The sequence below is a fragment of the Ranitomeya variabilis genome, chromosome 4, assembly GCF_051348905.1.
Source record: "Ranitomeya variabilis isolate aRanVar5 chromosome 4, aRanVar5.hap1, whole genome shotgun sequence".
NCBI lineage: Eukaryota > Metazoa > Chordata > Amphibia > Anura > Dendrobatidae > Ranitomeya > Ranitomeya variabilis.
The window spans coordinates 199,129,963-199,202,051 of NC_135235.1; the positions used below are offsets into that span (position 1 = coordinate 199,129,963).

At 44.1% G+C, this 72,089-nt stretch overlaps 1 protein-coding gene across 1 annotated transcript; it reads right to left on the minus strand.

Annotated features, from left to right (window-relative positions):
* Window positions 1–20,609: 20,609 nt before the first annotated feature.
* Window positions 20,610–54,145, minus strand: LOC143770210 (uncharacterized). Its single transcript, XM_077259615.1, has 8 exons — window positions 53,865–54,145; window positions 53,215–53,419; window positions 32,416–32,451; window positions 27,318–27,593; window positions 25,786–26,052; window positions 24,880–25,155; window positions 23,528–23,712; window positions 20,610–20,954 (listed from the first exon to the last, which is right to left on the minus strand). The coding sequence occupies exons 2-8, from the start codon at window positions 53,249–53,251 to the stop codon at window positions 20,790–20,792; spliced, it is 1,242 nt and encodes a 413-aa protein (XP_077115730.1). The 5' UTR covers window positions 53,252–53,419; window positions 53,865–54,145; the 3' UTR covers window positions 20,610–20,789.
* Window positions 54,146–72,089: the final 17,944 nt, after the last annotated feature.

Consider the following 72,089-nt stretch of genomic DNA (forward strand, 5'->3'; position numbering starts at 1 on the left):
CCAACTACCTGAGCAAAGCTCAGCCAGCAACTAACCAACTTTCCCTACAGGTCACCGGTTTTACCTAAGTGTGGGAAGTGACCTAATAAATAGGAGCAGAGCTCCCCCTGGTGGCCTGGAGTGTGAAATGTGTTGCATGTTTGTGATACCTGGATGCAGTTGTCCTTCTTTGCCTCCAAACGTAACACCACTCTCCCCTAGAGGAGAATGATATTACTGCAACGACCAGGACCCTGGGGTGCTGCATGTGCATAGAGGTTTTGCCTGCCTTTTTAATCCTACACAGATTATAAAGAACCTTCTGCGTCTAAAACCGCTCTAGTGGCCCATGTGACAAAAATGTTTTTGCTTTTTAAAAAAATTACATGTAACATCAAAACCTGCTATAAATCCATCATTTTCTGATTGTAGCTTCCCTTTAACCCCTTCACCCCAAAGCCTGTTTTCACCTTTCTGACCAGGCCAAATTTTATAATTCTGACCAGTGCCAATTTATGCAGTAATAACTCTGGTATGCTTTGACGGATTCCACTGATTCAAAGAATGTTTTCTCGTGACATATTGTACTTCATGATAGTGGTAAAATTTGTTCTATATAACTTGCATTTATTTGTTAAAATAACAGAAATTTAGTGAAAATTTTGCAATTTTTAAACTTTGATTTTTTAGGCTTTTAAACCAGAGAGTTATGTCACACAAAATAGTTAATAAATAACATATGTCTACTTTACATCTGCACAATTTTTAAAACATAATTTTTGTTTGCTACGAAGATAAAAGGGTTAAAAATTGACCAGTAAACAAAAATTTACAAAACCATTTTTTAGGGACCACATCACAACCCTACAGGTACTTAACAGGAAATAATGAACTGTGAAGGGAAAAAAAAACGAACATTTAACTGTTTTCACAAAAATTTAACTTTAGGAAAAAAATGGACCACAAAATTAGTTGTGCAATTTCTCCTGAATATGCCGATACCCCATATGGGGGGGGAAACTACTGTTTTTGTGCATGGCAGAGCTTGGAAGGGAAGGAGCGCCATGTGCCTTTTTCAATATAAAATTTGCTGGAATAATTAGTGGATGCCCTGTCATATTTGGAGAACCCCTGATGTGCCTAAACAGTGGAAACCCACCACATTTGACACCGTTCTAGAAACTAGACCTCTCAGTGAACTTATCTAGATGTGTGGTGAGCACCATGAAGTTCAAAGAAGTTTATAATGTTGAGCCGTGAAAATAAAAAAAATCACATTTTTCACACTAAAATGTTTTTTAGCCCTAAATTTTTGCATTTTCACAAGGGTAACAGGAGAAATTGCACCATATAATTTGTTGTGCAATTTCTCCTGAGTACGCCCATACCCCATATGTGGAGGAAAACTACTGTTGATTTGAATAGGAGGCGGATGTGTAGTATTCTGCAACAGCCACTACAAGTAGACGGCCAGCTCCGCAAATAAGTACCTGGTACTGGACCCTAGCTGATCAAACATTGATGACCTATACTAAAGATAAATCAATGTAAAAGTAGTTGATAATCTCTTTGTTTTGTTTAGCCCTGACCTTCTGTATAGTCTATGATTTATAAACTCTTTTTTTGCCACTAGCATTTGTCAATATTTGGTATAAAGATGTAATTTTTATGAATCGTGTTGTGCAAATAAGAGACCACTTCTTTTTTTTTAACCTTTATTATTAAGTTTAAAAAAATGAGAAATAGAAATTCCCACAATCCGGGAACATTCATGAATTGCAGTGGTAATAATACAAGTATTGATAAATGTGGGGAAAGAGAAACCAGAGGGGAAACCGTGAAAGAATGGGAAGGGAACTAACAGATTTTAGAATACAGAACAAAGCATGTTCTAGCATATGAAAATACAACAAATAGAGAAATGTTCCCAGATTCTTGGGGGATAGCACTAGTTGACATTGGAGGATACCTTTGGGTAGTTGGTCTGGATACCTGCACTTGAGGCCTACAGGATTCCAACACGATGGATTCCAAAGGTGTTACATGACCAGGATGATACATGAATCTAGAAAAATTCAGCAACCTTACAATCTGCATTAATATAATACCTAGAAACAGAACACGCAAACACTAAAATAAGTAATGTTCAGATCCAAATAGGCTCAGAGGATATTTTAGAGTCTTAAAGTGGTTTATCCAGGTGTACAGTAACTTCAAAGCAATAGATACAAGGACATGACACTCAACAACTTAATCTTAAATCATCTAAATCACTTTACTCAGTGCATAAACAAATAGGTGAGACAAAATGCAGACCAGACAGCCTATGGTAGTTTCATGCACGCGATGCTGTAGTCTCTACATTGCAATTCCTTTCGCCTGTTTGACTATGCACTGAATAAAATTAACTAGATGATTTAAGGTCAAGTTGGTGCGTGTTACACACCTGTCCTTGGTACCTTGAACTCCGGTTCCTTCTCCTGGGTCCGCTGCCCTCTCTTGTGCTCCTCATTGGGTTTTGAAAGTTTCATGTCATGAATCAATGACATCATCTCCTTAGAACTTATTAAGGCCCATTGGCACACACACGTCTCTTGAGATTGAGACTTTAGACTTCTGTTTTGTGTTCCGCACCTGCTGTGCATGCTATGCTTTACTTGGTTCCACTCCTGTTGGGTTCCACTCCATCCGTCCTGCTGCTCCTGATTCTGGAGTGTGCCAAGTCCTCGTTTCCCATGGGCTTGCTACATCAACGCTTGGGGTTGTCTGCCCAACAGGACAAGAGACTTAAGGTACCTTCACACTAAGCGACTTTACAACGATAACGATAGCGATCCGTGACGTTGCAGCGTCCTGGATAGCGATATCGTTGTGTTTGACACGCAGCAGCGATCAGGATCCCGCTGTGAGGTCGCTGGTCATTGCTGAAAGTCCAGAACTTTATTTCGTCGCTGGATCTCCCGCTGACATCGCTGAATCGGTGTGTGTGACACCGATCCAGCGATGTCTTCACTGGTAACCAGGGTAAACATCGGGTTACTAAGCGCAGGGCCGCGCTTAGTAACCCGATGTTTACCCTGGTTACCATTGTAAAAGTAAAAAAAAAAACACATACTCACATTCCGGTGCCCGGCATCCGCTTCCCTGCACTCCTCCTGCATCCTGTGTAAGTGCCGGCCGTAAAGCAGAGCGGTGACGTCACCGCTCTGCTCTGTGGGAGATGCCGGAGATGTTCGGCGCTGACACAGGATGCAGGAGGAGTGCAGGGAAGCGGACGCCAGGCACCGGAATGTGAGTATGTGTTTTTTTTTTTAACTTTTACAATGGTAACCAGGGTAAACATTGGGTTACTAAGCGCGGCCCTGCGCTTAGTAACCCGATGTTTACCCTGGTTACCAGGGGACTTCGGCATCGTTGGTCGCTGGAGAGCCGTCTGTGTGACAGCTCTCCAGCGACCACACAACGACTAAACAGCGACGCTGCAGCGATCGGCATCGTTGTCTGTATTGCTGCAGCGTCGCTTAGTGTGAAGGTACCTTTAGAGGATCCACCTCAACGGTGAGTGTTGAGTCTATTTATTTATTGTTTTGTATTTGTTTGTTAGCTGCTATCACTGAGGATCGCATTAGGCAGAAGCTGTCACTGTTGATGATCAAAACGGAGCTAATTTGAAGTGACTAAGATCATGAAGGTAGTGCTATCTATTTATTTTATGGAACAGGTGCAAAGAAAATTGTTCCCAAGGCTTGATCTCTTTGATAATAGAAAAATCAGTGTTCCCTACTGCCAGGAGCCCTAGTGTTGTGAACTCTATTTTTGGGCTCCCTCTAGTGGTCACAAGCGGTACTGTGTAGTGTTGTCTTTCTGCAGGTTGCAGCATCAGCTGGTTCGTTATCCTTGGTTGGTTTCCTATTTAGCTCACCTGGATACTCAGTTCCTTGCCTGCTATCAATGTATTCAGTGCTCTTCAGATTCCTTGTGGCTACCTTGCTCCCAGTCTCTCCAAGACAAGCTAAGTTTTTGTTTGATCATTTTTTGATTATCAGTGTTCATTATGTTTTTAGTCCAGCTCGCTAAAATGTGATTTCCTTGCTTGCTGGTTGCTCTAGGGGACTGAGTTTCTCCCCCCACACCGTTAGTTGGTGTGGGGGTTCTTGAAATCTCAGAGTGGATATTTTGTAAGGGTTTTTTACTGACCGCATAGATTCCCTTTTCTATTTTCTGCTATCTAGTATTAGTGGGCCTCATTTGCTGAATCTGCTTTCACCCCTGTGTATGTGCCTTCCTCTTACCTCACCGTTATTATTTGTTGGGGGCTTCTATATCTTTGGGGATTATTTCTCTGGAGGCAAGAGAGGTCTTTCTTTCTCTCTAGGGGTAGTTAGTTCCTCAGGCTGGCTCGAGACGTCTAGGATTTTTAGGCACGTTCACCGGCTACTTCTAGTGTATTTGGATAGGTTCAGATTTGCGGTCAGTCCAGTTTGCCACCTCCCTAGAGCTTGTCCTATGTTTGTTACTTAGCTGGAGTAATTTGTGATCCTCAACCACTAAGGATCATAACAGTATAGCAGGCCAAAAAGTGTTTAATGCATCGCAGAAGTGGGATAAAAAGACCTGATACATTTTTTTTTTTTTCCTCGCGCTTTTCCTTTGCTGCAGTCTGTTTAGCTTCTTTCATCCCCTTGAACTCTGGGTGGTTTTGAGCTCAGCTGCAGACATGAATGTTCAGACTCTGACTTCTAGTGTGGATCATCTTACTGCACAGATGCAAAGTATTCAGGATTTTGTTATTCGTAGCCCTATGTCAGAACCAAAGATACCCATTCCTGAGTTGTTTTCTGGAGATAGATCTAGGTTTCAAAATTTTGAGAATAATTGTAAGTTATTTCTATCTCTGAGACCTCGTTCCTCTGGTGATTCCGCTCAGCAAGTTAAAATTGTTATCTCCTTGTTGCGTGGCGACCCTCAAGATTGGGCCTTCTCTCTGGCGCCAGGAGATCCTGCATTGCTTAATGTAGATGCATTTTTTCTGGCTCTTGGACTACTTTATGAGGAGCCTAATCTTGAGAATCAGGCAGAAAAAGCGTTGCTGGCTATTTCTCAAGGTCAGGATGAAGCAGAGGTGTATGGTCAAAAATTTCGGAAATGGTCGGTGCTTACTCAATGGAATGAGTGTGCCCTGGCTGCAAATTTCAGAGAAGGTCTTTCTGAGGCCGTTAAGAATGTTATGGTGGGGTTTCCCACCCCTACAAGTCTGAGTAATTCTATGGCTTTAGCCATTCAGGTTGATCGGCGTTTGCGGGAGCGCAAATCTGCTCATCCTTTGGCGGTATTTTCTGGTCAGAGACCTGAGTCTATGCAATGTGACTGAACTCTGACCAGAATTGAGTGACAAAGTCATAGACGTCAAAATGGGTTGTGCTTTTACTGTGGTGATTCTACTCATGTTATCTCAGCATGCTCTAAACGTTTAAAAAAAATCGCTAAACCTGTCACCATTGGTACTATACATCCTAAATTTATTTTGTCTGTTACTTTGATTTGTTCTTTGTCGTCCTACCCGGTTATGGCTTTTGTGGATTCGGGTGCTGCCCTGAATCTGATGGATTTGTCGTTTGCCAGGCGCTGTGGTTTTGTCCTGGAGCCTTTGGAATTTCCTATTCCTCTGAGGGGAATTGATGCTACGCCATTGGCTGAGAATAAGCCTCAGTATTGGACGCAAATGACCATGTGCATGACTCCCGTACATCAAGAGGTGATTCGCTTTCTCGTTCTGCATAATTTGCATGATGTTGTCGTTTTGGGTCTGCCATGGCTGCAAGCTCATAATCCAGTTTTAGATTGGAAAGCTATGTCTGTGTCAAGTTGGGGTTGTCAGGGAATTCATGGCGATACTCCGTTGGTGTCTATTGCTTCTTCCACTCCTTCTGAGGTCCCTGAGTTTTTGTCTGACTACCAGGATGTATTTGATGAGCCCAGGTCCAGTGCCCTGCCCCCTCATAGGGATTGTGACTGTGCTATAAATTTAATTCCTGGTAGTAAATTCCCTAAGGGACGACTTTTTAATTTGTCTATACCAGAGCATGCCGCGATGCGGAGTTATATAAAGGAATCTTTGGAGAAAGGACATATTCGCCCATCCTCTTCCCCTCTTGGTGCAGGATTTTTTTTTGTGGCCAAGAAGGACGGTTCTTTGAGACCTTGTATAGATTATCATCTTCTGAATAAAATTACAGTCAAATTTCAGTATCCTTTGCCACTATTGTCTGATTTGTTTGCTCGGATTAAGGGTGCCAGTTGGTTCACCAAGATAGATCTCCGTGGTGCGTATAACTTTGTGCGCATTAAGCAGGGAGATGAATGGAAAACAGCATTTAATACGCCCGAAGGCCATTTTGAGTACTTAGTGATGCCTTTTGGACTCTCTAATGCTCCTTCTGTGTTTCAGTCCTTCATGCATGACATCTTCCGAGAATATCTGGATAAATGTATGATTGTTTATTTGGATGACATTTTGGTCTTTTCTGATGATTGGGAGTCCCATGTGAAGCAGGTCAGGATGGTGTTTCAGGTCCTGCGTGCTAATGCTTTATTTGTGAAGGGCTCAAAATGCCTCTTCGGAGTACAGAAGGTCTCCTTTTTGGGTTTTATTTTTTCTCCTTCTACTGTGGAGATGGACCCAGTCAAGGTCCAGGCTATTCATGACTGGACTCAGCCCACGTCTGTTAAGAGTCTTCAGAAGTTCTTGGGTTTTGCTAATTTTTACCGTCGTTTCATCGCTAATTTTTCTAGCGTGGTTAAACCTTTGACGGATTTGACCAAGAAGGGTTCTGATGTGACTAATTGGTCTCCTGCGGCCGTGGAGGCCTTTCGGGAGCTGAAGCACCGGTTTTCTTCAGCTCCAGTCTTATGTCAGCCAGATGTCTCTCTTCCCTTCCAGGTCGAGGTTGATGCTTCTGAGATTGGAGCAGGGGCTGTCTTGTCGCAGAGAAGCTCTGATGGCTCTGTGATGAAGCCATGTGCTTTCTTTTCAAGAAAGTTTTCGCCTGCCGAGCGGAATTATGATGTTGGTAATCGGGAGTTGTTGGCTATGAAGTGGGCATTTGAGGAGTGGCGACATTGGCTCGAAGGAGCTAAACATCGTGTGGTGGTCTTGACTGATCACAAAAATCTGATTTACCTTGAATCTGCCAAGCGCCTGAATCCTAGACAGGCTCGTTGGTCGTTGTTTTTCTCCCGTTTCAACTTCGTGGTCTCATACCTGCCTGGTTCGAAGAATGTGAAGGCTGATGCTCTTTCTAGGAGTTTTGTGCCTGACTCTCCGGGAGTTTCTGAGCTGGCTGGTATTCTCAGAGAGGGAGTGATTTTGTCTGCCATTTCCCCAGATTTGCGACGAGTGCTGCAGAAATTTCAGGTGGATAGACCTGACCGTTGTCCACCAGAGAGACTGTTTGTCCCAGATAGATGGACCAGCAGAGTTATTTCTGAGGTTCATTCTTCGGTGTTGGCGGGTCATCCTGGGATTTTTGGTACCAGAGATTTGGTGGCTAGGTCCTTCTGGTGGCCTTCCTTGTCGCGGGATGTGCGTTCCTTTGTGCAGTCTTGTGGGATTTGTGCTCGGGCTAAGCCTTGCTGTTCTCGTGCCAGCGGTTTGCTTTTGCCTTTGCCTGTTCCGAAAAGGCCTTGGACGCACATTTCCATGGATTTTATTTCGGATCTTCCAGTATCTCAGAAAATGTCTGTCATCTGGGTGGTGTGTGATCGTTTTTCCAAGATGGTCCATTTGGTGCCCTTGCCTAAGTTGCCTTCTTCCTCCGATTTGGTTCCTCTATTTTTTCAGAATGTGGTTCGCTTGCACGGCATTCCTGAAAATATTGTGTCTGATAGAGGATCCCAGTTTGTGTCCAGGTTTTGGCGGACTTTTTGTGCTAAGATGGGCATTGATTTGTCTTTTTCGTCGGCCTTCCATCCTCAGACTAATGGCCAAACCGAGCGAACTAATCAGACGTTGGAAACTTATTTGAGATGTTTTGTTTCTGCTGATCAGGATGATTGGGTGACTTTTTTGCCTTTGGCCGAGTTTGCCCTTAATAATCGGGCTAGTTCTGCTACTTTGGTTTCACCTTTTTTCTGCAATTCTGGTTTCCATCCTCGTTTTTCCTCGGGTCAGGTTGAGTCTTCTGACTGTCCTGGGGTGGATTCTGTGGTGGATAGGTTGCAGCAGATTTGGAACCATGTGGTGGACAATTTGAGGTTGTCACAGGAGAAGGCTCAGCGCTTTGCCAACCGCCGCCGCGGTGTGGGTCTCCGACTTCGTGTTGGGGATTTGGTGTGGCTGTCTTCTCGGTATGTTCCTATGAAGGTCTCCTCTCCTAAATTCAAGCCTCGCTTCATCGGTCCTTATAAGATCTTGGAAATCCTTAACCCGGTGTCTTTTCGTTTGGATCTCCCAGCATCGTTTGCCATTCATAATGTGTTCCATAGGTCTTTGTTGTGTAGGTATGTGGTACCTGTGGTTCCTTCTGTTGAGCCTCCTGCTCCGGTGCTGGTCGAGGGCGAATTGGAGTACGTGGTGGAGAAGATTTTGGATTCTCGTATCTCTAGACGGAGGCTTCAGTATTTGGTTAAGTGGAAGGGCTATGGTCAGAAGGATAATTCCTGGGTTGTCGCCTCTGATGTTCATGCGGCCGATTTGGTTCGTGCCTTCCACGCGGCTCATCCTGATCGCCCTGGGGGTCTTGATGAGGGTTCGGTGACCCCTCCTCAAGGGGGGGGGTACTGTTGTGAACTCTATTTTTGGGCTCCCTCTAGTGGTCACAAGCGGTACTGTGTAGTGTTGTCTTTCTGCAGGTTGCAGCATCAGCTGGTTCGTTATCCTTGGTTGGTTTCCTATTTAGCTCACCTGGATACTCAGTTCCTTGCCTGCTATCAATGTATTCAGTGCTCTTCAGATTCCTTGTGGCTACCTTGCTCCCAGTCTCTCCAAGACAAGCTAAGTTTTTGTTTGATCATTTTTTGATTATCAGCGTTCATTATGTTTTTAGTCCAGCTCGCTAAAATGTGATTTCCTCGCTTGCTGGTTGCTCTAGGGGACTGAGTTTCTCCCCCCACACCGTTAGTTGGTGTGGGGGTTCTTGAAATCTCAGAGTGGATATTTTGTAAGGGTTTTTTACTGACCGCATAGATTCCCTTTTCTATTTTCTGCTATCTAGTATTAGTGGGCCTCATTTGCTGAATCTGCTTTCACCCCTGTGTATATGCCTTCCTCTTACCTCACCGTTATTATTTGTTGGGGGCTTCTATATCTTTGGGGATTATTTCTCTGGAGGCAAGAGAGGTCTTTCTTTCTCTCTAGGGGTAGTTAGTTCCTCAGGCTGGCTCGAGACGTCTAGGATTTTTAGGCACGTTCACCGGCTACTTCTAGTGTGTTTGGATAGGTTCAGATTTGCGGTCAGTCCAGTTTGCCACCTCCCTACAGCTTGTCCTATGTCTGTTACTTAGCTGGAGTAATTTGTGATCCTCAACCACTAAGGATCATAACACCCTAGTACTTACTTTCTTTTGCTCCCAGCTGCTCTTTGATGGCATGGCTACAGCGGTGTGTAGTGAAGCGGGGTTGGTACAGTGCGACAGATAGGCAGGGACCACAGCAAAGTTCAAAGCAAAGTGTATTTAATGTCCAAAAGAAACAAATGGAAAACAGCTGAGGCCTGTTGCCGTGGGCGACTGCACCACTGTGGAATGCTGAGGCATTTGCTTCCCTTTTCTCTACGTTAACTGCACACCTAAGCCAGATGAAGGCAGATGCTGAAATGTGCATTGGGGCTGGCACCATCACCCACAGGAGGTAATGCTTTCTGCACTTTTTTGTTTAGGTTGTGGAGACTATCTTTCTGCTTTCTGATGGGATACCATGATTACATGGTATCTCTGTTTACTGGGGATAGAAAGTCACTATTATATGTATCGATTATGTGCAGCCTCCTTATTGTCCTATAGTGGGTAATGGTGCCACTTTGTGGTTTCCCACTTTTTTAAAACCTTGTCTTTTATATGTGTTTTCTATGTGCTTTTTTCTACCTAATAAAAATTGTACACTTTTCAAATTTTTTGTTCTTGAGTAGTTTTTTTTTCCCGGATTCTATTATATTGTACTGAACATTAGCGATATTTTCATATGTAATTTTGGTGTTATAATATTTGGGAATTTTACATTTTTGATGGAAAGCCCCAAATTATCGACAAATACCTGTTTGATTCCTAAGCTGGATGTTGCAGAGACACCTTCTCTGCAGTTTGCAAACCAACACTGACACACCCAACCCTTTGTTGCAGGGTTTTAAAATTAAATCTGTGGCCATGGGCCACTTGTAAGACCCGCTCTGGAGGGAGCGAACTGCCCCACTAGCATCCTGTAGTGCGCTATAAAAATTAATCTGCCTTGTTCAAGACCAATCTTACTTTTATTCTGCACTGCAACCACAGCTATATCTGTGACTGCAATGCACTCCATCAGGTTTACTAAGACTTCGTTCACATCCTGTGGGACACATATCGACCCTCGCATCTGATCCCCCTCACAGGTGATATCACGTGAACACTTCAACTAATCTCTCCGTTTTAATGTCTTGTTCCATCCACCTTGGCATGCTCATTGAGCCCAGTGATTTCCTGCAGCAGTTGCATGCTGTAGACATGACACCATTGCTGACGCCATTTCAACGTGGTCCAGCAAGAAGGTGAAGCATAGAGGAAATGCTGTTGCGGTATTTGGCAAGTAATGCTGATTTTGGGAAAATTTTAATTCGAAAGTAGACAAGCCCTTTAAAGTTGTGAAACTAACTGTCATCAGCATATGGAATTTTACCAGCAGCCAGCTCTTTCATTAGAACAGTATTATCTGGATAGGTCAACCTAGATCCCATGCCTCATTTTTAGGTAGCCTAGCCTATAGGATACTATCTATTCTTTCAAGGTGCTTTACATCCCTGATTTTGGTAAGGTTTTTGGTAAAGTAATAGTTAGAGATGTCCAGCCAAAAATATTGGGAAGACTATGGAGCGCCCCCACACCGCCGCAGGGCCAAGGGGTACCCGGAGCCGGGCCTCTAGGTCTCAGTCCTGGGGTTGTCACGGTGGCTAGACCCGGTCCGTGGCCCTGTCTGTCAGTGGGGGACGTCCGGTGCAATAAGTCGTGTTGTAACGGTGCAGTTGTGGGGTGCAGGTCACGGTAAATAACGAGGACACCAGGTTGCAGTCTCTTTACCTCTTTACTGGAGATCTCTGAGTCCTCAGTCCAGAATACGGTTCACCAGGCTGCGCAAGTCCGGCCGGTCCAATGGCACCTCCAGAGTTCACTTCACAGGTGGAAATCGGTGCCTTCCTTCTTAGCGCTATGTGTTGTAGTCCTTCCCTGCTGTGCTTACGGAAAATACCCCACAACCGTTGTGTCTGTTTCTTAAGTTCCCTCACAACTCGATTAAATGATGTTCTTCTAATCTTCCGTCCCTTCCTGATGTTACAGTTGGAACGGCACCCGTTTGTCGGATAGGCCTGGAGTTCTTCCGGGACCCTAGAGACGCCCCTCTCCCGCAATTGCCTCCCAAGACTTCATAGGTGATGTGTGTTAGACAGCCCGCCTTAAACTGACTGTCCTGCCGCTGTTTAGAGTATTGCTTGAAGCTGAATGTTATAATACTCCCTCGGCGTTCCGGCCACCGGTAATGCGCCTCAGTAGGGTGTTGCTCCGGTCTTACAGCACGACCCCTACTGGAATTCTCCTATTGCTTGATCTCGTTTCTCACTCAGCACAATCTATCTCGCTTCTAGTCCTTTCTTAGGGCACCGCCGCTATTCTGAGCAGGCACGGTCCCGTTACGTTCTTTCCAATGCCAAGCCTCTGCCAGGATCCCACCCCTGGCAGAGACCCTACTGTCTCTTCCTCCACAACACCCTCTGCCACAAGGTGTTGCTTCGTTCAATCCAGTCAGCCTTCTCCTCTAACTTCCTGCCTGACCCCCAGTTTACCCACTATGGTGGGGAGTGGCCTAATGAATAGAACCCTTAGCTCCCCCCGGAGGCCCTGCTGTGAAACATATTGGTGTCTGTGATACCTGATCAGATGAACTCCTTCAGTGCCATCGGACGCACCGTAGCTCCCCATAGTGGCGGAGCCACAGTACTGCAACGACCAGGACTCTGGGGCGCTGCACTCCCCCCTGGTTAAACACAGTACTCCGGGACTGGGAAGAAAACAACAATACAGGTTAGCAAAAAGACATACAATTTTGTTGAGTGCAAAACAATAAGTATACTTGAACAGGCTTTCCTTTATGGGAGGTGAGGACACTTTAACGTTACAAACATAATTAAGTATCATAGCAACAGGCTACAATTAACTCTCATTACCCAACCGGGTATTCTACTAAGTGCAATTAAATGAACAATAATTTAACATTGCCTTCAAAGAACATACACTCCTAGCTCGCTAAAGGCCTTCCCATAATCACATTACAGGGCAAGTTAACTTTTCATTCTCCTACTTTGAACCTGCAGGACCGCCTGTCCCTATGGCACCAGACCTACTGCCTCTCCTGTCTTTTACAGGACCGCCCCGTTCAGCCAGGGCCTACTGCCTTTCTCTACTATACATGGTATAGACATAACATTCCTTTCAATTAGAGAACATGGAGCCGGCTCTACTTGGCTCCTATTAGGACTCACTCACTAACCCCTACGGGTTCACTTTCTGTCCTTAGTAACACATTATTAACTTTCTATGGGGACTCAGGGTTTACCTTCTATCCACACCTTCATTATTACTTTCTTACTTTCACTTAAGCAGAACTCTAAATCTGCCCCTACGGGCTTTCTGCATCTTTCTTTTTCAAAGAACATTATCTAGGTTTCACATTTTAAACAAATTGAACACACATAACTTTCCTATATACAAAACAGTTACATTTCTTCCAGAGCATCATCATCAGTATTTCTTTACATTTAACTAGTTAAAACACATACAACTTTTCTCATTCCAACATTACCATGGCATTACTGTTCTTAAAACAGTATCTCTCGTAAGTACGCTGTTGGACATCCCCTTTAAAAGAGGATCAAGTCTTTCTGAGGTAGCTCGTCTTCTCAGCCTACCAGTCTTTGTTCAGCAAAGGTTCCAGAACGGTATCTTCGCAAAGAGTCTTTAAATAAAACCAGTAGGAAGCGCCTTTAATAAGGTGCAAACTATTTACAAGAAAGTTTGGATCATGCACTGTTCATGATTTCTCAGTTTGTAAAACTCGTGCAAAACTGTAGAAAAACAAACAATAAGGATCCCGGGTCAACTAAGGGATCCATAAATTGTTAACCCTGGACGGGTTTAGCAGCAAACAGTTCACAAACAGTTAACGGGAAAACTATTTACATTTTCATAAAAGAGCAGTGATACTTTACTGTTGTGAAGCGGGAGGTGGTCTCCTGTCCGGTCTCACCAGGCCAACAGATCGCACTGGTGAGCCAGGACGCCGTTCCGGTCCCAACAGTGATAAAATCCCTCGCCGGGAGATCCTTCTTGTCGGCAGGTGTACACGTCCCTCCGGGGCACGGTGAGGTTGGGCTTCTTGCGGTTCCGCGGGGCCGGGCTCCGCTGTCTTCCCCTTGGGGTCACCTCTTTCCGGTGCTTCAGCAGCAGCCTGGAAGGCAGTGCACCGCTGCACGCCTCGTGCCATCCAGCCAGCTTCCCCCGTAGCCCTCCTCCATCGGGTATACGTCACCGCATCGCCTGGTTCTAGGTCGCGATCGAACCTCCCGCGGCAAGGTTCTACCTCCTCCCGGTCCACGCGGACTTGCACCGGTTCCCCGATCTCTTGGATCACTCCTCTTCCACACTGAGGGTTAAAGGCCACTACTACACCCCAGTGTGAGGGCGGGATTTCCGGAGCGCTAATCGAACCAATCTGTTCCGCAGGCTGGGGTCGGCTCCTCCATGCGGCCATCAACCGCCGCAGATGTTCAGCATCGGGTAGAATCTTTAAGTCCAGCGTCTGTGACGTACCTCCAGCCACGGTCGGGTGGGTAGCGACAGGGGACACTGGGGCCAGATGGATCTCCGTGGGCTGGCCTAGCCGTGAAAGTACGCGGGCATCGGCCCTCAGCCGGCGGGCTAGCTGTCGAGCCTCGGCTGCAGCCGCACATTCCGCAGACAGCGGCAAAGGGGCCCGACCCATCGGTGGCCCTGCGAGGGTCAGACCCTGCAGCGTTGGCGTTTCTGAGGCTGTCCCGGGTTGTGCAGCCTCAGGCCGGGCCGGGTCAGCTCCGCGTGGTACTTCTGGTGTCGCCATCTTTATTTGTCCTCCAATGTCCTCTTTTCGCGGTCTCTTTCGTGGGCGTCCCCGTCCCCATGATCTCCACCCTCCAACCAAGATCAGGAGGCGGACCTCGGCTGTTGACGGGCACGTCCTCAGGACACAGAAATACTTAGACTGGGCGGCCATTGCTGTTCGCGCTCTCCAGCTTGCCTACGCCCCCTTCACGCCCCTCTTCTCTTCCTGCGCTCTCCTCAGCGCTACAATGGCGGCGGATTTTGGCGGCAAATGGCACAACACACAGTCCTCTTAATAAAGTACAGTCCAAGCACAACAAATCACAGTCTCTAGGCACACATGACCTGATTCTTCAGGCTTAAGTAGATCCTGTTCGTGACGCCAAGTTTGGAGCGCCCCCACACCGCCGCAGGGCCAAGGGGTACCCAGAGCCGGGCCTCTAGGTCTCAGTCCTGGGGTTGTCACGGTGGCTAGACCCGGTCCGTGGCCCTGTCTGTCAGTGGGGGACGTCCGGTGCAATAAGTCGTGTTGTAACGGTGCAGTTGTGGGGTGCAGGTCGCGGTAAATAACGAGGACACCAGGTTGCAGTCTCTTTACCTCTTTACTGGAGATCTCTGAGTCCTCAGTCCAGAATACGGTTCACCAGGCTGCGCAAGTCCGGCCGGTCCAATGGCACCTCCAGAGTTCACTTCACAGGTGGAAATCGGTGCCTTCCTTCTTAGCGCTATGTGTTGTAGTCCTTCCCTGCTGTGCTTACGGAAAGTACCCCACAACCGTTGTGTCTGTTTCTTAAGTTCCCTCACAACTCGATTAAATGATGTTCTTCTAATCTTCCGTCCCTTCCTGATGTTACAGTTGGAACGGCACCCGTTTGTCGGATAGGCCTGGAGTTCTTCCGGGACCCTAGAGACGCCCCTCTCCCGCAATTGCCTCCCAAGACTTCATAGGTGATGTGTGTTAGACAGCCCGCCTTAAACTGACTGTCCTGCCGCTGTTTAGAGTATTGCTTGAAGCTGAATGTTATAATACTCCCTCGGCGTTCCGGCCACCGGTAATGCGCCTCAGTATGGTGTTGCTCCGGTCTTACAGCACGACCCCTACTGGAATTCTCCTATTGCTTGATCTCGTTTCTCACTCAGCACAATCTATTTCGCTTCTAGTCCTTTCTTAGGGCACCGCCGCTATTCTGAGCAGGCACGGTCCCGTTACGTTCTTTCCAATGCCAAGCCTCTGCCAGGATCCCACCCCTGGCAGAGACCCTACTGTCTCTTCCTCCACAACACCCTCTGCCACAAGGTGTTGCTTCGTTCAATCCAGTCAGCCTTCTCCTCTAACTTCCTGCCTGACCCCCAGTTTACCCACTATGGTGGGGAGTGGCCTAATGAATAGAACCCTTAGCTCCCCCCCGGAGGCCCTGCTGTGAAACATATTGGTGTCTGTGATACCTGATCAGATGAACTCCTTCAGTGCCATCGGACGCACCATGGCTCCCCATAGTGGCGGAGCCACAGTACTGCAACGACCAGGACTCTGGGGCGCTGCAACTATTTTAAGGAACTTTCCTTTTATGTACATGTTTAAAAGTGCTGAGTGTGACCAAAGGGTTACCAGAATATTGGTTCTAAGTTACTGCCCTCCAGTGGAACCTTGCAGTTGGACAGAGTTATGATAGATGAGTTATAAATTCCCCAAGTCTTAGTGTATCTTCTGTTGTTATTCTTTCTATCAAGCTGCTTGTCATCTGTCAATCTGTGCCTGTTGAAAACAGAGGCAGGCTTTCTGTGCAATAAATACTGAAAAGTAACGGAAAGAAAGTACTGGTACCTACAGTACTGACAGAATGCTAAGAAAAGACCTAACTGCTTAAAAAGACAGGATTGCAATTGAAAATCTTGAGAATCAGAGCAACGTTTAGACAAAGAAGGCTGGTATGTGCATGTAACCCCAGAAAAAGAGGCATCGTGTACATAGGCTGCTTCCGTAAGGTGCAAGCAGAGATTCACATCAACAGACATCATTACTTCTTATGCTTGATGGTCTTGGACTTGTACCTTTTCGCAATTTAGATGGAGAAGGAGAAAGGAGGAGCTAGCTTGTCAGAGGAACATGTAGGTGATCCTCCATTAGAGACTGCAGAGAGCCTTGGCTTGGAGGGAAAAGAGTGTCATAGAGAGTTCTGTCAGCCCAGCAGCTCAGTACTTGAGGAGATTCGATGATCTTACAATCTTGGAGCAGATATGCCAGGTCCACATGATGGGTCCCCAGCTTCCTGGGACTATCTCTGAAAAGGATCCTGCAGCCCATTTCATAGGCTTCCAGATATCTGAATGCCTCAGCCCAAGCTGGATCATGGTGCACCAAGAAATGAGTGGGCATTACTTTTACGTTTAGTACTGCTGCTATAGAGTTTACTAGCGAACTGTTGCTGAGGGTTTTTTGCTGAGACTATAATATTCTAGTGCACCAATGCTTCCCACAAGCGCAACAACGTCTGTGGCAACTGGGTTCTAATGTTGAACTACAGGTTATGTGTTATCTGTTATTAGTTAGAAGGTGTATGGTTCATGTCACTTGTAGTGACATCAACTGTGAACTGGCAGTATAAGTGATTTGTTAAAAAGACTGTTCCACATTCCATGTTATCCCCCAGTCAGGTGTGGCATATAGCAAATTCCTTACTTTTAGGGGTATATCATGTGCATGTTACACTTGTGTTGTATTAAGTCATTTGCTGTTTCTTATTCATTTCCCTGCTTCTTTCACCAGGAGCATAATTGCTATAGGTGCAGAGGTTGCAATCGTACCCAGGCCCTGGAGCTTAATGTCTCTTTGGCCTATATGAAAATTCCAAAACTATTGAAGACATACAATATCAGGTGGCCCCCGTTGGAACTTTTGCATTGGGCCCATGATCTTCAAGTTATGCCACTGTCTTTTACCATTTAAACCCTAAAATATACCTGTTAGAGTCCCTTGGTCTCATTTATTTTGCGTGTGTACAGAGCTTGGTCAGGGTTTTCCTGAATTGACCTCTGGCAGAAGAGGAAGACCCTAATGCAACCTATTCGGGTGGAAGCACTGCACTATAGTGAAGTGAGAACTACCAGACACCCTGCCTACAGAGACTGGCTTAAAAGGGTGTTTCATGCACAAAAAGCCATTTTAACTTGTTGGTGGAAGCAGCAATGCCTTGCTTTCATACATTGTTTTTGTGTGCAGAAATGACAAAAAACCCTAAAAATATGAAGGCACTCCTACACATTAGACTAATGTCGATATCGGTGGTTTTGGCTGACAGCCTAATTTATATGGAGGCGCCAGCCAAATAACCACCTAATTTCCATTCGATTTTCATCTGTGTGCCATTTTTTTTTTTTACATCTACATTAAAAAATGTAAATGATCAAATACAGTTTCCTAGGTTTATTATAGAAATGTATCCATAAAAATCGGATGTAATACACATGTAACATACATTTTTTTTTTTCACACACCTGTAGGCTTGAACGGGCGAGTCTCATCCAAGACTCGGAGGCATTTTAGTGTATGCCCTATTAAATAACATGGGTCCATGTGCTGTGATATCAAAAACCCTACAGCACACGACTGATTTATACGCTCGTCTGTGTGAGCCCTGACTTAGAGGTTTCCGTCTAACAAAAGGGACTCTCCCTGTTACTGCTTATAACACTGAGAAGAGAAATAATTCTTCACACCTTTGAGCAACACACCCAGAGAAACCACAGAGCAGAAGGTCTTCGGATGGCCATTGACTTCTGCTTTCGAAAATAGGAAGCCCTTTGGATTGGTATGGCCTAAAAATGTTCTTTCATAGTAATTAACTGAGCGAATTAGTGAAGTGATACAGCTGTTAATATTATGGTAATTTATGGCAAGTCAATGCCCTAACCGATAACTTTAAAATATTAATACATTGGAAAAAAAATGCAAGCTAATTTTTTCTTATTTTTTCTTAAAAGTTATGGACTTGCACTTTTAGAATAACTTTCTTTTGTCACTAACATCGATAACTCCATGTTTACAAAATCCATGACAGATATTAAGAATTTTCAATTAGCTATTTCTTTTAGCTTATTATAACACTTCCATCAGATTTTGGTAAAATATCCAGTATTTTAGAATATATGTCGAATGTACGCTCTAACAACTTCCCTGTGATTAAATATCTCAATAGGAAATAATAATACGACAAGATGCAATGTAAATTATACACTACTCTTAATGAAATACCATTCATAATTCAGATCACAATTGCTGCAATGTTTTTCAGCCAGGATGTAAAAAATGTTACAAGAAAATTAAAATATTTTCAAATATTTTTTTTTATATTTTTCACATTTTGTAATAAAAAACCCCCTCTATAGGTTCACAATTATTCCGTTCTGTGTGAGTCTACCTGCATGCACTTTAGGTTTTCAAACAAAATATTATCAGGGGGCCGGTGCTGCTGTTACTAACACCGGCTTCTTTTTCCACCGTGAAACGAGAGGTCATCAGGGGACTGACAATGCAATCACTCTCCACAATCGTTATCAGTGACATCCAATTAAGTTGCTGGGCTAGTCTCTGTTCTAATTCCAATGCATGGTCAGTATGATATCTCTGCTTCCTATGCTGTTTCCCTTTTAATGTGTATAGTTAGTATGCTCCCTCACCAGGTCAATAGAGAAGTAATGAGCCAATGTGCATTGAAACAATGGAAGCCAAGAAAGATCATCCAAAGTTCAGGTACTGCCAAGGTAAACTGATATGATAGTTTCTTGAAGATTAAAAACTTTTATTAATGTGCACAAAAAGTAATTTGTTTTGGTGTAGAACCTGATGAAGCTTAAGAACCTGCAGCGAAACCTGTTGTTTTTAGTGCCCATTAATACAAGTTTTTAATCTTTGAGAAGCTATCCCACCAGTTTACCTTAGCAGAATCCAACCTTTGGCTTATCTTTCTACTCTTCCATTATTCCCAAGACTCCACCGGATTTTGACAGAAGATGGTAGAGACATAGAGAGCGGAAGCCAGCACCAACTGTGAGGTGTCAATTTCCCATCTAACGCCTAATCCTGCAAGTTAGCACCATGATTTTTTCACACTACAACTCCCCGGGTGATAATGCACAAGAAAGCCCTTCATTTTTCAATTTTTCTTGTAAAGTTGAGATCAACCAGAGCATGCTCAGTAGAATAGTGGAAGAGAGACTAGCCCAGCCACTTGGACGGACATCAATGATGATGTTTTGTTTTAGATAACTGATAGAAGCGGTGGGAAGTGACTGTAATGCGAGTACCGTAATGACTTACTGTTTCAGGGCAGAAAGAGAAGCAGTGGTGAGTGACAGTATCCTTGACCCCTGATGACATTTTGTTTGAGAAACCCTAAGATATGCTGTGAGGCTCAAACAGAACGTCATCAGACGTAGGAAGAAATAGATAAAAGAAGAAGAAGAAGGAACGGTGGGAAAATTTTAATTAAAGCTCATTACAAAAGTAGTTATTTTTTTAAATTACACAGTGAGATATTGAGCACTAGGTTCATTGTTTCACCCTTTGATAGAGTTCAAAAAATCCAGAAAATGCTGAAAAAAAAAATTGCTACTGGAAGAAACTTCAGGAGTTTCCTTATGTGTTTTCTGCTTGAGAAATGGATGTTTTGACTTCTGGAAAAATGAGCAGTGTGAACATACGGGTACGAGGCTGATTATGAAAAGTCGAAAAGCGAGTTTATTAGAAAGGTGATTAACGTTTAACAAATAATGAATCGGCTTGATTTATGATGTATGATTTTTATTTAAGGTTGTCCAGTGGAAAAAAAGTTATCACAAATCCTAAAACTCCATTAATATTATGTTTATTATGTATACAAGTATAATAATCTTCATTTTTATATTATAATGTTGGTTTTTGGGGATTATATAAAGTCCTTTTTGGATGTAGGGAATTATTTACATCTTGTGATCATACTGAACTTGGTTCTACTAACTCGATGACAAATTTACCCGTTGCCTATCTTCCAGGTAGTGATATCATACCTATTGAAACGTTACATGCCAACACATAATGATTACATCTAGCCATGGAACATCCCTTACATCTATTAACACCCTTCTGAAAACTTTTCAAACTACCTTGTAACCAAAGTTTAGACACAGAAACCTTAATGTTAGGTGGTGGAAGTTCAGCCAACCTGTACAATGTATCGGTGGGGCTGTAGGCACTATATATGTAGACAGTGTAAAATGCAGTGCGCAATATATATATATATATATATATATATATATATATATATATATATATATATATAATATGCTGATATAATATTTACCCCAAAACATCTAAATAAGGGAAATACAAATATTGCTAACCGGTCTTTTTTTTTTAAGCTGCACATTTTTCTTAGTTTATACAATCTTACAAAATTACTAGATTCTGTATTTACCCTTATAATTAATTTCTATACTCTGCAAATCATAACATGTCATTAACAAGCTGTAGTGACTTGTGCCTGCAGAGACACCTCTTCCTCCGAGATGATTGTTTGTTGCTCTTCTTCATCGCTCATTGTCTCTATCACTGCAGAAACTACAGTGGTTGGTGGAGTCGGGGTCAAGCTTTTCTCCAGTGGATCACTCTTCATTTCCGAAACCTTAAAAAGGAGCATGGCTTAGGTAAACATAATCCTCTACCTCTGATTGACAGGAAAGGGATGTTTAGTGTCAATTTTTTTTTATGACTAACCCACTCTCTAACCCAGCCAGGACATTTTTTTCAGACCTTTTTAGTATCCACACAGAAATAATGGCTCTAAATAAGCCCTTTAGTGTTCCCACACTGTTAAGTACCCTTTTTAGTCCTAATGCATTGGAATGTTCCCCCATACAGTATAATGCTCCCACAGGCCCCGGACACAGTATCATACTGCCAGTGTGCTCCTCGCACATTGTAATGTACCCCAACACAAAGTATGATGCCCCCATAGTGTCTCCCACAAAAAAGTATGTTGATGCCACAGTCCCCCATAAAGTATGATACCTGCACAGTCCCACTACATACAGCATGATGCCCCAAAACACTTTATTGTACCACCAATGTGCTTTTCACACACAGTATGGTGCCCCTACACACAGTATGATGCCCCCATAGTGTCTCCCACACAAAGTATGCTGATGCCACAGTCCCCCCTCTCTTCTCGCTTCCTCAAACTCAATATGGACAAATCTGAACTCATCATCTTTCCTCCATCTCATAGATCTTCCTTACCTGACCTATCTATCACAATTAACGAAATCATGCTTTCCCCCGTAACGGAAGTCCGCTGCCTCGGAGTAACCCTTGACTCTGCCCTGTCCTTCAAACTGCACATTCAAGCTCTTTCCATTTCCTGTCACCTCCAGCTCAAAAATATCTCCAGAATCCATCCTTTCCTCAACCGTCAATCTACTAAAATGCTTGTACATGCCCTCATCACCTCCCGCCTTGACTACTGCAACATCCTTTTCTATGGCCTCCCTGCTAACTCTCTTGCACCTCTCCAGTCCATCCTTAACTCTGCTGCCCGACTAATTCATCTCTCTTCTCGCTACTCCTCCGCTTCCCTCTCTGCAAATCTCTTCAATGGCTCCCATCCCCTCAGCGTATCCAGCTCAAATTACTAATACTGACCTACAAAGCCATCCATAACCTGTCTCCTCCATATATCTCTGAACTAATCTCCTGATATCTTCCCTCACGTATTCTCCATTCCTCCCAAGACCTCCTTCTCTCCTCCACACTTATTCGCTCCTCACCCAACCACCTCCAAGACTTCTCCCGAATATCCCCCATCCTCTGGAATTCTGTGCCCCAACACGTCCGTCTATCAACCACATTCGGATCCTTCAGACGGAACCTGAAAACCCACTTCTTCAGGAAAGCCTACAGCCTGCACTGACCTCGCTGCCTCCTCACCACTACCGAAACTACTGCCTCGCCAACACCGGAGCTCCTGCAACCTCGACCTACTGTCTCCTTCCCCAACATCCTGTAAACTGTAAGCCTGCAAGGGCAGGGTCCTCGCCCCTCTGTATCAGTCTGTAATTGTTAGTTTGCTTACTGTAAGTGATATCTGTAATTTGTATGTAACCCCTTCTCATGTACAGCACCATGGAAGCAATGGTAATATATAAATAAATAATAATATGATACCTGCACAGTCACACTACATTCAGCATGATGCCCCCACAGTTCCAAAACACTTTATCGTACCCACAATGTGCTTCTCACACACAGTATGATACTACTACGCACAGTATTATGCCCCATAGTGTCTTCCACATGAGTATGCTGATTTCAGTCTCCCCCCATACAGAATAATAACTCCAAAGTCTCCCCACATACAATATGATGCCCCCACAGTTCCCTAACACAATACCTAAGAACACCATCCCAACTGTGAAACACGGGGGAGGCAGCACCATGTTGTGGGGTTGTTTTGCTGCAGGAGGGACTGGTGTACTTTACAAAATAGATGGCATCATGAGAAAAGAAGATTATGTGGCAATACTGAAGCAACATCTCAAGACATCAGCCAGAAAGTTAAAGCTTGAGCAGAAATGGATCTTTCAAATGGACAATGACCTGAAGCATACTGCCAACATGGTAACAAAGTGGCTTAAGGATAAAAAAAGTCAATGTTTTGGAGCCATTACAAAGACCTGATCTCAATTCTATTGAAAATTTATGGGCAAAACTGAAAAGGCCAGTGCGAGCAGTGACAAACCTTGATCAGTTACACCAGTTTTGTCAGGAGGAATGAGCCTAAATTCCTACCAACTATTGTAAGGAGCTTGTGGAAGGAGATCCCAAATGTCTGACCCAAGTCATTCAGTTTAAGGGCAATGGTACCAAATACTAATGAAATGTATGTAAAATTTTGTCTTTTCAGCAAGTAATAAAAATGCTTTAACACATTCTCTCTCTCATTATTCTGGCATTTGGCAAATAGTAATAATTATGGTAATCCCAATTGACCTAAAACGGGAAAGGTTTATTCTGATTTCATGTCAGATATTGAGAAAAGCATCTATCTATCTATCTATCTATCTATCTATCTATCTATCTATCTATCTATCTATCTTTGAAGATTAATATATTGATATATTTATCATGTAATTGAACCATTAGTTGAAGACAAAATATTTATATGCACATGAAAAATAAAAGAACAAAATTGATGTCTACCTGAGTATATTCAGACTCAACAGCCAGTTTCTTCCTGGAGGCCGGTAGTACAGGGGGAAGTGATTTATATCGCCGAGAGTACTTGAAATATTTCACCAGGATAACAATTAAGAGAATCAGGATCATTGTTGTCGCAAGGCATCGAATGATGTTTCCCATTGTATGGTCTTTTGTTCTGGAAGTGTCTTGAAATGGAAAATGAATAATTGGTGATTTTTCTAAAGCAAATTTGCAACTGCCAACTAAAACTGACCATAGTGTCACGTCATATTACAAAAGTTACAGCTAAAAAAACAAAACGTGACCTCCTGCCTCCCTACTTTATTGATTGAAATCAAAGAGATGTGCTGCAGGATCGTGACCTTTCTTACCTTAAACTGGGAGATAAAATATTTAAATGAGTCATGGCAGCTATTGGTGTGGGGTGATCCTTGGAGTTGGTAGCAAATTAGTGGAGCGTCCATATTTTAATGAAATTGCAGACTGTCGGGTGGGGTCCCTGGGAGTTAGTTGGAAACCTAGCCACAGTTGGTGGTTTATGGTGCCCCTAAACTGTTGTTAAAATGGAAATAATGTAGACTAATTTTGGTTGCCAAATCTTTAAAACTCAGAGACCACCTTCTTTTATTTCTCGTTTTATCTTTTAGAGTTCTATAAAAAAAATTAAATTGAAATAAAAATTGATGTTTTACCTTGGATTTTTAATAAAATGACTGACGAGAACAATATATTCCGAGCTGTAAGCTCTGGTACTTAGTTCAGAAGAGGTATACTGTTTTTTTTTCCTGAGACCTTACTTGTTAATAATATTAGTTTTTACTGGAGCCAGGGATCGGACTCTTCCCTATTTTAATCTCCAGCAGTTAGTCCCTGACTGCCAGTTATAGCTATTGCTTACCTGGTTCAGTTGTGTTCCGCCTCTGCGTTTACAGTGTATCTCTGCTTTCTGACCTTGTCCTGTTTACTGACTGTTTAACTGCCCCATTATTTTGCTTTTGTTTTAGACATCATGGTTTGACATGGCTCCCTAACTACTCTTTGCTCGCCAGTCCCTCTGGCTAACTATCTCATACTGCTCATCATGGCACTGCCCATTAGATTAGTCCTGTAATCTGTTCATAAAGAAATGCGGGAAAAAAATGCTGACAGTGTTTCGCCAGCATCCTAGCTTCATCAGGGGATCCTGTGGTGTTTAACTTCGTAGTCTAGATTTTACCATCTGCTGTATCATTACACAGACATCATAAGATTACATTACCGTAGCAAAGGATTTACTGATCCTATATAAATGTCTTAGCGCCATTTGGGAAATGTTTTATGTTTTACAATAGATACTTTGCTTTTAAACTTACCTTCACCTATCACAGCGGCATCACTGATAAGAGAGTCTGCAAAGTCTCTACCCATCCGAATGCGGTATATACAGTAATATCTCCGATGAGACTTTTCAATGTATGGTACTATGAAATCTACTTGATTTTGTTTGACAACGTTTATTTCATCTATAACATCTTTGCTTTCATTAAATAGCTGAAACCACATGTTTTTATTTTCCTCTGGTGCTGTGCAGATAATTTTCAGTTTTCCTTCTTCAGTTTCCTCCCAAGTGATTGAAGGGCTGCGGATAGCTGAGCAATATAAAGATAAAACACATGTCAGAAAATATCCTAAATGATAATGTACCAAAAATGGAAAGGCACTGGTATAGAAGGTGTCACCCACAGCTGTATTTATCATCTACTTCACTTTGTCAGGCAGGTCCTATTTAAGTGATTTCTTGATTGAGAACATGTATGGCAGTGATCAGGCCTGGGTGTGGCTAGGGAATTTGAACTAAACTTGCCAAACATGTGATAAATCAGTTAATTTATGCTTTAAGGCAGGTGGGTGGATCACTTTTTAACACAGAGCCCTGTAAGTTTGAATTTCTTTTCCACTTAATAATAAAGACCTTCATTTAAAAACTGCATTTTGTGATTACTTATGCTATCTTTGTCTAATATTTAGATTTGTTTGATGATCTGAAACATTTAAGAGTGACAAACATGCAAAAGAATATGAAATCAGGAAGGGGACAAATACTTTTTCACACAACTCTACAACACTCTCCACAACCCAATGTTAAACCTGTGCCTGCATAAACTTTTTCATGGGATCATGAAACTTGCCAATAGGTCATGGTCTGTGCTGTTAGAGCAGCCAGAAAATACTGTTAAGTTCCCTTTAAGAAAAGTTAAAATGAATTCATACATTCTTACCTTTAACGTCAATCATCAAAGGTTCGCTGAAATCTGACTCCATCTGTAAATCTTCATATATACATGAATACTGCCCAGCATGCGCTTTATTTGCATGGTGTATGACATAGATAAATGGATTGTTGCTATCTTCAGCTATTTGAGCATTACCCTTGAAAAGAGTAAAAACTATTTTTGGATATGAAGAAGCGCACGTTATGGTGACGTCCTGTCCCGGCTGGACAATGCTTCTTGGTTCCACGGTGATCGCTGGTGGTGGGTATCTGTCTGTATAAAATCCACATAAGGGCATATTTATAGGATATGTTGTTTGATGTGAAAAGTTTAACTGGATGCATGTCTTATATCAGTCTAAATATCTAGGACATTTTGTTGACAGGGGTGTAGCTTAGAGGACCTGTCACCTGGTCAAAACTGGCCAATTTTTCCTCTTATTTTATTTCCACAGCTCCCCTGAGTATTATTAGCTTTTTTTTTGTAAAATCCATAAAATGGTTCCAGAGATCTGGGCCTTTTTGTTTGGTGTTCATTGTCTATGGTCTTTCCCAGGGGGCGTGGCAAAGGGTAGTAATGCAGAGCAGCCTAAGGATCTGCCCCAGAGGATCCTGTGAACTTTGCCCCATGCTAATTATTATAAAAATTAGCACTATATAAAGAGGCCCATATTTCTGGTGGATTTAAAAAAACAAAAAAGCTAGATAAGTAGGGTAGCATCAGGAATAAAATAAGAGCAAAAACTGGCCACTTTTGACCTGTCTTCCTTACGGTGGTGCAGATGAAGTAGTTGCACCCAGTCCCTAAAACTCAAAAGGACCCAAATGTTCCTCTACCTTCTAAGTAGACACCAGTTTTATAAATGACAAATGACTGCGACCCTTTACAGATTTCACATTGGGTAGTAGAGGTTTCATATTACTATTACGCCTTCATTTCATTTATGCTTAAAAACATTTTATTGGTAAAAAGTGATGCTTTAATGCCCACTATAAGTGGGGGTTTTATGTAAATGCTTCCCCACTAAGTACTGGGACATGCCCATGCCTGGAATATTCTTCGAAAATCTCAAGAAATTGGGGACTGTTAGCAACTATGTGGATAATCTTATGAATAAGCAAAGGGCATCTGATTATATTATGGTCAGGTTTACTACATTTTATGGGTCCACTCTTATGTTTCCAGGTAAGACAAATATCCTGGAATCAGTGAGAAAGTCCTGGATTCCTTGCATTTTTCTGGAATCCAACATTTCTATGTCTCATGAGGGTCCCTCATTGCTGAAGTCTGCTTAGAACTCTTTATGTGGGCTATCAATGTGTGGGCACTACTACTTGACCTTCAATGATGGAACCGTATGGAATAGGTGCAAGGTGACACCAATGAGTAAGAGTTTTTGGCTCAGGGTAAGGAGTAACGCATCAGGACTATTTGGAACCATGTAAGGGAATCTTTTGCTTTCCCAGCTCTTGGCACAAAGATTGGTAACATTTGATTGTCATGCATGATCCCTTCTTCCCCTCATTGTATTTGCTTACCACTCACGTATAGGTACAAAGGATCACTGAGCCCTGATAACTCCGAATTCCTCCCATATTGGCAGGTGTAGAGTCCGTTATCATTTTTTGTTAAATTTGTGAATGTAAGCATTGGAGTGACTTGTTCTGCTATTGGATCCGTATTTCCTTCTTTTCTCCAAAAGAATCTCTGAGCATTTAACGAATCTGTGCAATTAAAATAAGCCGTGCTACCAATCATATGGACGTCATTTGGATCTTCTGTAACTATTTCTAATGTGGGCTTAGAAAGCTTTCCTAGATTGAAGAGAAAAAAACACATAAAAGGCTCATGTACAAAAAGTGTGACGAGAAAAAAAAGTGTTAGAAGTTATACATTTTGAAGGTGTTCTGTTATACATAAAAATGGCTAAATTACTCATTTGGATACACTGGTCCCTTAAAGGTGTTTTCTAGGTTTTGGTAAATCCCTGTCCCTCAGCTGTAGTTGGTTGTAAAACAATAAACTGTTCTTTACTCACCCTCCTCAGGTCTAACGCTGGGTCTCTGCCACTGCTCCTGGTGTCAGATCAACAATGCTGCATCCAATCAGTGAGCTTTGATGGGCTTGTGCCATCAACTCAGGCCAAACCACTAAGCTGCAACTGTCATGCTGGTGGATCACAGTCATTGCACCTTAAGCTGGGCTTATTCTGGAGGAGTGTGGCTAAGGGACTACCTGGTTTTTACTAGAACCCCTGATGCTGGAGTTAGGCATGAGCTGCTGGAAGCCACCAGGCACCACTCTAGGGCAGACCTGGGTATCAGGATACCAGTCCTGGACACGGACTTGGAGTCACTGGAAGGGCACGATTTGAATAACTGGTATAAAAGATATCAAAACCATCTAAGAAAGAACAGGATCGGGCTTGGACAAAACAGGATTTTCAGAGAGGATGGACTCTGGGTTTAGATGAGACAGTTTATGGAACACTGGCAGGTGTTGAAGGTAGAGGTTCAGACAAGATGGATTCAGGACTCAGGATCAGGTTCAGACAGGTGTAAGCAGAGGCGTAGCTAGGGTTTTGGTTCAGGGGGGCGAAGCTTCTGAGCGGGCCCCTAACCAGGTAACCTTCATTCCAATTTGGTGACGTGCCCTAATAGTGGAGGAGAACCACAGCAGATGACTGCGCTATTACTGGAGATAATCTCTATATAAAGACCAACATGGATATTACAGCCATATGGTCAGTGGTAGATACCAGTCCTACAGAACATATAAGAGATCACAGCACAGTTACAGATAATGACTTACCGCTGATGTTCTCTGATGGAATCGTTCACTTTTCCCATCTTTTCCATCTGGCCCAGACCGACATGACAACTTCTTCCAGCCACGACTTGTCTGCAGAGAATACAACAAAGACACGTTTCACTTCTCATATTCCAGCCCATCACCATCTATTCCCAACTTGCACAAACTCCTCATCCTGCTGATATCCCAATACTGAGCCGCTGCTGCCATATGTATCCCTATTACTGCACCTGCAGTGTGGTTCTCTGTGCCTTCTAAATTCTAAAGCACCCTTCTATAATATAGTAATGCTGAGTGCAAGTGCCCTAGAAAACAGTGCCCACACTTTGCTCCCTAGAAAGTAATATTGCCCTCTGTGTGCTCCTTTGATAGTCACAGTAACCTGAGATCCCCTATAACAAGAAGTGCCCACTTTACATTTAATAATGTTCCGAGTCTACCCCCTGTACAGCTCCCCTATACAGTATAATGCCCCCTCACTGTATAGTACCATCCACACAGTATACTGACCCCTTAGTAGCCCCCAAACTGTTTGATGGCTCCAACACTGTATGATGGCCCCTTCACTGTAATCTCTACACTGTATGATGGCCCACTAGATGGCCTCCATATAGTATAATACATCACATCATCCTAAATATAGTATAATGCACTCCCCATAAGCCTCCAAATAGTATAATGCACTCCCCATAGGCCTACTTTATAGCACAAGGCAGCACCCCCATAGGCAGACCCTGTAGTATAAGACAGCACCCCATAGTCAGACCCTGTAGTATAAGACAGCACCCCGTAGGCAGATTCTGAAGTATAAGGCAGCACCCCTATAGGCAGATCCTGAAGTATAGGGCAGCCCCCCTATAGGCAGATCCTGAAGTATAAGGCAGCCCCCCTATAGGCAGATCCTGAAGTATAAGGCAGCCCCCATAAAAAAAACAATAAATAAATACACGCCTCTCTTCCTCCTTGTTCCAGCGGTGCTCCGACCTCCCGCTCATCTTCTGACAGCGGGCGCCGGGTGGTGACGTCATCGCACCCACTATCAGCGTCGGTGACGCCAGACGCTGACAGGGGGATGATGGGAGAAGCAGCGCAGCGCTCATTCACTCATCAGTGTGGTGATGGGTGGGGGGCCCACTACTGGCACCGGGCCCCCCGCCTGCTCAGGGGCCCCATAGCGGGCGGCAGAGCAGGGAGATCGATTCTCCCTGCTCTGCTGCAGAAAGTAACTGTATCGGTGCGCTGCGCGCGCCGATACAGTTACAGTAGCGTAGCTCTGGGTGGGCCCCCTCTGAGCACCGGGCCCGGGGCGATGGCCCCCTTGGCCCCCCCGGTAGCTACGCTACTGGGTGTAAGGGTTGAGGGCCAGGGAGGCAGTCATGGCCGACAGTAATCCCTGTATCACCCGCTCATCCCGTCCTTTTAAAGTACCTTGGTGCTGCTCCTCTATGCCATCAGTGTTTTCTCGATTCGGGACGGTCACCTCTTCAGACGATTCCAAGAATAGAGTTAAAGTCCGGTTTCACTTCAACTTCAACATGTTTACTCAGCAACTTGTCATCCAGGGCACACACTGTTACAACATCGGGGTCTCTGACCCTTGCCTGTCACTAAGCCTGCATTCGGGACGGTCCATACTATACAGTCCCACAGTGTCCTCAATGTCCAGTATTTCTGCCTTTCGTGGGACATTCCCTGCTGTTTCGCCCCGGTCCTGAGAATAGTGACCCATGCAAAAACCTGCCACATCTTGGTGCACTTCTTCTGTCCAGCAGCTGCAGTCCCACTAATACTGTACTGCTGATTCTGTAGCTGCTGTACTGTCTGTTCTTTGTTCTGCCCCCTGGATACTACTGCTGGGCCCACTCTTCCTAGAAGAACGTTGCAGGACACGATGTGCCCTGGGCTAGCTAGCCCTCTGTGAGCTGTGTGAGCACCCAGGCCCCAACTGACTAAAACAGGAAGCCCTCACTATCTTATCCCCATCGTGCCTCTCCTATTATAACTATTCCCTATGCTATACCTAATATCTATGATGCCCCCATCTAGTGGCCAACTTGGGGTACTGCTCCCCTAACACTATACTGGCCCGGGGCACTTACTTTCCCTAACAACAGTGGTGCACATGTGACATATATATATAACATGACTAATACGTAATACGCTTTATGCGTAGCAGTACTCAATATAAACAGTGATAATACATTTACATAATGTAGCGGTATCACAAGGTACATGAACACATTAATAAAAGGTGATGTGTAAACAGGGGTTGGGGAGAAAAAGGAACAATAATAATACCACTTCCCCTATACAGGAAGGGTTTAGGAATAGGTTCAGGATCAGTCTGGACTGGTTCAGGAACAGGGACCTGACCTCAGACTAGTGGGTATATGCACAAACTAGAACTAATATTGCTTAGGCACCTCCCTACAGGGGATGGTGCCTTAAATACCTGACACCTCCCAGCTATTGGCTGATGCCACCTCTGGAGTGCACACACTGCCCATTTAAGAAGCCAGGAGAGAACGCCCTAAGCTGCTGTTTGGAGATCTGTATGATGTGTGCTGGCCATGGAAGGAGGAAGCTGGAGACTCAGTGCTTGACTATAGGAGGGTAAGAAAAGATCAGTTTGTCTCTTTAAAACAAGCAGCACCAGGCAAGAGCAGTTTTCCCAAACTGGAAATGCCTTTTAGTTGCAACATTAATCTTTTGTGGGTCAACCATAGTAAGTTGAGAGCATAACTTTGTGGAAAATTAGCAATGAGTTAATCTCATCTTCACCTCTCCTCAATCTAATGGCATCCAGATTGCTGGGAGTGATACATTCATAAAGAATGACAGTTTGGACAAGCAACATAGCTGACTACTGGCCTGAATTTGGCACTTTCCCTGCCTGCAAGCATAGGCAGCTTTGACCTTGCCGCATCGGAAAAGCATATGAGGGCGAGGCTGGCCAGATTGCCCTAAACCAAAGAGTTTGCAAGCGCTGCGCTCATTCCCTAGGAGACCGGTCACTTCTAAAAGAATTCAGAGGCAATGAACAGTACACTATAATATTAAGAATCCTTCCAATCTTGTCAATGGAGAGGATTTTTAATAAGAGGTAAACTAAAAATTGCAAATTTATTTTTTTTTTTTTTACAAGAATTTTGCAATATTACGTATTTATAATTATGAGGGAACCCTTTTAAGTAGCTTCAAAGTATCACCTAAAATAAATAGAAACATAAGAAATACCAACAGAACAAACAGCTAAAATAGCTTGAAATAGAAAAGTCAGAAATAGTTGCTAGAAGCTGTAAATGACGTTCTATGATTAGGAGCTTCTTCAGGATCCTGTGCAAAACACATCTGTACCAGGAAATAGCATGGAGCCATCCTCCACCTGTATCCAAAGGAGCAGCTCAACCTGCATAGGTAAAAAGCAGCACAGAACATGTAATACCGCACTCCACAGGAGAGAGGCGCCACGCACTTCAGTAATACAGGTGTTTTGTGAAAAGCCCAGTACCGATTGTCTGGATCTCCGTCAATTTCACATAGAACAAATCGGCAGTGAGAACACTGTATATTGAAAATACTAGCCATTTTCACTAGAAGGGCTATTGAGGACATAACATGGGGTACAGAGGTCCTTATTTGGAACTATATTTGGTGCCATTCGAAAAAGATTCCTAATTATTACACCTGAAAATGTCTACTTGGACTAAGAATGAACATGGCGCCCTTGAAATATCATGATACCCTTGTGTGAGTGTTTACATTTGGCTACGGGCCATCTCAGGCTATGGTTCCATACATAACACCCTTTTTCATGTTACTCACCACATTCACCACTATGTGTTATCATCAGAATGCCATCTGAAATATAAGAAGTAGTCCTTTATATTAACTGTCATTTCGATATGATAACATAACTTTAGGTACATTCAAAATGAAATTGTAAAAAAAGAAGTAACACGCCATTGCATAATGTTTGACGATTGTACAGTAGGCAACTTTTCTGTTTGTTCAGTTTTTCAGTATTTTTAGTTTGTGGGTTCTATCTCACCCTGGGAAACAAAATCATTATTCTACCAAAAATCTATTTTTTTTTCTTAGCTATAAAGGTTTTATAAGTTTATAATTGTACTTTTACAACGTTCCTTACAGGGCAGTAAAGTTTTACTATAGGACAAAACTAGCACATTAATCTAATGGTGTTTTATGGAGGATGTTGTATTTTTAAAGTGAACTTGTTAACTATTCCGTCTTGTTGTATTGGCTGGTACATCTTTCTTTAGAGCTTTATATTGTGCTGTCTCTTTGTTAACCTTGATGGAAATGTATAAATAAATTAACTACTTGCTTCTAAAATTTGTTTGGTCAATACAATGTGTATCAACACAGTTTTATACAATCGGTACTCTTTGAACAAAGTGAAGAATGCTTAGGTCTAGTGAAAAATATAAACATTTTGAAAAGTACTAAAAGAGGCACAATTAATTTTAAGAAAAGAAATGCAGAATTATTATTTCTTGGGAAATACAAATAAGGGCTCGTCCAGACTCCATCGATTTTTTTATGTACGCAAAAAGTAGGCCGATTTTCACGAGTGTCCTTGAGCAGAAGTTCTTGGTCACTGTGTCAGCTTTTACCATCAAAGTTTTATCATGTTTTTGAGTACGAGAAGCTTTTCCTATCAAAAGTCATGAAATTCGGACATTCCAAGGATGGTATCTGAGTGCTGTCTATTTTTTTTCATGGACCCGTAGACTTGAATTGGCAAGTTTGATCAAAATCAGGCATGTCTCCAAGTTTTGGTGTGGACCACTCAGTCAACGAAAAATAGACTGACGTCAACAGCCTCAAAGACTATAATGGATACAAGGTTTATCTGTTATAACAAGTATAGAACATAAAAAAGGAAAAATTACATCTGAATGAACCCTTAAAAAAAAGTTAAGAACGTTGATAGGTCCAGATGGGTTCAACGATAAGAAATAGGACTGACCTAGATGGGTCCTAAGAGCAGCCATAAGACTGATGTTGCTTTGTCTGATGAGATTACGCGAGTGGTAGCCAAATAGTAGATTGTAGGCCTCCATGAGACTTCAGTGCTTATTATATAAGCTGTTTTGCTGAAGAAGTGATAAAAGTGGACAGCTGATATAGCCTTATACTGTGAAGGAGCAGCACGTGCAAGAAGTCACCAACTATGGTAGCATATACATAGGGGTACTATAACATCTGGAAAATGACCTCCTCTTACTTGCTGGCATCCCCAGCTTCTCTTTTGATTAGCCGGCCTGTTGCTATATCCTGTATGCATGACTCTGCTAATCAGAAGAGGAGTCGGGAATGCAGGCCGGTAGGAGGCTGTTTTTAATTTTTCCAGTCCGGCAGCCATGGGCTATTGATGAGCCACTAGGGCAGGATCCTGAAAGCTAATTTGCCCATCTCCACGAACTAATAATGCCTTAAATCAGCGACGGTCCAACCACAGCCTGTGTCTCCAACGATTCAAACATTTTATGGTGTATATTGCCATGGCAGAAACCTAATGCCCATGGCTACTTATTAATATTGCACTGCCTACCCAAAAGGCATTGGACTTTTGCACAATTCTCTATAAATAATGTAAAACTTGGCTAGGCTATGTAATAGACAAGTAACTTTTCTATTCAGAAAGCTAAAAAGGAACCGAAAACAAAGAATAGGAAGTTTATTAATTGTGAAAATAGACATGTCAGCATAAACATGGCATGTGTACATAATGCAGTGAAGTGATATCTAGTATCAAAACACTGCCTAAAATGAAACAAGGGCTTTTCCCAGAAATTTTGGTGTAGAAGAATTTGCATAATTGCAAATAACTGGTTATGCCTAGAAGCATTGGCACTCATGAGTTATGTAGCAATGACATAACTACATGACCACCTTGGATGAGTTCCTGTTTTTATGATTAAATTGTCTGTCTATATACATCTGAAAAAATATTTTTAAAATCTTACTTAAAAAAAATAATATATATATATATATATATATATATATATATAATATATATATATATATATATATATATATTTATATATACTGCTCAAAAAAATAAAGGAGACACTAAAATCCCACATCCTAGATATCACTGAATAAAATATTCTAGTTGTAAATCTATATTCATTACAAAGTGGAATGTGTTGTGAGCAATAAAACCTAAAAATGATCAATGTAAAATCACAACTAATATCCCACGGAGGTCTGGAGTTGGAATGATGCTCAAAATCAAAGTGGAAATTAAGTTACAGGCTGATCCAACTTCAGTGGAAATGCCTCAAGACAAGGAAATGATGCTCAGTAGTATGTGGGCCTCCACGTGCCTGTATGATCTCTCTATAACGCCTGGGCATAATCCTGATGAGGCGGCGGATGGTCTCCTGAGGGAACTCCTCCCAGACCTGGACTAAAGCACCCACCAACTGTACAGTCTCCTGGAGAGCGATATGCTGCCTGCAACATCTTTCAGCATGACCGGTTTGGCAGCGGGTCAATAATGGTCTGCGGAGGTATTTCTTTGGAGGGCCACACAGCCCTCCATGTGCTCGCCAGAGGTAGCCTGACTGCCATTAGGTACCGAGATAAGATCATCAGACCCCTTGTGAGACCATATGCTGGTGCGGTTGGCACTGGGTTCCTCCTAATGCAGGACAATGCCAGACCTCATGTGGCTGGAGTGTGTCAGCAGTTCCTGCAAGATGAAGGCATTGAAGCTATGGACTGGCCCACTAGTTCCCCAGATCTGAATCCGATTGAACACATCTGGGACATCATGTCTCTCTCCATCTACCAACGTCACGTTGCACCACAGACTGTCAAGGAGTTGGCAGATGCTTTAGTCCAGGTCTGGGAGGAGATCCCTCAGGAGACCATCCGCCGCCTCATCAGGAGCATGGCCAGGCATTGTAGGGAGATCATATAGGCACGTGGAGGCCACACAACCTACTGAACATCATTTCATTGTCTTGAGGCATTTCCACTGAAGTTGGATCAGCCTGTAACTTCATTTTTCATTTTGAGTATCACTCCAACTCTAGACCTCTGTGGGATATTAGTTGTGATTTACGTTGATCATTTTTAGGTTTTATTGTTCTCAACACATTCCACTTGTGAGGCAGTGACCGGTGTCATATGCGAGGGTGGCTATGTATCCCCCAGGATGTGCTTAGAAGCATATTAGATCCGTTGGAGTGCACTGTGCTCACAGCAGGTTGCCTGTGAGACACAGGGAAGAATAAAAGTGAGTGTGAACTGGGTCAAGTTATTTGACCCAGAAATTATTCAGGAAAACCCGGTATGGGCTTTTATTTTTTAAACGGACTGCAGGAAGGTAGTGGGGCCGGTCCGTTTCCTCCAGCCCAGATCTTATAGTGGCCCATGGCCCTAGCAGGAGGCTCATGAGGAGCTCTTTCCGTGTAGAGCAACATGGGCCAGGCAGAGTCTAAAAAGCCGGACACCCCAGCGTACACGGTGGTGTTTACGTTCACGGCCATGGATTGTGGACTATCTTTATTTTTCCCGGTTGCGCACCGAAGGACTTGTTTGCTTATTTTTTCGGTTTGTGAGTATGCTATAAAATAAACAAGACTTTATTTTTGAACTTTATATGGGTCACTGCCTTCTCACTGCACGCAAGGACATCGCTGCATCACACACTATGTAATGAATAAAGATTTACAACTGGAGTATTTCATTCAGTGATATCTAGGATGTGGGATTTTAGTGTTCCCTTTATTTTTTGAGCAGTGTATATATGGTGTATATATAGTGAGAATAATTCTTAAAGTTAGTTTTGCTTGAGGCTTGGCTTACCATTTTTTTGTACCAAATGTGTTACATTGTTTCACTGTGTTCTATATACTTCCTGCATCTTTACATATAATGTTTCTGTTAAAATGTGTTTTCTTTTATGCCACACCCTACAGGAGTGAGTTTGCAACATTTTTACAACTTTTTAAAAAGTTGCAAAGCATAAATCTTGGGGTAAGGTGACCGGGGTCTGGACGGGACTTGCACACTTCACATATATGGGTAAATACTCTGATTAACTTATATTTATTTATTTTGGACTTATGCGCACAGAGAAATATAGGGAGGAAAGGGAATGATCGTTTATATTGATGCACTGGTTGCAAGGATTGCTATATTATTAAGCACATGCACTTATCATGGATATTATGCCTGATAGCATAATTTTATGAACCTGCTGTGGGTATTATCTGTCTCGTTCTGTATTCTTGGGTCATCTTTTGCATTTATGGATGTAGTCACAACTATGATAAAAACCATATACTTCTAGTTGTTGTTACATTTTGAATTATTTATGTGTAAAATCTAATGTGATTGTTTGAATAAATAATGTAACTTTTTATAATTAGTTGGCAATATTTTTGGACTCTTTTTTTTTCTCCTGTATTGATACTGCATATGAGTCGCCATTTGGTATATGTATATGGGAATTTATGACTGGTATCTTTTTCTGTTGTACACTATCCATGAGTGGAGGAAAAGCTTTGGCATTATCATTCATATTCTCTGAAAAAAAGGCCTAAAAATCAAAAATTCATCTGAGGAATGAAAAACTTTTGAGCACAACTGTATATGTATATAAAAAGATGGGCTTGAAAAAGGCCCACATTTTTGGGACCGAAATGTCGCCAGATGGGCAATTAAATTGCACATGAATTTATTCCATTATGGTGTGCTGCTTTGATTTTTTTTTTATATATGTATACATATACAGTCATGGTCGAAAATGTTGGCACCCTTGAAAATGTTCAGTATTACTCCCTGAAAATTATTGCAATTAGACATGTTTTGTTATACACATGTTTATGTCCTTTGTGTGTATTGGAACAACACAATAAAACTGAGGGAAAAAAGGCAAATTGGACATTATTTCATGCAAAACCCCCAAAATGGGCCAGACAAATATGTTGGCACCTTTCTAAAAATGTGGGTAAACAACTTTGTTTCAAGAATGTGATGCTCGTTCTAACTCATCCATGGCAAGGAAAAACTTGAGTACCAAAATTGTTGAATAATATCAACAATCTCAAGGTTACAAGTCCAACTCCAGAGATCTTGATGATTTTTTCTCCATGGTGTGCAACTTAATCAAGAAGTTTACCACCTATGTATGGCAGTGTATCTAATCTCCCTGGATGTGGATAGGTGAGAAAAGTTGATAAAAGGTTGCAACGCAGGATAGCCCAGGTGGTGGATAAGCTGCCCCAGTCAAGGTCCAAAGAAATTCAAGCTGTCCTACAGGCTCAGGGTGCATGAGTGTTTGTGCGATCTATCTGTTGACATTGAAATGAAACGCTATGGCAAGAGACCCAAGAGGACCACACTGCTGACACAGAGAAATAAAGAAAGCTAAACTGTAGTTTGCCAAAATGTATATAAGCCAAAACCCATCTGCTAAAGTGTCTTGTGTGCAGATGAGACCAAGATAGAGCTTTTTAGGAAAGCACACCATCTTGATTGCTGAAAATGGAATGAGGCCTTCAAATAAAAGAGCATAGTACCCCCAGTCAAATATGGTGGAGATTAAAAGATGTTTTGGGGTTGTTTTGCTGCTTGTGGCACTTGGTGTCTTGACTGTGTGCAAGACATCATGAAATCTGAAGATTACCAATGTAGTGCCCAGTGTCAGAAAGCTGGGTTTGCATCTTAGGTCATGGGTCTCCCAGTAGGACAATGATTCCAAACATACTTCAAGAAGCACGCAGAAATGGATGGAAACAAAGCACTGAAGAATTGTGAAGTGGCCAGCAATGAGTTTGGCTCTAAATCCCATTGAACACCTCTTGGGAGAAGGCGCCTTTAAATATGAGAGACCTAGAGCAATTTGCAAAAGAAGAGTGCTCCAAAATTCCAACCGAGAGGTGTAAGAAGCTTGTTGATGGTTATAGGAAACAATTGATTGCAATTATTAAATCTAAAGGGTGTAACCAAATATTAAGTTGAGGGTGCCAACAATTTTGTCTGGCTCATTTTAGGAGTTTTGTGTGAAACTATGTCCATTTTGATTTTTTGTCCTGTTCCAATGCACACAAAAAAAATAAACATATGCATAACAAAACATGTATAAATGCAATCATTTTCTGGGTTCTAGGTGTAGGCTTTTGGGATATATTTGTGATTATTATTCATATATCAATATTTCCTGACATCAATGTATTCCATGTAGTTTATTAATACAACACCATTTCTTTGTACATTATATCACTCACTGTGTTAGGGTTGGCAGATTGCACCAAATAAAAATAAATAACAAAATAAGGTGCAATCGCAACTTGGGGTCCACCGTGCAGTAAACTGCTGCTAGTATGAACAAAGACGGCTAAAAAACTAGCGAACGTTCCTCCTTAAACACACTGAGTTAACTCCACGCAGCATGAACTAATAATGCCTTAAATCAGCGACGGTCCAACCACAGCCTGTGTCTCCAACGATTCAAACATTTTATGGTGTATATTGCCATGGCAGAAACCTAATGCCCATGGCTACTTATTAATATTGCACTGCCTACCCAAAAGGCATTGGACTTTTGCACAATTCTCTATAAATAATGTAAAACTTGGCTAGGCTATGTAATAGACAAGTAACTTTTCTATTCAGAAAGCTAAAAAGGAACCGAAAACAAAGAATAGGAAGTTTATTAATTGTGAAAATAGACATGTCAGCATAAACATGGCATGTGTACATAATGCAGTGAAGTGATATCTAGTATCAAAACACTGCCTAAAATGAAACAAGGGCTTTTCCCAGAAATTTTGGTGTAGAAGAATTTGCATAATTGCAAATAACTGGTTATGCCTAGAAGCATTGGCACTCATGAGTTATGTAGCAATGACATAACTACATGACCACCTTGGATGAGTTCCTGTTTTTATGATTAAATTGTCTGTCTATATACATCTGAAAAAATATTTTTAAAATCTTACTTAAAAAAAATAATATATATATATATATATATATATATATATATATATATATATATATATATATATATATATATATATATATATTTATATATACTGCTCAAAAAAATAAAGGAGACACTAAAATCCCACATCCTAGATATCACTGAATAAAATATTCTAGTTGTAAATCTATATTCATTACAAAGTGGAATGTGTTGTGAGCAATAAAACCTAAAAATGATCAATGTAAAATCACAACTAATATCCCACGGAGGTCTGGAGTTGGAATGATGCTCAAAATCAAAGTGGAAATTAAGTTACAGGCTGATCCAACTTCAGTGGAAATGCCTCAAGACAAGGAAATGATGCTCAGTAGTATGTGGGCCTCCACGTGCCTGTATGATCTCTCTATAACGCCTGGGCATAATCCTGATGAGGCGGCGGATGGTCTCCTGAGGGAACTCCTCCCAGACCTGGACTAAAGCACCCACCAACTGTACAGTCTCCTGGAGAGCGATATGCTGCCTGCAACATCTTTCAGCATGACCGGTTTGGCAGCGGGTCAATAATGGTCTGCGGAGGTATTTCTTTGGAGGGCCACACAGCCCTCCATGTGCTCGCCAGAGGTAGCCTGACTGCCATTAGGTACCGAGATAAGATCATCAGACCCCTTGTGAGACCATATGCTGGTGCGGTTGGCACTGGGTTCCTCCTAATGCAGGACAATGCCAGACCTCATGTGGCTGGAGTGTGTCAGCAGTTCCTGCAAGATGAAGGCATTGAAGCTATGGACTGGCCCACTAGTTCCCCAGATCTGAATCCGATTGAACACATCTGGGACATCATGTCTCTCTCCATCTACCAACGTCACGTTGCACCACAGACTGTCAAGGAGTTGGCAGATGCTTTAGTCCAGGTCTGGGAGGAGATCCCTCAGGAGACCATCCGCCGCCTCATCAGGAGCATGGCCAGGCATTGTAGGGAGATCATATAGGCACGTGGAGGCCACACAACCTACTGAACATCATTTCATTGTCTTGAGGCATTTCCACTGAAGTTGGATCAGCCTGTAACTTCATTTTTCATTTTGAGTATCACTCCAACTCTAGACCTCTGTGGGATATTAGTTGTGATTTACGTTGATCATTTTTAGGTTTTATTGTTCTCAACACATTCCACTTGTGAGGCAGTGACCGGTGTCATATGCGAGGGTGGCTATGTATCCCCCAGGATGTGCTTAGAAGCATATTAGATCCGTTGGAGTGCACTGTGCTCACAGCAGGTTGCCTGTGAGACACAGGGAAGAATAAAAGTGAGTGTGAACTGGGTCAAGTTATTTGACCCAGAAATTATTCAGGAAAACCCGGTATGGGCTTTTATTTTTTAAACGGACTGCAGGAAGGTAGTGGGGCCGGTCCGTTTCCTCCAGCCCAGATCTTATAGTGGCCCATGGCCCTAGCAGGAGGCTCATGAGGAGCTCTTTCCGTGTAGAGCAACATGGGCCAGGCAGAGTCTAAAAAGCCGGACACCCCAGCGTACACGGTGGTGTTTACGTTCACGGCCATGGATTGTGGACTATCTTTATTTTTCCCGGTTGCGCACCGAAGGACTTGTTTGCTTATTTTTTCGGTTTGTGAGTATGCTATAAAATAAACAAGACTTTATTTTTGAACTTTATATGGGTCACTGCCTTCTCACTGCACGCAAGGACATCGCTGCATCACACACTATGTAATGAATAAAGATTTACAACTGGAGTATTTCATTCAGTGATATCTAGGATGTGGGATTTTAGTGTTCCCTTTATTTTTTGAGCAGTGTATATATGGTGTATATATAGTGAGAATAATTCTTAAAGTTAGTTTTGCTTGAGGCTTGGCTTACCATTTTTTTGTACCAAATGTGTTACATTGTTTCACTGTGTTCTATATACTTCCTGCATCTTTACATATAATGTTTCTGTTAAAATGTGTTTTCTTTTATGCCACACCCTACAGGAGTGAGTTTGCAACATTTTTACAACTTTTTAAAAAGTTGCAAAGCATAAATCTTGGGGTAAGGTGACCGGGGTCTGGACGGGACTTGCACACTTCACATATATGGGTAAATACTCTGATTAACTTATATTTATTTATTTTGGACTTATGCGCACAGAGAAATATAGGGAGGAAAGGGAATGATCGTTTATATTGATGCACTGGTTGCAAGGATTGCTATATTATTAAGCACATGCACTTATCATGGATATTATGCCTGATAGCATAATTTTATGAACCTGCTGTGGGTATTATCTGTCTCGTTCTGTATTCTTGGGTCATCTTTTGCATTTATGGATGTAGTCACAACTATGATAAAAACCATATACTTCTAGTTGTTGTTACATTTTGAATTATTTATGTGTAAAATCTAATGTGATTGTTTGAATAAATAATGTAACTTTTTATAATTAGTTGGCAATATTTTTGGACTCTTTTTTTTTCTCCTGTATTGATACTGCATATGAGTCGCCATTTGGTATATGTATATGGGAATTTATGACTGGTATCTTTTTCTGTTGTACACTATCCATGAGTGGAGGAAAAGCTTTGGCATTATCATTCATATTCTCTGAAAAAAAGGCCTAAAAATCAAAAATTCATCTGAGGAATGAAAAACTTTTGAGCACAACTGTATATGTATATAAAAAGATGGGCTTGAAAAAGGCCCACATTTTTGGGACCGAAATGTCGCCAGATGGGCAATTAAATTGCACATGAATTTATTCCATTATGGTGTGCTGCTTTGATTTTTTTTTTATATATGTATACATATACAGTCATGGTCGAAAATGTTGGCACCCTTGAAAATGTTCAGTATTACTCCCTGAAAATTATTGCAATTAGACATGTTTTGTTATACACATGTTTATGTCCTTTGTGTGTATTGGAACAACACAATAAAACTGAGGGAAAAAAGGCAAATTGGACATTATTTCATGCAAAACCCCCAAAATGGGCCAGACAAATATGTTGGCACCTTTCTAAAAATGTGGGTAAACAACTTTGTTTCAAGAATGTGATGCTCGTTCTAACTCATCCATGGCAAGGAAAAACTTGAGTACCAAAATTGTTGAATAATATCAACAATCTCAAGGTTACAAGTCCAACTCCAGAGATCTTGATGATTTTTTCTCCATGGTGTGCAACTTAATCAAGAAGTTTACCACCTATGTATGGCAGTGTATCTAATCTCCCTGGATGTGGATAGGTGAGAAAAGTTGATAAAAGGTTGCAACGCAGGATAGCCCAGGTGGTGGATAAGCTGCCCCAGTCAAGGTCCAAAGAAATTCAAGCTGTCCTACAGGCTCAGGGTGCATGAGTGTTTGTGCGATCTATCTGTTGACATTGAAATGAAACGCTATGGCAAGAGACCCAAGAGGACCACACTGCTGACACAGAGAAATAAAGAAAGCTAAACTGTAGTTTGCCAAAATGTATATAAGCCAAAACCCATCTGCTAAAGTGTCTTGTGTGCAGATGAGACCAAGATAGAGCTTTTTAGGAAAGCACACCATCTTGATTGCTGAAAATGGAATGAGGCCTTCAAATAAAAGAGCATAGTACCCCCAGTCAAATATGGTGGAGATTAAAAGATGTTTTGGGGTTGTTTTGCTGCTTGTGGCACTTGGTGTCTTGACTGTGTGCAAGACATCATGAAATCTGAAGATTACCAATGTAGTGCCCAGTGTCAGAAAGCTGGGTTTGCATCTTAGGTCATGGGTCTCCCAGTAGGACAATGATTCCAAACATACTTCAAGAAGCACGCAGAAATGGATGGAAACAAAGCACTGAAGAATTGTGAAGTGGCCAGCAATGAGTTTGGCTCTAAATCCCATTGAACACCTCTTGGGAGAAGGCGCCTTTAAATATGAGAGACCTAGAGCAATTTGCAAAAGAAGAGTGCTCCAAAATTCCAACCGAGAGGTGTAAGAAGCTTGTTGATGGTTATAGGAAACAATTGATTGCAATTATTAAATCTAAAGGGTGTAACCAAATATTAAGTTGAGGGTGCCAACAATTTTGTCTGGCTCATTTTAGGAGTTTTGTGTGAAACTATGTCCATTTTGATTTTTTGTCCTGTTCCAATGCACACAAAAAAAATAAACATATGCATAACAAAACATGTATAAATGCAATCATTTTCTGGGTTCTAGGTGTAGGCTTTTGGGATATATTTGTGATTATTATTCATATATCAATATTTCCTGACATCAATGTATTCCATGTAGTTTATTAATACAACACCATTTCTTTGTACATTATATCACTCACTGTGTTAGGGTTGGCAGATTGCACCAAATAAAAATAAATAACAAAATAAGGTGCAATCGCAACTTGGGGTCCACCGTGCAGTAAACTGCTGCTAGTATGAACAAAGACGGCTAAAAAACTAGCGAACGTTCCTCCTTAAACACACTGAGTTAACTCCACGCAGCATGAATGGAACGCAGAAAACCAAACCCAGATACTACTCAGAGATTCACAGGGAGAGGAGTACCTACTCAGCTAACTACCGAGAGGTACAGGGACAGTATGTACAAGCTCAGCTAACCACCGATCGATAGGTACAGGGACAGTAAGTAGCAGCTCAGCTAACCACCGAGGGCTACAGGGAAGGTAAGTATCAGCTCAGCTAACCACTGAGGGGTACAGGGAAGGTTAGTACCAGCTCAGCTAACCACCGACAGGTATAGGTACAGTAAGTACCAGCCCAGCTAACTGTGGCTCCCCAGGGTCCTGGTCGTCCCAGTGGTATTGCTTTCCTCTCCGGGAGAGTGATGCTACGCTTGGAGGCAAGGAAGGATAACTGCATCCAGGTACCACAAACATGCAACACTTCACACTCCAGGCCACCAGGGGAAGCTTTTGCTCCTATTCACTAGGTCACTCCCCACATATATATGGTGGTCTGTAGGGAAAGTTAGTCTGTTCCAGACAGAAGATACTTGCTGGCTGAGCTCAGCTCAGTTAGTTCCAGACAGCCGTCTGAGGAGGATAGAAGGTTCACGGGGCTGTGCATGCCCACAGAGCAGCAGCTGCCAGAAAGAGACATTGAAGGCTGAATTGTTTGCAGTGAGAGTGCAGGAGAGGAAGCACAGGAGAGGATACCAGAAGGGGACCAGCCCCGAGCAGGCTGCCTCCTTCTGAGGCGCAGAAATGCCGGTAGCCAGAACACCAAGGTTGTGAGGACCTCTACACCTTACATCAAAGACCGGCAGGACACCTAATTGCACGTTACCTGTCCACACCTACACCCAGGAGGCACGGTGACACCCATAGAGCCGGGTCATCTAAGAGATCCTATAAACAGGCTCAAGTCACCAGTCATACGGGTTTTGTTCTATCCTATCCGGGGGACAGAGAGAGAGATAACATCTGTGAGGACCTTATGTGAAGCCTTAGGCAGTAAGGGACTACACCACTACAGCGCAAAGGAAGGCTTTTATTCTCCACCTGGACAAGGGGACTCTGGACTTGCCTCCAAACTGGTCGGACCCTGCCTGCCCTGTGGTCTGGTGCTCTGGACTGCGGATGCTGAAGTCTTCAGTAAAGATAAAGAGACTGCAACCTTGTGTCCTCGTTCCTCTCTGCGCCTCTCACCATACCACCATCTACACACTAGGAAGCTCTGGGGATATGCAGCACCCCAGAGTCCTGGTCGTTGCAGTAACGTCGCTCTGCCGCTAAGGGGAGTGATGGTACGTCTGATTGCACTAAAAGAGTTCACCTGACCAGGTATCACAGTGACACATTACACTTCACACTCTGGCCACCAGGGGGAGCAAAGGGTTCTATATATTAGGCCACTCCTCACACTCTGGTAAAAATGGGGGTTGGATAGGAAGTTAGACAGAAGCTGACTGGGTTTTGCCCAGGTAACATCTAGTGAGAGGAGAGCGTTACTTGGGAAGATTCAGGGGGGTCCCTGTCAGGGGTGGGATCCTGACAGTGGCCTAGCAAAAGGACAGATCGTTACGGAGCCGTGCCTGCACCTCATTGCGGCGGCATCTTAAGAAAGGACACGAAGCGAGGTATATTGTGGAGAAGTGAGAAACGAGATCACAGCACAAAGGCGATAGGACCAGAAGGAGTCGTGCCCCGAGATCGGCAACATCCTTCTGAGGCGCGTAGCCGGCGGCCGGAACGCCGAGGAAGTAATAGACTCTACGCATTACTTTGAACTACGGCAGTTCAGTTAACTTTAGGTTGGCTGTCTCACCTTTTACACCTAATGAAGACAACGGAGGCAATTGTGGGAGAGGGGCGTCTCTAGGGTCCCTATAAAATAACTCCAGGCCTACCCCGTCATACGGGTGCGTACTAGCCATATCATCTGGGGGACGGAGAGAAAGAACAGAAACATACACGACAGTTGTGAGGACTATCCCGTGGTGCTCAGCAGGGAAGTACTACAACACCCAGGCGCTAGTAGGTAGGCTACTGATTTCCACCTGCAAAGAGAACTCTGGATGTGCCTTCGGACCGGCCGGTCTCAGCCAGCCCTGTTAGCAGTGCTCTGGATTGCAGATGCCGAAGCCTTCAGTAAAGAGGTAAAGAGACTGCAACCCTGTGTCCTTGTCATTTACTGCAACCTACACCACCACCTACTCCTTTTATTGGGCGCCCCTTAGCAGGGCCACGGACCGGGCCGGGCCACTGTGACATTCCCAGAACCGAGAGACCCGGTACCGAGTACCCCGCTACCCTGCGTTTGGGGGCCGCTCCAGATATACTTCACCTGTGGGAAGGTATACCATCTAGCTGCCATAACATCACCCCAGCGGACCCCTTAAAGCAGCGTCGGTCACCCTGACCGAATACCACAGTTGGCGTCACGAACATAAACTCTATCCCTTTAAAGACCTTTCCCTTTTATACAGACGTCCCAGGGCCACGGACCGGGTCAGCCACCATGACATCCCCCTGTGAACACCGGACCCCGTATCGAGTACCCCATTGCCCTGACGGGGCGCTCCATCGCCACCGATCGATAGGTACAGGGAAGGTAAGTACCAGATCTGCTAACCACTGAGGGGTACAGGGAGGTAAGTACCAGCTCAGCTAACCACTGAGGGGTACAGGGAAGGTTAGTACCAGCTCAGCTAACCACCAACAAGTATAGGGACAGTAAGTACCAGCTCAGCTAACCACCGAGGGGTCCAGGGAAGGTAAGTACCAGCTCAGCTAACCGCTGAGGGCTACAGGGTCAATAGGAAGTGTGCAATACCCGTTAGAAACACTGCAAAAGAACACATGGGTTGAACTTGCTCTGTGGTGCAATACCCTGTTAACCCTACAGGGAAGTATAGCATACACACGGAAAGGAACAGATAGCAAAAACTCACAGTCAGGAGAACACGCAGCAAACCTCCTCTCCGGAGGAGCCGGAAATCTAATAACTTTATGGCAGCCCTGAACTCACACAGCCAATCTCCTCTCTGGAGATGCTGGAATTCTAATGGGACAGGGCCAGCCCTGAACACATGCTGACACAGATCACTGATGTCCCACTGGTAGCGGATACTGTGCTAGCCACACAAAATGCACAGACAGAGCGGTAGCGTATTCACCCACACACACACCAAACACAAGTGATGCTAGCACATCCATGTGCTTCAATGAAAGCCCTTTAGGCGCCATGCTCCGCCCCAAACACTCACGCCAGTAGGACGGGGTGTCACCCATGGGCCAATCCAGAGCTGCTACATCACCAGAGCAGAAAGCATCTGAGCACCAATGACAAGGTGCCACATCACGGACATGCTCAGTAAGATGATTTCTGGACTTAGACTGCAGAGAGTGGGGCTGCCTCTGTATAACACTGGTTACCATAGACTTTAGCTGGAGAGCCAGCAGTAACCATATGTATAACAGGAGCCTGAGCAAGATGCTGGTACTAATGTCTGTGCTAAGCAGCAGACCCAGTGGCTGACCAGAGCAACAAACTGCCTGCGATACATTCCACATGGCAGGGAAGTCCCAGCCTCTAACACACTGTATTGGCTTTTGCACTCTACGGTATCTGAATGCTAGTGTCTAAAAGGTGTCGTGTTCACATACCCTAATAAAACTTTTGCTACAACTACTGGGAATTTCTTCGAAGATCTTAAAAACCGGCTAGGTCAACTCAGCATTAAGGGTATGTGCACACGTGACAGATTTGCCTGCAGAATTTTCTGCACAGAATCTGCACCTCTTGGCAGAAAACATAGGTAAAAATCCACGCGTTTTTGATGTGGATTGATGCGTTTTTTCATACGGATTTGTATGCATTTTTGTAACCTAAATAAAGATTTAAAAAAAAAAAAAAGAATTGTGATGTAATTTCTTTGTCCAACCTCTTATTTTACATACTCCATGGAAGAATAATATTTACACACAGACAGAAAGACAGACAGATAGATAGACAGACAGATATATAGATAGAAAAAAATGGTACATAAATAGACACACACACACAAAATCTGAATGCAATATCTTTAATTTAAAAAAAAATGGCGTGGGATCCTGCTCAATTTTCTGCGCCAGAGAGGGAAAGCCGACTGCCGGGGGCCAATATTTCTAGCCTGGGAAGGGGTTAATACCCATGGATCTTCCCAGGCTATGAATATCAGCCCGTAGCTGTATATTTAGCCTTTACTGGCTATTAAAATAGGGGGACCCCAAAAAAAGATGACGTGGGGTCCCCCTATAATTTATAGCCAGAAAGGCTACGCAGACAGCTGCGGGCAGATATTCATAGCCTAGAGGGGGCCATGGTTATTGCCCCCCCGGCTAAAAATACCAGCCCCCAGCCGCACCAGAAATGGCACATCTGTACGATGCGCCAATTCTGGCACTTAGCCTCTCTCTTCCCACTGCCCTGCAGCGGTGGAATATGGGGTAATAAGGGGTAATGTCACCGTTGATTGTAAGGTGACATTAAGCCTGGTTACTAATGGAGAGGCGTCAATAAGACACATATCCATTATTAATCCTATAGTTATTAATGGGTTAAAAAAAAGACACAGCCAGAAAAAAGTATTTTAATGAAATAAAACACTACACATTTTTTCATAATTTTTATTCCACGCCTAATCCAATCGAAGTCATTGATCACCTGCAAAAAACAAAACAAAAAAAAAACACAAATACTGAGAAATGAAAAGAAAGGTAATGTTCCAGCTTCTTAAAATCAATGATTCTTTATTATTCCATTAAAATTTCTTCATCTGTATAAATTCTTGCACAAGTGAATAGCGTACATGTAGAAAAAGAAGAATAAATGAGACGCGTTTCGATCTAATAAGATCTTAGTCTAGGACCTGTCAGAAGAATCAGGTGATTGCTGCGGCTCTCTTGAGAGGTCAATTGAGGTTAGAAAATAAAGTAATCTCGATGAACGTAGAGCTATGCAAGGACTAAGATCTTATTAGATCGAAACGCGTCACATTTATTCTTCTTTTTCTACATGTACGCTATTCACTTGTGCAAGGATTTATACAGATGAAGAAATTTTAATGGAATAATAAAGAATCATTGATTTTAAGGAGCTGGAACATTACTTTTCTTTTCATTTCTCATTACTACTCGTCCAAGTCAAGACGGAGTTCTGTGCGCCTGCTGGGGTCGGTCAGCTGGCTGTGGCTCTTGTAGCCATTTATTTAACTTTTATTGTTAAACACAAATACTCCCTGTTCTGACGTAGTCCCTCTTTAATAACTAGTGTCCCACGACGATCTCCCCTGTAGAGTGGTCACATCAGCAGATGTAACCGCTCTATAGGGCATCTGATGACACACTGACTGGAGATAACCCTCCCGCAGTGTATCATCGGAGTTCACTTTACGGCACTACCGCCGTGAGAAAATTCTCACGCTGTAGTGCCGCAAGTGGCAGGTGAACTCAGGTGACCTGTCGGCGGTGGAGTGATACGGTGCGGAGGATTATTTCCATCATTGTATCACCGGAGCCCCTGGAGAGTGGTCGCATCTGCTGATGTGACAGCTCTCCACGGGAGATCGTCGTGGGACAATTGTTATTAATTGGATTACGTTGGACACAGGAAGTATATTGTTTGTTTATTATTTTAATTTTATTTGCAGATGATCGATGGCTTCGGGGATTAGGTGTATATGGTAAATTCGTACTATATGTGTACTGTATGTGTTTTTTTGTTTGTTTTCTTTAACATTCAACACATTAGCCGGATGATGGGACTACTTTCCCATCATTGGCTAATGGTGTCACTGTAGCAGTCATAGCTGGATGGGAGCAGTAGTCCCACCGGACAATGCCTGCCTACACCCAGACACACACACACAGCTCCGCACACATCCGCACACAGACACAGATTCACGCAGACACCGGCATACACACATACACGCAGACACCGGCACACACACATACACGCAGACACCGGCACACACAAATACATGCAGACCCCCGCACACACAGACACACACACAGCCCCCCACACACACATACAGCCCCACACACATACACACGCAGCCCCACAGACACGCGTAGACCCACGCACACACACAGACACACACACACAGACACAGATTCACGCGGACACCGGCACACACACATACACGCAGACACCGGCACACACACATACACGTAGACACCGGCATACACGCAGACACTGGCACACACAAATACACGCAGACCCCCGCACACACACAGACACACACACAGCCACACACACACACATATAGCCCCGCACACATACACACGCAGCCCCACAGACACCCGTAGACCCACGCACACACACAGACACACACACACAGACAGATTCACGCAGACACCGGCAAACACACATACACGCAGACATCGGCAAACACACATACACGCAGACACTGGCATACACGCAGACACTGGCACACACAAATGCACGCAGACCCCCGCACACACACACAGCCCCCCACACACACACATACAGCCCCGCACACATACACACACAGCCCCACAGACACCCGTAGACCCACGCACACACACAGACACACACACAGACACAGATTCACGCAGACACCAGCACACACATATACCCGCACATAGCTCTGCCCACACACTTCCCTCCTCCCAGTCTGCAGCATTTCTTGCAGGCACATCTGCAGCAAATCCGCAGATCTTTTTTACATCTGCGGTTTTGCTGCGGATGTGCCGGACTCAATGGAAGTCAATGGGTGGAGAAACACTGCAGATCCGCAAAAAGAATTGACAAGCTGCTGAAAAAAAATGCTGCTTTTCTGCACTGATTTTTCCGCAGCATGTGCACAACAAATCTCCATTTCCCATAGATTAACATTGCCTGTGCACTACACTGCAGATTTGATGTGAATCTGTGTGGCCAAAAACGCTGCAGATCCACATCTAAATCTGCAACGTGTGCACATAGCCTAATAGTTGAGCATTAAAGGGAGTAGATTAGAAACTTTCCCCTTGCATCCTTTTCTTTGATGATGGCTTTCTTATGTTGTTTTATTTTAGTTTATTCTTTCGTTTCCTTTGATCCCATCTCCAAGATCTTATCCCAATATGAAGTAGGTGTAATAATAACAATATTAGCAAATACCTCCAATTAGAAATGTAGTATAGTTCTTCTGATTACCCCACGTGCAGGCCATTGTAGTGGATTACATATCCATGGTTATGACCAGCAACCACTAATTGTCAGTATATGAGTGGTTGTAAACATAGATATGGGGCGCCCCAGGGTCCCGGTCGTTGCAGTGGTATTGCTTTCCTCATGGGGAGAGTAATGCTACGTTTGGAGGCAAGGAAGGATAACTGCTTCCAGATACCACAAACATGCAACACATCACTCTCCAGGCCACCAGGGGGAGCTTCTGATCCTATTTACTAGGTGACTCCCCATATATATATAACTGGTAGTCTGTAGGGAAAGTTAGAGAGTTCCAGACATCCGTCTGAGGAGGACAGAGGGTTCACGTAGCTGTGCATGCCCACAGAGCTGCAGCTCCCAGAAAGAGACATTTTGAAGGTCGAATTGTTTGCAGCGAGCGTGCAGGAGAGGAAGCACAGGAGAGGATATCAGAAGGGGACCAGCCCCGAGCAGGCTGCCTCCTTCTGAGGCGCAGAGACCGGTAGCCGGAACACCGAGGTTGTAAGGACCTCTATGACTTACATCAGAGACCGGCAGGACAGCTAATTGCGCATTACCTGTCCGCACCTACACCCAGGAGGCACAGTGACAACCTTAGAGGCTGGGGCGTGCTAGAGTCCCTATAAACCGCCTCAAGTCACCAGTCATACGGGTATGTCCTATCCAATCCGGGGGAGAGAGATAACATCTGTGAGGACCTTATGAGAAGCTTAGCAGTAAGGGACTACAACACCACGGCGCTAGAGGAAAGGCTTTTATTCTCCACCTGGACAAGGGGACTCTGGACTTGCCTCCAAACCGGCCGGACCCAGCCTGCCCTGTGGTCTGGTGCTCTGGACTGTGGATGCTGAAGTCTTCAGTAAAGGTAAAGAGACTGCAACCTTGTGTCCTCGTTCTTCTCTGCGCCACTCACCATTCACCATCTATACACCGGGAAGCCCTGGGGATATACTTCACCTGTGGGAAGGTATACCATCTAGCTGCCATAACATCACCCCAGCGGACCCCTTACAGCAGCGTCGGTCACCCTGACCGAATACCACAGGTGGCATCACAAACATAAACTTTATCCCTTTAAAGACCTTTCCCTTCTATACGGACGTCCCAGGGCCACGGACCGGGTCAGCCACCGTGACATCCCCCTTTGAACACCGGACCCGATACCGAGTACCCCACTGCCCTGACGGGGCGCTCCAGATACCTAAGCTACTGCAATGTCCTGCACATGGGGTAAGCGGCAGAGCTTATCAGAAGTACTATACTACATTTGCAAATATTATTATTATTACACTTACTATATATTGGGATAAGATTTTGTAGATAGGAATACCCTTTTAATGGATGTTTTCTGTGTATCTATGGATATCTTTAGGTAATGATACATGTATATTATATTAATAATATTATCTCCCCAGTCAGCGCACTGGCTGTGGATTGACTTCTTTGAAAATGTTGACTTAGCGTATTACTTAGCGAAACTTTCAATAAAAAAATATATATATATATATTTATATATATAAGAAAAGATACAAGTGTACTCTGCTAATAACACCCTTTCAACAGGAAAATATGTAATAAGAGCTCATTAAGACGTCCATTTTTCACATGCAAGATCTATCTGTGTTTTTTTCGTGGCTAGGACTCATACTAGTACAGTCTATGGGCTGTTTACAAATCCGATTTTATGAAACATTTTTGCAGGCCGGGTGGTTTGTGCAAAATTGCAGACTCATCCGAGTGTTGGATCAAACTCAACAAGATAAGTCAATGGGTCCATGAACAAAATCGGACAGCAAACCAATGCCGTTTTTCATTGACCTCTAGATAAGACAAAGTAGAGAAACCTATTTTCCGCATCCGAGAAAAACTGATGAACCTTTGACCAAATTCTGATGACACTGCTGAAAATCTGAACAAAATCACTGATGAAACTACGAGCATTTTTTTGTCTTATGTGCAGAGGGGCTGCTACCTCTACACCCCCTGATTAGACCCCTGATCAAATACTTACAGGCGCTGATGATGATACAGTAGGTGACTGGATCCATGTTTCTTCCACTGGTATCTCTGAAGCTATAAACCCAATCACTGATGTGAGAACTAAAGCTTGAAGTCTTACATCACTTTTTCTTCTTTGTAAGATGTCCACTCCCCCATAAATCCGTCATGTCTAGAACTCGGACTTTCTAAATGTGAAATGAAACTTCCAGCCCTCGCTGTTGGGATAAAAGAGTAAAAGTGAAAGGAAGATTTCTTCTACTCTATTTAATCTATTGTTCTAATCATTAGGGCTTCTGTAAAAAACAGATTCTATCAGCAACAAATGAGTTCAGGACATGAGTAGGTATGTCTCCACCTTGTAAATAATAATAACAATAATAATAATAATACATATGAATAATAAATATTAAATAGTGATTAATAACAACAATGATAAATGATATGAATAATGAATATTAAATATTAATAAGTCATAATTAATATTAATAATAACATATCATTAATATTAAATATTAATAAAAATAGTCATAAACAATTATTATAAATATTAAATATTAATATAATATTAATAGCAAAAATAATACAATTAATTTCTATAGCACCAGCTTATTCCACAGCACTTTACAATTTATAACAGGGTGCAAAAAATAAACTACTCACCAATTCAAAATGGAAGTGAGGGGAGATGCATGGGAAGATGCCGGTGACACAAGAGGTAGAGGAGCTTGTTGTGTACAATGATCAATCGATCTTTTATTCATCCAGCCAGTATCTGTACATGTAGACATATGAAGTGCATTGGGGTGCAAGATGTATGGCTGATATTGTTGGATGAAGAGATTTCGCTGTGAGAAATAAAGTCAAAGGGCTGAAATAGAGTTTTGTGAATTTTCTAAGACTAAGTATAGAGATGCTCTTTAGTCTGAAGTCATCTGTGGTTCATCTAGTAGAATTGATCCGTGTGATCTCGAAAGGCTGTCACTTGCAGACTTCACACTTTGAGCAAGGCTTGCTTGCAAAATAGATATCATGAGGTCTAACTGCTTTGTTGAGTCAGCTATGATTTCATAAGGAGAATATGAACTTATTGCACATACTGGTTACACACGGGTTATATTTTCAAGATCTCTGGGTCTCCAGGGTCTCCATCCATTCTAGCACCACAGGGTGGGGAGATACGTAGAATGGCTAGTAGGAGCCAGGTAGCAAAGCCGTGTTTGGTCTCAATGCATAGAAGTGACCCGGCCAGATCTGATGATGCCAAAACTGCCTCCCTAGGATCATCAATTGATGCGCTTTAGTCTGAGGTCATCTGTGGTTCATCTAGAAGACTTGGTCCATATGATCTCCATGTAGCATCTGATTTTATACATTAACAGTATAAAATATACACAATCAAAAGCAGTTTCTAAAGGCAATTTATCCATTAAAAAAAACAGTTGCTACATGGATGTTCCATACTGGATCCAATTTTTCTTTTTGCGCACTCATAGACTTGACTTAGCGAATCTCATCCAAGACAAGGAAGATAACAGTGCATGCTGCAATGTCTTTCACACAGACACTTGCCCTATTAAATTACATTGGTCAGCACATTATACGCTTGTCTGAATGTGCCCTAAAGGGAACACTTAACCCCTTAGTGACGGAGCCAAATTTTTGAAATCTGACCATTGTCACTTTATGTAGTATTAACTCTGCAACGCTTCAACAAATCCCAGTGATCTTGAGATTGTTTTTTCATGACACATTATACTTTATGATAATTGTAAATTTAGGTCAATATGTTTTGTGTTTATTTATAAAAAGTATCAAAAATTTTAGAAAAATGTTAAAAAATTTGCACTTTTCTAAATTTGAATGATTATCCCTTTAATCCAGATGGTCACACCACAGCGAACCATTAATAAATAACATTTCCCACATGTCGGCTTTATATCAGCACCATTTGTGAAATGTTATTTTATTTTGTTAGCATTTTAGGAGGTTTAAAAATGTAGCATCAATTTTTCATATTTTTAAGGAAATTTACAAAATTTATTTTTTAAGGACTTATCCATGTTTAAAGTGACTTTAGGGGTCCTATATATTGGGAAACCCCCAAATGTGATATCTTTTTAAAAACAGCACTCCCTGACATTGAAAACTGCTGTCAGTTAGTTTGTTAACCCTTCAGGTGCTTAACAGGAATTAATGCAAAGTGGCATGACAAATGAAAATGTGTATTTTTACCACCTAAATGTCTCTAACTGCTGAACAGATTACTACAGCTGACAGACTGTAAGGCCGCTATTTGGTCATGAATTGCCATGGCAAACATCAGCACCACAAAATAATGATCTGAGGGCACCAATTTGGATAAAGAGGAAGCCCTCACACTCTTTTAACCATTTATAATGATGTAGTCACTATTGACAGCAGCATCTAAGGAGTTAAAAAGATATGGCTGGTGCAAACACTGATCGTGGCTGATACAGCAAGTTGTCAGCTATAGTGGACAGCCAACAGCTGCTGGATTGTCACCTGTATGGGGAGGCTATTCTCTTATATCTCAGGTCAGTTAAAAGACGTATTGGCTGTCATTAAGGGGTTAATTGTGGATATTGTAAATGTATTTTATTTGTCTAAGTTGGCACATTACCACACGGAGAACAATAAATCGATTGCAGAGATGATACTTGGTCCAGTCTTTGGTTATCTAGCTTCAGCAATGACATATCCATTGTGAAGAGTATTGGAGATATAATTTCATGTCAATCATTTGTATCCTATTTAGTATGGAATTATAAAACCCCTTTCCCATGTGCAGCTGTAACAGGACATTTAGCTAAGGAGGGTGTCAAGCCTCAAAAGGCTGTCACTTGCAAATTTCACACTTAGAGCAAGGCTTGCTTGCAAAATAGATACCATGAGGTCTAACTGCTTTGTTGCATCAGCTATGATTTCATAAGGAGAATATGAACTTATTACACATACTGGTTACACGCGGGTTATATTTTTGAGATCTCTGTGTCTCCAGGGTCTCAATCCGTTCTAGCACCACAGGGTGGGGAGATACGTAGAATAGCTAGTAGGAGCCAGGTAGCAAAGCCGTGTTTGGTCTCAATGCATAGAAGTGACCCGGTCAGATCTGATGATGCCAAAACTGCCTCCCTAGAATCATCAATTGAGGTGTTATGATGACCCATCTTTCTTTTTCTCTCCATGTTCATGATGTCCCATCAAGACTGAGTTCCTTGTACCTGTGGTGGCTGTCGATGAGCTGGCTTTTTGACTTTTATCTTTACTTATTGTTTTTTTGTGGGGCGAGATGTACTTTTGAATGACACCATTGGTTTTACCATGTCGTGTGCTGTAAAATGGGAAAAAATTCCAAGTGGGGTGAAATTGCAAAAAAAGTGCAATCCCACAACTGTTTTTTGATGTTTTTTCACCATGTTCACCAAATGCTAAAACTGCCCTTCCATTATGATTCTCCAGGTCATTACAAGTTCGCAGATACCAAACATGTCTAGGTTCTTTTTTATTTAGGAAGTGAAAAAATCCAAAGTATGTTAAAGAAAAAAAAAATATTGGTTCATTTTCTGAGAACAGTAGCATGATCTGGGGGTTGGGTAAGGCTGGTTTCACACTTGCGTTTTTGTAAGCTGCATTTTAGCGCTAAAAAACGCAAAAAAGCATGCGTTTTTTCCCTATACTTAACATTAAAAACGCATGCGTTTTTCGCATGCGTTTGGATGCGTTTTCGGCAACGCATGCGTTTTTTGACGCGTGCGTTCATTTGCAGAAATGCTACCTGTAGTATTTTCTTGCGGCGTTTTATTGCCGCGAAAAAACGCATGCGTTTTTTCGCGGCAAAAAAATGCATTGCTGTCTATGTAAACGCATGCGTTTTTAAGCACATGCGTTTTTAGTCTACGTTCACATTTGCGGTCTGCGCCGCAGCGTCGGGCGCCCCTATATTTAACATGGGGGCGCATGGACATGCGTCGCACTTGCGTTTTGCGCCGCATGCATCACTGCGGCGCATGCGTCCGGGCACAGAGGACGCAGCAAGTTGCATTTTTGCTGCATCCAAAATCAACCAAAAAAAGGACGCATGCGTCGCAAAACGCAGCGTTGTGCATGCGTTTTGCTGCGTTTTTGTTTGCGTTGTGCGTTGCGTCGCCGACGCTGCGGCGCACAACGCAAATGTGAACGTAGCCTAACCTCCCAAAAATGTAATTCTGGCGTTCTGACTTTTTTTCTTGCTATGCCATTTACAGATTGGCTGAATTCTATTTATATATTGATAAATCGGGTGATTGTGAACGCGGTGATACCAGATATGTGTATTTTTTTCATTGTTTTATTTTGAATGGGGGTGATTAAAACTTATATATTTTTTTATATTTTTAAAAACTTTTTTTTTACTTTACACTGGCTTCAATAGTCTCCATGGGAGTCTAGAAGCTGCAATCGTCCGATCGCTTGTGCTACACATTTCTCCCATTACCCCCTACATAAAATTAGGACGCTCACACAGTCCCACACACATAGTATGATTCCCTCACACAGTAAGATGCCTCCATAGCGGTGTTCACAGCCCCCATTCACAGATTTATGCCCACCATAGTATCCCAGACACACTGTATGATGATTAAGCAGTCCAAAACTATGATGCCTCCACAGTACATTTCTTCCACAAAGTATAATGCTTCCATTGAGCCCACTCACAGTATGATGCCTGCACACAGTGGAGCGCCCCCAAGGGCTAGGGGTACTCGGTACCAGGTCCTTCGGTTCACAAGGGGGATGTCACGGTGGCTGGCCCGGTCCTTGGCCCTAGGGATGTCCGTGTAAAAGGGGGGAAAGTCTTTAAAGGGGAAATGTTCATGACGCCACCTGTGGTATTCGGTCAGGGTGACCGACGCTGCTGTAAGGGGTCCGCTGGGGTGATGTTATTGCAGCTAGATGGTATACCTTCCCACAGGTGAAGTGTGTCCCCAGGGCTTCCCAGTGTGTAGATGGTGGATGGTGAGAGGTGCAGTGAAGAACGAGGACACAAGGTTGCAGTCTCTTTACCTTTTACTGAAGGCTTGAGCATCCACAGTCCAGAGCACCGGATCACAGGGAAGGCAGAGTCCGGCCGGTTTGGAGGCAAATCCAGAGTCCCCTTATCCAGGTGGAAATCAGTAGCCTTCCTCTAGCGCCTTACTGTTGTAGTACCTTATTGCTGAGCCTCTCTAAGGTCCTCACAGATGTTGTAGATGTTCTAGATGTTATCTCTCTCTCTCTGTCCCCCAGATGGATAGGACAACCCATATGACTGGTGGATTGAGGCTTTTTACAGGGACTCTATCATGCCCTGGCCTCTCGTGGGTGCCACCTTGCCTCCTGGGTATGGGGCGGATCAGTAATGTGAAATTAGCTGTCCTGCCGGTCTCTGGAGCAAGGCATAAAGGACTGTTGCTCCTTCGGTGTTCCGGCTACCGGGATCCTGCGCCTCAGAAGGAGGCAGCCTGTGCAGGGCAGAACTCCTTCTGGTATCCACTCCTTTTGCTATGACTTCTTCTCTCACCCTCTCTACAATACAGTTCTCTGTTCATGTCCTTTCTTAGGAACTGCCGCACGTGGGGCAGGCGCAGCTCCGTGACCTTCTGTCTGGATCACTGACAGGCTCCCACCCCTGTCAGGAACCAACTACCTGAGCAAAGCTCAGACAGCAACTGCCTAACTTCCTCTCCAGGCCACCAGTTTTACCTAAGTGAAGAATGCCCTAATAAATAGGAGCATAGCTCCCCCTGGTGGACTGGAGTATGAAATGTGTTGTATGGTGTGATACCTGGTAAAGAGATCTCCTTTATTGCCTCCAAACATAACATCACTCCCCCCTAGAGGAGAATGATATTACTGCAATGATCAGGACCCTAGGGCGCTGCAACAGCATAATAGCAGCACAGTACATTCCCCTACATACGGTAGTTTGATTTCTCCAAATCCACCTACACGGTATGATGATTATGCTGCTTCCAAATTCCCCACACACAGTATGATGCTCCTGTGGCGCTCCAGGGTCCTGGTCGTCACAGTAATGTCGCTTTCCTCATGGGGAGAGTGATGTTACTGCAGCGCCCCAGAGTCCTGGTCGTTGCAGTACTGTGGCTCCGCCACTATGGGGAGCTACGGTGCGTCCGATGGCACTGAAGGAGTTCATCTGATCAGGTATCACAGACACCAATACATTTCACCGCAGGGCCTCCGGGGGGAGCTAAGGGTTCTATTCATTAGGCCACTCCCCACCATAGTGGGTAAACTGGGGGTCAGGCAGGAAGTTAGAGGAGAAGGCTGACTGGATTGAACGAAGCAACACCTTGTGGCAGAGGGTGTTGTGGAGGAAGAGACAGTAGGGTCTCTGCCAGGGGTGGGATCCTGGCAGAGGCTTGGCATTGGAAAGAACGTAACGGGACCGTGCCTGCTCAGAATAGCGGCGGTGCCCTAAGAAAGGACTAGAAGCGAGATAGATTGTGCTGAGTGAGAAACGAGATCAAGCAATAGGAGAATTCCAGTAGGGGTCGTGCTGTAAGACCGAAGCAACACCCTACTGAGGCGCACTACCGGTGGCTGGAACGCCGAGGGAGTATTATAACATTCAGCTTCAAGCAATACTCTAAACAGCGGCAGGACAGTCAGTTTAAGGCGGGCTGTCTAACACATATCACCTATGAAGTCTTGGGAGGCAATTGCGGGAGAGGGGCGTCTCTAGGGTCCCGGAAGAACTCCAGGCCTACCCGACAAACGGGTGCCGTTCTAACCGTAACATCAGGGAGGGACGGACGATTAGAAGAACATCATTTAATCGAGTTGTGAGGGAACTTAAGAAACAGACACAACAGTTGTGGGGTACTTTCCGTAAGCACAGCAGGGGAGGACTACAACACATAGCGCTAAGAAGGAAGGCACCGATTTCCACCTGTGAAGAGAACTCTGGAAGTGCCATTGGACCGGCCGGACTTGCGCAGCCTGGTGAACCGTATTCTGGACTGAGGACTCAGAGATCTCCAGTAAAGAGGTAAAGAGACTGCAACCTGGTGTCCTCGTTATTTACCGCGACCTGCACCCCACAACTGCACCGTTACAACACCACTTATTGCACCGGACGTCCCCCACTGACAGACAGGGCCACGGACCGGGTCTAGCCACCGTGACAACCCCAGGACTGAGACCTAGAGGCCCGGCTCCGGGTACCCCTCGGCCCTGCGGCGGTGTGGGGGCGCTCCAAATCTTGGCGTCACGAACAGGATCTACTTAAGCCTGAAGAATCAGGTCATGTGTGCCTAGAGACTGTGATTTGTTGTGCTTGAACTGTAGTTTATTGCAAAGACTGTGTGCTACCATTGACCAAGAGAAGTTCCCGCCAAAAGCCGCCGCCATTGCTACTTCGGAGAAGAAGGAGGGCGTGCTATGGGAGGAGACTACCAGAATGGCGCGAGAAATGGATACCGCCCCCTGCGCTTCTGGCTGCAAGGAGATGACCTGCCCCAAAGCAGAGGACAACCCCCTGATTTGCAACGGCGGGAAGCGGGTGATGGAGAAGCCCGACCTCGGAGAAATGGCGGAGTCAGATGCATGCATTGCCACCGATCAAGAGATCATGATGAAGAACAGCGAGTGCCGGAACGGGGAAGGAGCAGTCCCGGCTTACCCTCGTTCACTAGAGGTGGACCCGTGTCCTCTACAGCCGGCAGATCCGAAGCCTTTGGAACAGATAGCGGAGCCGAGTCACCCAATCCTGGCCTCGGAGTCAGCGGAGGAGGAACCACAGCGAGCGGAGCCGCGTCCGAGGACCGCATTGGAAGAGCCGCGGACCGAGCAGCAGCCGACTCCAGCGTTCTTGTCAGCGGACCGATTCGACACCAGTGGAACCACATCAGGCCCAGGTACGACAGATATCCCTGCCCCCACGCCCGGTCTCGCTCCCGCGACCGATCTTCCCCGCAGCAGTAATCATTCGTTCACTATTGAGCGGGTGGTCCTCGGCCCCAGTGCGATCGGGAAGTTGTTACCGCCATTACCAACTAAGTGGGGAGAGCCCATAGAAATGGACCCCGGTGGAGTGATGTTTCGGTGGGATACCCCTTGGGTCGAGCAGGATGGGGTTCCAGTGGATGGTCTCACTATTGCGATACTTACCTGGGACCAGTACAAACAATGCGTGCTCCAGCACTGGGGGCAGCGCAACGAAGTTGAAAAACGGGAATTGCAAGGCAAGAAGTTGATATATGGTGGAATGGATGTGGTAAGACGAGGAATTGTGTCGGCCTTCCACCCCAAGAAAGGATGGGGCTCCATTTGGGAGTCGGGTCTACCTACTGGCATCTTCGTTGCTGGCTACGACGTGGAAACTCCCTGCTGTGATCGAGAAGGCGAGCCACTACGGGAGGGAGATCAGGTGACGTACACCCGTCACCAGAATGCGCAAGGATGGCGTGCCCGGAAGGTACAGCGATGTGAGTCTGAGAGAGTCTCACCTGTGGCCCCAACTACGGTTGGTCCAGAGTTGCCGGATCTTGTTACTGTCTCCACTGTGCGCTTTGTAGTAGCTCCCGAGCTTGCCCGCCGGGTTAATCTTCAAATCCAGACACCGAGTGACCTGGTGGCCCCTGCGGGGCTTGCCGCTGGAATCCGTGCCACCGTGGACGGGGCCCAGGGGCCAAGGCCGCCTGAATAAGGATAAACCTCGGAAACCTGAAAATGTAAATAGTTCTCCTTTTAACTGTTTGTTTACTGTTTGCTGCTAAACCCGTCCAGGGTTAACTTTTTATGGATCCCTTAGTTGACCCGGGATCCTTATTGTTTGTTTTTCTACAAGTTTGCACAAGTTTTACAAACTGAGAAATCATGAACAGTGCATGATCCAAACTTTCTTGTAAATAGTTTGCACCTTATTAAAGGCGCTTCCTACTGGTTTTATTTAAAGACTCTTTGCGAAGATACCATTCTGGAACCTTTGCTGAACAAAGACTGGTAGGCTGAGAAGACGAGCTACCTCAGAAAGACTTGATCCTCTTTTAAAGGGGATGTCCAACAGCGTACTTACGAGAGATACTGTTTTAAGAACAGTAATGCCATGGTAATGTTGGAATGAGAAAAGTTGTATGTGTTTTAACTGGTTAAATGTGAAGAAATGCTGATGATGATGCTCTGGAAGAAATGTAACTGCTTTGCATATAGGAAAGTTATGTGTGTTCAATTTGTTTAAAATGTGAAACCTAGATAATGTTCTTTGAAAAAGAAAGATGCAGAAAGCCCGTAGGGGCAGATTTAGAGTTCTGCTTAAGTGAAAGTAAGAAAGTAATAATGAAGGTGAGGATAGAAGGTAAACCCTGAGTCCCCATAGAAAGTTAATAATGTGTTACCAAGGACAGAAAGTGAACCCGTAGGGGTTAGTGAGTGAGTCCTAATAGGAGCCAAGTAGAGCCGGCTCCATGTTCTCTAATTGAAAGGAATGTTATGTCTATACCATGTATAGTAGAGAAAGGCAGTAGGCCCTGGCTGAACGGGGCGGTCCTGTAAAAGAAAGGAGAGGCAGTAGGTCTGGTGCCATAGGGACAGGCGGTCCTGCAGGTTCAAAGTAGGAGAATGAAAAGTTAACTTGCCCTGTAATGTGATTATGGGAAGGCCTTTAGCGAGCTAGGAGTGTATGTTCCTTGAAGGCAATGTTAAATTATTGTTCATTTAATTGCACTTGGTAGAATACCCGGTTGGGTAATGAGAGTTAATTGTAGCCTGTTGCTATGATATTTAATTATGTTTGTAACGTTAAAGTGTCCTCACCTCCCATAAAGGGAAGCCTGTTCAAGTATACTTATTGTTTTGCACTCAACAAAATTGTATGTCTTTTTGCTAACTTGTATTGTTGTTTTCTTCCCAGTCCCGGAGTACTGTGTTTAACCAGGGGGGAGTGCAGCGCCCCAGAGTCCTGGTCGTTGCAGTACTGTGGCTCCGCCACTATGGGGAGCTACGGTGCGTCCGATGGCACTGAAGGAGTTCATCTGATCAGGTATCACAGACACCAATACATTTCACCGCAGGGCCTCCGGGGGGAGCTAAGGGTTCTATTCATTAGGCCACTCCCCACCATAGTGGGTAAACTGGGGGTCAGGCAGGAAGTTAGAGGAGAAGGCTGACTGGATTGAACGAAGCAACACCTTGTGGCAGAGGGTGTTGTGGAGGAAGAGACAGTAGGGTCTCTGCCAGGGGTGGGATCCTGGCAGAGGCTTGGCATTGGAAAGAACGTAACGGGACCGTGCCTGCTCAGAATAGCGGCGGTGCCCTAAGAAAGGACTAGAAGCGAGATAGATTGTGCTGAGTGAGAAACGAGATCAAGCAATAGGAGAATTCCAGTAGGGGTCGTGCTGTAAGACCGAAGCAACACCCTACTGAGGCGCACTACCGGTGGCCGGAACGCCGAGGGAGTATTATAACATTCAGCTTCAAGCAATACTCTAAACAGCGGCAGGACAGTCAGTTTAAGGCGGGCTGTCTAACACATATCACCTATGAAGTCTTGGGAGGCAATTGCGGGAGAGGGGCGTCTCTAGGGTCCCGGAAGAACTCCAGGCCTACCCGACAAACGGGTGCCGTTCTAACCGTAACATCAGGGAGGGACGGACGATTAGAAGAACATCATTTAATCGAGTTGTGAGGGAACTTAAGAAACAGACACAACAGTTGTGGGGTACTTTCCGTAAGCACAGCAGGGGAGGACTACAACACATAGCGCTAAGAAGGAAGGCACCGATTTCCACCTGTGAAGAGAACTCTGGAAGTGCCATTGGACCGGCCGGACTTGCGCAGCCTGGTGAACCGTATTCTGGACTGAGGACTCAGAGATCTCCAGTAAAGAGGTAAAGAGACTGCAACCTGGTGTCCTCGTTATTTACCGCGACCTGCACCCCACAACTGCACCGTTACAACACCACTTATTGCACCGGACGTCCCCCACTGACAGACAGGGCCACGGACCGGGTCTAGCCACCGTGACAACCCCAGGACTGAGACCTAGAGGCCCGGCTCCGGGTACCCCTCGGCCCTGCAGCGGTGTGGGGGCGCTCCATTACGTTTGGAGGAAAGAAAGGATAACTGTAACCAGTTACCACTAGGGTTGAGCGAAACGGGTCGGCCATTTTCAGAAGTCGCCGACTTTTGGCAAAGTCGGGTTTCATGAAACCCGACCCGACCCCTGTGTGGGGTCGGCCATGAGGTCGGCGATCTTCTGAATCTGGTATCGGAATTCCGATACTGAGTTCCGATATGTTTGCGATATCGGAAATCGGTATCGGAATCCACATTTAAGTGTAAAATAAAGAATTAAAATAAAAAATATTGATATACTCACCTCTCCGGAGGCCCCTGGACATCGCCGCTGGTAACCGGCAGCCTTCTTTGCTTAAAATGAGCGCGTTTACGGCCTTCCATGACGTCACGGCTTCTGATTGGTCGCGTGCCGCTCATGTGACCGCCATGCGACCAATCACAAGCCGTGACGTAATTCTCAGGTCCTAAATTCCTCATTCTAGGAATTTAGGACCTGAGAATTACGTCACGGCTTGTGATTGGTCGCGTGAGCGGTCACATGGGCGGCCGCGACCAATCACAAGCCGTGACGTCATCTAAGGCCCTTCACGCGCTCATTCTTAAGAAGGAAGGCTGCCGGAAAGAAGCAGGGCGTGTCCGAGGGTGAGTATATACCTAATAGGAATATACTCACCCTCGGCTTCTTTCGCCCTGAACGCGCTCATTTTAAGCAAAGAAGGCTGCCGATTACCAGCGGTGATGTCCAGGGGCCTCCGGACGGGTGAGTATATCAATATTTTTTATTTTAATTCTTTATTTTACACATTATTATGGATCCCAGGGCCTGAAGGAGTGTTTCCTCTCCTTCAGACCCTGGGAACCATAGTATCCCATTGCACTGCATTGGGTTTCGTGTTTCAGCCAACCCCGACTTTTTTATAGGATCGGCCGATTTCGCTCGACCCGACTTTTGAGAAAGTCGGGTTTCGTGAAACCCGACCCGATCCTATAAAAATAAAAGTCGCTCAACCCTAGTTACCACAAACATGCAACACATTCACACTCCAGGCCACCAGGGGGAGCTTTTGATCCTATTTACCAGGTGACTCCCCATGTATATATAACTGGTAGTCTGTAGTGAAAGTCAGAAAGTTCCAGACATCCATCTGAGGAGGATAGAGGGTTTACGGAGCTGTGCATGCCCTCAGAGCTGCAGCTCCCAGCAAGAGACATTTTAGAAAGCAGAATTGATTGCAGCGAGCGTGCAGGAAAGCAGAGCACAGGAGAGGATACCAGAAGGAGACCAGCCACGAGCAGGCTGCCTCCTTCTGAGGCGCAGAACACTGGTAGCCAATACTGAGGTTGTAAGGACCTCCACGCCTTACATCAGAGACCCTCAAAAAAAGGGAGGCGTTCTGGATACACGAGTTGGAGACCATGACACCCAGAGGTCTTAACAGGGAATATGATCTCCTTGCATTTATATAATGAATTTGTTTCTCCCATAGTGATTGATACCAGGCTGATTTCTTTACTGTATATGCATGCGTTTATCTTCTTTATCAATATACTGACACGTTGCTTTATCTTACAGAGTCATCAGTATTAAATATGACGGCACGGAAATTCTCACATCCTGATCCTCCTTCCCTCTGGATCCCTACCTCAGTCCCATTACCTTTATTATTATCATTTCCTTTCCCCTGCTTTTTCCTTTCTTATTATTTTTTGTCCTCCCCTTCATCCTTTCTGCCTCCTCTCATATCCCATGTTATTATTATTGTTTAGGGCCATACACACATGCTATCCATATACATCCACTATTTCCTCTGCTTTAGAATATATATGTCCGTTTTTTGCCCCTCCATATATGGTGAACGCTCCACCATGATTTTCTCTGATTTCAGTGGAACGCACATTTAGGTGGAACGCACCTCCATTACATTTTCTGCCCTTGCTGACACGCACAGTGTCCTCGGCATTAGCGGTGCGTCACTTCCGGTGACGCACTTCCGGTTTTTCGCTACTCTGCGGTCCCGCCCCCCACCTACATTAAAGCGCTCTAAACAATGGCAGCACACCTTGGAACAAGCGGTGGACACCGCGTTCTGGACTCACATCACTGCCACTCTCCGGTAAGATCTGTCACAGGAGCTCTACTTTAGGAGGCTACTTTATCTATTTTTCTATATCGCTGTATTTTCCCATCCCCAGGCAGGGACTTCAAGTCTGGTCCACCTTTGGATCCATTTTGTAATTTACATGCACATATGGTATGTATGTATACTCCCCCACAATTTCTATATGTATTTTCACCCATTCATATAACAATTTACTTCATATTACATCAGAGACCGGCAGGATAGCTAATTGCACGTTACCTGTCCACACCCACACCCAGGAGGCACGGTGACACCCCACAGAGCCGGGTCATCTAAGAGACCCTATAAACAGGCTCAAGTCACCAGTCATACGGGTTTTGTCCTATCCTAACTGGGGGACAGAGAGAAAGAGATAACATCTGTGAGGACCTTATGTGAAGCTTAGCAGTAAGGGACTACACCACTACAGCGCAAAAGGAAGGCTTCTATTTTACACCTGGATAAGGGGACTCTGGACTTGCCTCCAAACCAGCCGGACCCTACCTGCCCTGTGATCCAGTGCCCTGGACTGTGGCTGCTGAAGTCTTCAGTAAACAAGGTAAAGAGACTGCAAACCTGTGTCCTCGTTCCTTACTGCACCTCTCACCATTCTACCATCTACACACTGGGAAGCTCTGGGGATATAGTTCACCTATGGGAAGGTATACCATCTAGCTGCCATAACATCACCCCAGCGGACCCCTTAAAGCAGCGTCGGTCACCTTGACCGAATACCACAGGTGGCGTCACGAACATAAACTTTATTCCCTTTAAAGACCTTTCCCTTTTACATGGGCGCCCAGGGCCACAGACCGGGTCACAGCCACCGTGACATCCCCCTGTGAACACCGGACCCGGTACCGAGTACCCCACGGCCCTGGAGGGCGACTCACTCCCCCATTTCTCCACAAACAGTATGATGCTCCCACATTACCTCACACACAGTATGATGCTGCAGCACCGTGGCTCAGTGGTTAGCACTGCAGCCTTGCAGCGCTGGAGTCCTGGGTTATAATCCCACCTTGGACAACATCTGCAAGGAGCTTGCGCGGGTTTCCTCCAGGTTCTCCGGTTTCCTCCCACATTCCAAAGACATACTGATAGGGAATTTAGATTGTGAGCCCCATCGGGGACAGCGATGATAATGTGTGCAAACTGTAAAGCGCTGCGGAATATGTTAGCGCTATATAAAAATAAAGATTAAGATTATTATTATTCCACATTTCTCCACACGCAGTATGATGTTCCCACATTTCTCCACACACAGTATGATGCTCCCACACACAGTATGATGCTCCCCCATTTCCCCACACACAGTATGATTCTCCCACATTTCTCCACACACAGTATGATGCTCCCACACACAGTATGATGCTCCCCCATTTCCCCACACACAGTATGATTCTCCCACATTTCTCCACACACAGTATGATGCTCCCACATTTCCCCACACACAGTATGATGCTCCCCCATTTCCCCACACACAGTATGATTCTCCCACATTTCCCCACACACAGTATGATGCTCCCCCATTTTCCCACACACAGTATGATTCTCCCATATTTCTCCACACACAGTATGATGCTCCCCCATTTCCCCACACACAGTATGATGCTCCCCCATTTCCCCACACACAGTATGATGCTCCCCCATTTCCCCACACACAGTATGATTCTCTCACATTTCTCCACACACAGTATGATGTTCCCACATTTCTCCACACACAGTATGATGTTCCCACATTTCCCCACACACAGTATGATTCTCCCCCATTTCCCCACACACAGTATGATGCTCCCCCATTTCCCCACACACAGTATGATGCTCCCCCATTTCCCCACACACAGTATGATTCTCTCACATTTCTCCACACACAGTATGATGTTCCCACATTTCCCCACACACAGTATGATGCTCCCCCATTTCCCCACACACAGTATGATGCTCCCCCATTTCCCCACACACAGTATGATTCTCTCACATTTCTCCACACACAGTATGATGCTCCCCCATTTCCCCACACACAGTATGATGCTCCCCCATTTCCCCACACACAGTATGATGCTCCCCCATTTCCCCACACACAGTATGATTCTCTCACATTTCTCCACACACAGTATGATGTTCCCACATTTCTCCACACACAGTATAATGTTCCCACATTTCCCCACAAACAGTGTGATGCCCCCACATTTCCCCACACACAGTATGATTCTCCCACATTTCTCCACACACATTATGATGCTTCCAAATTCCCCCCACACAGTATGAGGCTCCCACATTTCCCCACACACAGTATGTTGCTCCCAAAGTCCCACACACATAATATGATTCTCGCACAGCCACACCTTGTTGTATGATCCTCCCACCATTCCGCAACATAGTATGATGCCCTTAACGCTCCTCACATAAAGTATGAAGCCCCACAATCCCCCACACACAGTATGATGCCCTCAGAGACTCCACCACACACAGTATGATGCCCCCACAGTAACCCCCACAAATAGTATAATTCCCCCACATTCCTGCATGAACACAGTAGGATACTTTCACACAAGCAACACACCTGTCATATTGCTGCTCCTGTATTACTGAACTAGTCTCTGTTGCAAGTCTACCTAGGGCCTGAAAACTTGACCTTCAGGTGATATGACAATCTCAGGACACATTCTTTCAGGTCTTTGCTCCACCTATAGCCAACTGTTCTGAGGACATAGATGCATTTGAAGTTGGAACATACCCCCAATTTCTCCAGGATAGCTCTACAAATTCAGGACTGTTTTGGTGGATCTAGGACAGTTGGGAGGAATGGGACATGTCATCCCTGCAACAAGGTAGTTTCCAGAGGGGAGAGAAGAAGCGGATATATCACATAAGGATATGTTTTTTGAAATGTAATGTAATTTCCTTTGTTTAGTCAATTTTCTTCCAGTCTCTGAAAACCCCATTAACCTGCCATTTATAGGACCTGATAGATGCTGGAAAATCATACATTCTGAATTATTGGACACTCATATTGAAGTAAATGAAAAAGTAAAGAGACATAAAAAAATACAAAATAAAACGTTTGTGAAAATCTGCATTATATTTCATTACAGCTTGATGCTCGGGTTATCAAATTTGGGTTATCAAAAGTTTGGGGGATTATCTGTTGCCATAGATATATACGTGCGAAAAGGGGAACACGGTGAACTCACTGTGCACTCTGCTTCAACACTAGGTGGCGATCTGCACTTTGTTATCAATAAAGGAACATGATTGGAGTGAACATCTTTCCTTGATATTTTAGCACAGCTGACCCCAACATTCAGCGACAATGGCAGCACCGGCGACGTGGAAGGAGGAGGATCTCTCTGCCAACCCATCAGCTCTACCATAACATGACAAACTAGCTCTGTCGGGCAAAACATACTGCAACTTTGTATTATAGAAATGATCGGAGAATTGCATGATCAGGTCCACTAATGGGACAAAAAAAGTTCAATAAGGAATTTAGAAAAAAGTCCCGGAAAAATAAAATGTTTTTAACACTTACAAAATGCTTTACTATTGGAAAATCATTTTTATAAAACTGTCAAAAAAATGTAAAGCATGTCTCAATAAAGTTAAGCTTTTTTAATTTTTGCATTTTTATTTATTTCTACAATTCATCCAAGAGCCATAACTTAAAATTAGCTGTATAACGGTTTGTTTTTTTTGCAGGATTTTATTATTATTTATTTAGCGTTTCTTATATAGCACCATCATATTCCAAAGTACTGAACAAACAGTATCATCACTGTCCCCATTGGGGCTCACAGTCTAGATTTCCTATCAGTATGTCTTTGAAGTGTGGGAGAAAACCAGAGAACTTGAAGGAAACCCACGCAAACATGGGGAGAACATACAAACTCCTTGCCTTGCAGATATCTTTCTTTGTGGAAAAAAATAAAAGAATTGCAAACTCTCCCATCAAAATGAGGAAACTTGGCCTCAAATTATATCCATTTCTTGCTCTAACAGACTTTATTGACTGATTTCAGATTTTATGTTATTCCTGTTTTTGATACATTTTTGGTCATAATATACGCATATGCTTTTTTTACACTATACATTGCACTTTACGCTGTTAGTACCTACCGTATTTTTGTGTATTAGGCAGGAACCTCTGTTTCTAGAAGGTAAAGGTGTAGTACTGGTCATGTATGTAGGACAATGGTGAGTAACTAAGCTTTGAACATGTTTACTTCAAATTTGGCAAGCATTTTATTTGCCTGCAGATGAATGGAAGTCTGGGTCCTGAGACCCCTACCGATCGCTCAATGGAGAAAAAAACAGATGAATCCTCAAATGAGTACGAAACTCTTTCCAAAATTTGGAAATAAATTGCACCCCCCAGTCAGAAACAAAATCGGTAGGAATCCCATGTAATTTCACAATTTCTGTGACAGAAATTTGCGCCACGGTCGTGGCGTTGGGTAAAGTGGGTAGCTCAATGAAATGAGACTTCTTGTTATATTTGTCCACCACCAGTAATATAACAGTATTACTTGCAGACCAAGGCCTACTGGGAATCACCAATGGTTGGAGAGTCCCAGATGGACGAGTATGAGAGGTCTTAAAATGTGCACAAACACTGCAGACAGCTACATACTACTGAACATCCTGATGTACCCCAAACAGGGCCGTATTTGCCACTAGGCACTCGAGGGCACGTGCCTAGGGCGGGGACAATGCAGGGGGCGGCACCTGAGCAAGTTTAAGAAAAAAAAAAATTTTTTTTTTTTTTTTTTTTTAAAGTCTGGGGTCGCCCCACCCCAGGGGCGCCGCTATAATGAGGTGAGTTGAGCACTTCACCTCTAGCGGCATCCAGTCCCTCAAAACAGGGGGCGGCAGCACAGCGCCGCCCCCTGCAGTCAGATCAGATGTGCCGGGTACTAGCAGTAGCCATAAGCATGCCCAGGCAGCCAGGGAGACGAGCTACTTGAACGAACTAAGCACAGCCTGTGGGCGGGGACTGTGGCTGCTTGCCTGCTACACAGTAGCGTAGCGACTGGAGGGGGCCATCGCCCGGGCCCTGTCACATGAAGGGGCCCACCGGGAGCCAGGGCCACTTCTGTGACATACAGAACACAGCATAAGAGCAGAGCAGTATGATGTCTGCTCTGCTCCCATCTGACGGAGACTCTGCAGGCTGACTAGCACAGTGGCCGGCTGCAGTCTCCCTCCTGCAGTGAATGGTTTCGCCCCTTCTGACCTGATCATGAAGCTTTTCCCCGGCTGCAGTTCTTCCCTCTGTGCACGCTGGGATTGGCTCAGGCACTCTGGGTCCTAGTGCCCACATCTTGCATTTCACCTAGACACTTCCTGGTCCTGTCTGCAAACTTTATCAGTAAGTGCTGGGGATGGAACATTTTAGGCTTATTAAATTCAGGTATGTCACTGTGATGTGAATGTGAGACCATTGAGGTATTGTGGGGGCTGAAAGTGGGTGAGGGGGGACAGGTACTGAGGGGGTGGATGTGAGACCATGGGGGTATTGTGGGGGAGGGAGACAGGGCACTGGGGGGTGAATGTGAGACTATGGGGGTGTTGTGGGCGCTGAAAGTGGGTGAGGGGGACAGGGTACTGATGGGGTGAATGAAAGATGATGGGGGTATTGGGTACTGAAGTGGGGGAGGGGAGGCAGGGCACTGGGGGGTAAATG

Coding starts and splice junctions, on each gene's coding strand:
- LOC143770210 (XM_077259615.1), bottom strand. CDS start 53,251: ATGGATCCAGTCACCTACTGTATCATCATCAGCGCCT. Junction 25,156..25,785: donor TTTGATGATTGACGTTAAAG/GTAAGAATGTAT, acceptor TATATTGCTCAG/CTATCCGCAGCCCTTCAATC. Junction 23,713..24,879: donor TGCCGCTGTGATAGGTGAAG/GTAAGTTTAAAA, acceptor TTCCATTTCAAG/ACACTTCCAGAACAAAAGAC.